We start from the raw sequence: 72089 nt of genomic DNA on the forward strand, positions 1-72089 counted from the left end.
TTGATATGAACACAATACTCTTCTGTCTGCTGTCAAGCTTCAGGACCCTTGCTCCCCACTCCTTGTGAATCTTTAAACCAGACTTGGACCAGACAGCTTTTCTCTAACAGAGGATGTCTTCAAGTAGAGAACTCTCTTCTGACAACACTTCAAGTAGAGGACTGCCATTCTATATTATTATTATTATTATTATTATAATTTATTTATTTATTTATACCCCGTCTATCTGGCTGGGTTTCCCCAGCCACTCTGGGTGGCTTCCAGGAGGATATTAAAATACAATAATCTATTAAACATTAAAAGCTTCCCTAAAGCAGGGTGCATGACTATTCTATGTGGTATTCAGTGGATTCAAGTGGAGACTTGGCACCCACAGTTCCCGCATAAGGAGTATGCCTGGGAGATAGAAGTTAAATAGTATCTCCCTGCATTTAAGCAGTTAATAAATGTACGGTCCTTGTTTAACTCAATAGTGATGACTTGCCTCTTCATTTGCTGGCCTTGGCAGGAAAACTAGAGGCAGTGACATCTTTTCAGTGCCAAAGACAATGTTTCTTATACCAGACACTTCAGTGTTAAAATACCACCGGCTGCTGCAGAAATTATCTTCTTAATTCTTTGGTGGCCAAATAGTGTATTGGGAGGGTGAATTTGTTTTTGTGGGGGTGTTCAATCACTTTGTCGCATTGTTATCACTGGTTTTAAACAGCTTTGTACTGTGTATAGTTATTTAATTTGTAACTACTTATTTAGCAAGCAAATAAGTTGTTTTGTTTTTGAAGTTGTTTTCAGACTTTTGTGGAAAGTGACCAATTAATTAATAACAATAAATAGATAGATGTATTAATGAAGCCAGGGGAATGACTGTATATGACAGATCTTTTAATTTCTTGATTCAGATGACCCTCAACTTATGTAAGGGTTACATTCTGGGAATTTTGTGTAAAGCCAAAATCATGTATAGTCAAAACTCCATGGGTGCAATGATGGGTGGGATGCCAAAGTTTTCCTCCTGGATGTCCACCCATTTTTATTTTTATTTGCCAAGCATGTAAAGCTGAATGCGCACAAATTAAATGTATGTACATTGTGAGTTGCCTGTATTGTGTGTGTGGTAGAAAACTAATTTTAAAGGAAGATGATCTGGAGCCCCTACAATCCATAGTGCGGAATGTTTCAGAAGTATTCAATGTTTTTAAAAATGGGATGATATTTTAGGAAGGATGAGAAAGAAGTAATACTATAGTTTTGGAAGATCTATTCAGACCAACAAGTTAAATATGGTAGTATATTTATATTTCTTACCTGGTGGCTACTTTTTCCATTTATTAGTATTAATAAAAATATCCTGTCCAAAAATGCAGAAATGTGAAAAGGAACATTAATATGCTGTGATATAATGTGAACACCTGCTAAAATAAAACAGCATACTGTTTCATTTAGGTTTTTTCTTCCATTGAATCTGCAAAATGAGTCAACAAACTGATTGTGGGAAGACTCTGACTATTACCAATGTGCCAGCTAATTTCTCACCTTTTGAGAACTGTAATTTAACTGTTTGCTGCCTGTGAGGACCACCCCCCGCCGCCCCCCAAACCCTGCTGGCTTGCATTTAAAAGCATTTGGTGACCAAATGGACTGAAGATGAAACTGAAGATGAAACTGAATATTGCCCTCCAATGTCCATAATTGTCAAATAAGATACTGTAATAGGAAAAGGGAGTATAACTGAAAGAAAGGCCCATAAAAAGGATGGTTCAGGGATAATTATAATATAAGAGTGCAATGCATTGGGAAAATGAAAACCTTAGAATAAAAACCAAGCAGGCATGGTGGGTGGGAAAAAAAGGAATAATTCAAAAGTTACAATTTTTTGATAAAGCACATTCCTTGTGTGTAAGGTTCAAACTCTGGCATCTCTAGATTGGGTGGGGAGAAACCACTGTGTTTAGCTGGGGTTAGTTATAAGAGGGCTCACCAAACATTCTCACCAAGGTGCAGCAAAGTTTCTCTTCCAGCCTATTAAAAATGGTTATTAAAAGTAGCAGCATATGCATGCTTGCAGTTTATAACTTCTAACAACATTATTTCCAGGGTTTAAGGCATTTTCATTACCATATTCATGGAGGGGTAGCACAGGCCTTTTAAAGCAGAAGCCATAACAATATATTCGGTATTTTCCATGGCACTTATTCCCAAGTATGTGTGCGTATGATTACAGCCTTCTTCATTCATTCTGATTCTGTTTTCCTTCTTCTGATCTGCAGTAAGGTGTACAGTGATGAGACGTCAACACAAACAACATTTGCTCTGGCGAGATCATTCGATTTCTTTCTGTGTAGGAGAAGGGGATATACAAAGACCATTAGACACTGCTAAATCTAACTTAATGGAAAATTGAAATCTAGAAGTTCCGTGGCCTCGGGGCAATGCACCACTGAGCTGCTCTGCAATACAAAAACATCAGCAATAACAAGTTTTCAATATCAAGGAAAGTTCAATAAGTGGTAACTATTACATAGGCGACATTGAGCAGGTGTCCTATTGATTTCATATCTGTATTGGGCAGAAGGATAATAACCCCATGATTTATTTTGCCTGCCATTGCTTTAATGTTCCCTGGAGTAGATAACTGAAAAATGAATAAAGATTGAGAGTTCAGAGCTGTTTGATGCAGAAAAGTGCCTCTTTGCCAATGAAGAGAGAGGTCTGCTTACAGAGCACTTACATGGCTAGAAAGTATCTTTCCCCACCAACCACCCAACTACCCTTACAAAAAGAAGCTCTGTGGTTGTAGATATCCTGCTGATGGGAAACATGTTGGGTGTGTGCTCTGCAGGAGCCTATGGGTTCTAGCTAACCCAGTAATACTCAGAGTAGACCCACTGAAATTAATGGACATAAATTAGTTAGTTAAAACTATTAATTGCATTCTAACTTAGTCGGATATGACTCTAAGTACCCTCATCCCCCTGACACCCCACCAAAAGGAGCTCTCCATTTAGCCAGCCCTGGACTTTGCACTGCCTTCTGTTTACTGCAATGAATGGGAGAGAGGGGGAAACAACAGCAAAACTAGGTAGGAAAAACCTCCACCTCTTGCCTTAAACTGAGCAGCAGGGTTCAGAAGTGGATATAATTGCTCTCTTAGTGTGTAGGTCTGGCTGAACTGGATACCTACTACACACCCGCCAACACCCCCAAATCGGGACGTCAGCAGGGTCAAACTAGAGCACCTTCCGGTCCAGTGCTCTGGCATGAGTCAGAAGGGTCCAGAAGGCATTCTGACGCAAATCTGCTGACTTGTGCTACAGTTCTAGTGCCAGACAAAAAAAGGGAGGACATTCTGGGATGCAAACTGAAGTCAGGATTGACTTCTGTGTTTTCTGGGATGCCCTCTTAAAATGGGACAGTTGGGAAGTATGCTATTAGCCTGACAAAGGAAAGCCAGTGTGTGTTGTGCAGAGGACAGTTTTGTACACAGAGTGGGAACACCTAAGTTCAAATCCTTAGTAAGTCAGGATTCTTACTGAGCAACCCTGAACAACCCTGAGCAACCCTTTTACTCAGCACTTCACTGCAGCTTACCATAAAGCCAAAAGTCTTACTTTTAAGTGTGATTGGTTTCCCTCTCTTCTGATAATAAATAGTGTTAACTCATTGGAACTGAACTTCTAGGTCTATATTTCTCCTGGAAATCATGATTTTTTAAAACATGCTTTTCAATTCATTTATTGATTTTTCTTGGTCACAGATAGAATGATTTATTTATCAACTAATTTTTCTGAAGAGCTTTGCAAATTTAGCATACACTCAGCAGGCAGGTAGTTTCAGCTACTATACCATATCTCAGAAATGCTAACCTTCCAGTAAGATTCTCATGTAACATTTAATTACATTTTGCTACACACACACACACACACACACACACACACACACACACACACACAATATTAATTTATACCCCACTTTCCCCGCTGATGGGACTTAAGGTAACTTACAGATAAAAAAAAGATGGAAAACATAGAAAAAACAATAATTAAAAAACTATTAAACATTAGGAGAATTAAAACTACATAATATATAAAAACTGTTTAAAACATACAAATAATTACAATAAGAACCGCATAGCACCAGTCCATATATAGTGTGCCAACTGTGTTTCCCAATGGGAACCTTGTGCTCTTGTCTTTAAGATCTGTTGGAAAGAGTCCACATGATCTTCAGCAGAGGGTTCCAGTTTCAATCCTTGTCCTCTCAAGTTAAAAGAATCAGGTAACAAGTGATGGGGAAAGACCTCTATCTGAGACCTTGGAGTGATGCTATCTATCAGAGAAGAAAATCCTGGGATAGATAGGCAAACAATCTTACCTGATGTGTAGCATCTTCCTAAGAGATCATAGCAACATCCGAGCTACCCGCTTCATAAAGAAAAGTGATGCAGTTATTGGGCATAGAGCCAGCAAGTTCCCTCTTTGCAAATCTGCAAGAATTTGTATCTGATAGTTCCTTTCTAAACAAATCCTCCATAATTCCACAATTCAAAGGCAGGATGTTAACCATGCAAGGTAGACTGATTGAAGGCTCGTTATTCTCATTATTACCAGGAAGTTAGAATCTGTATTTAATCAACATCTAGTTTTATAATGTCCAGTGCAGTATTACTAATGATGTCAATGAGAGTACCTTCTAATCTGCAGAAAATTCCCCCCTCACCCACCTTCATTTCCCACCCTGCAATGTCTTTTGACCTTTTGCAAATATCCCGTTCAATAACTTTAAGATTTATGCAAGTTGTTTAGAATCTGTCACATGCAAAATAAACTACAAAATAAATGTTTCCATGCTCGGCCACCATCACTATTAAATTATCTGGGCCACAGTTACGTTATTCGTTTAGGGACACCAAGCAGTAAGGTGCACCCAACTTAATTCAGAATAAATACTTAATGATCCATTTTATTATTTGTAAAAAGGCAGCCCAAACTGGATGCAGCAGACATATGGTTATGCTATTCAGATGTAACTGCTGCATGATAAACTGCTCAATAAAGCACATTATGCTTTTTTTTTTTAAAGGATAGGGCGACTGCACCGCTCAGATAGCATTTATCTTCCCAAACAATGCTTTGTAAAAAAAGGAAAAAGTCACACATTGTACCTCATTTCATAACACTGATTAACTCTAAGCACAATATGCCATTTTTCATTCTTCTTAGTGATAAGGAAGATGGCACTACTATGAGACACATATAAACCAGATGGCATATTCTGATATTGATCTTTCTTTGCCTTTATCTGGCTCTGCAGAACTTTAAACTATAAAGACTAGGCTGAAGCAGTTTAAGAGGTGATTAAATGGAGACACTTCAGCACCATTAGTGGCTGATGTCGTGGGGTGTGTGTGCTGTGTGATTACCCCCCCCCCCCGACAGTGGCATCACTGGTGCTTAAATGAATGGGGCAGGGCAGTGGCAACTTCAGGGCTGACTCTGTGTGCCTCCAGTACCTTCTCTGTAGGCAGCAGAGGGTGATGGCACTGCAGTGGCTCATCATACTTACCACTCTTCTTCAGCACTTCAGGGAAGGAGGCAATTCATGCCACTTGGTCTGAGCACACCCAGCCCCCAATGAGGACACACAATTGGATGATTAGCTCTTTATTGGCAAAGAGATGTGGGTGGCGCTGTGGTCTAAACCACTGAGCCTCTTGGGCTTGCTGATTGGAAGGTCAGCAGTTCAAATCCCCATGACTAGGGGAGCTCCTGTTGCTCTGCATCAGCTCCTGCCAACCTAGCAGTTCGAAAGCATGCCCGTGCAAGTAGATAAATAGGTACCACTGTGGCGGGAAGGTAAATGGTGTTTCCATGCACTCTGGTGTCCGTCCCAGTGTTCTGTTGCACCAGAAGCTGTTTAGTCATGCTGGCCACATGACCCAGAAAGCTGTCTGTGGACAAACGCTGGCTTCCTTGGCCTGAAAGCGAGATGAGCGCCGCAACCCCATAGTCGCTTTTGATTGGACTTAACTGTCCAGGGGTCCTTTACCTTTTACCTATTGATTACATCGGTGCCTAATGTGCGAGAATTACATATGCCACTCCTGATAAATAGCTTGCTTGGCATCACCTTCTTCAGACTTGTGTTCTGACCTGGATAGTTGGAGCAACAGCACGGCCATCCTGCAATCAGCACACTTTAACCCCCTCTTCTGAAGTTGTGCGCACAAGCAACCAGCGACTTCTCGGGCTTAGCCACACTTCTTTTTGTTCTGCCGCTTCGCCCTGGGAAAGAGCTCTATTTAGCACTCAATCAGAGCAAAGAGCAGTTTGGGTTTCGCCAGATTTTTAGAAGATAACTGGGCCCATTATTATTTTTACAGCCATTGCAAAAAATTACAAATAAAAAGTGTATATTAAAAATTTATAAAAACCACATTTTAAAAACTTTTCACAATAACTACTTTCCACAAGTAAAAGTTGTACAGTCTGAGATAGTGTTACAATCAAAATGTCAAGATGCACACCAAACTTCTAATAACAAAATGTTTGCTGTTCCTTAAATAAATCTTTCCTTAATCTGGAACATCCCTGTAGTGTGCTCACATGGCTTCTGCCAGGATGGGGAGAGATCCCCCTTATTTATTTATGTTTATATCCCACTTTTCCTCCAAAAATGGTGTACATGGTTTTCCTCTTCCTCCATATTTTCATCCTCAAAACAACCCTGTGAGGTAGGTTAAGCTGAGAATGTGACTGGCCCAACATTATGGCTGAGTGGCCATAATTTGAAACCTGGTGTCCCAGGTCCTAGCTCAACACTCTAACCACTATGATACACTTCCTCTCTAGATAGGCACAGTGTCTTTGCTTGGATGAGAGGTTTAGTGGGGAGCCTTCTTCCTGTCACTAGGTGTGTGTGTGTGTGTGTGTGTGTCGAGAGAGAGAGAGAGAGAGAGAGAGAGAGAGAGAGAGAGAGAGAGAGAGCTTATTTATATCCTGCCTTTCTCCCATCAAGGCACTAACAAGACTCAAACATACTTGGCTTCAGCAAGTTGATGGTCTCAGGTGCTTTCAGGCCATACGTTGGAAAGGGGGAAGTGGGACTGAGTCCACTGGTTCTGCATTCTGGCTCCATTTCATGACCCTGACAGCCTCTGAAAAGGGTGGCTACATATGTACAGCTGTGGGCACATAGGTTCTCTATGTGACTGAAAACCCCAGATGCATAGAGGTTAGGGTTAGGGAGTGTGTGTGTGTGCCGGTATTGGAAATGGAGCCAGCAGGAAACGTCCTATCCCACCTCGATGTATTTGGTATAAATTTGTGAGGAAATGAGTGATTAGCCCTTGCATGCTTGAATAATTTCCTCGGTTGCCATTGAAAAACATGTTCTGATTGATGTGCCCTTGAAACAACTCAAGCAAAGATGGATAATACCAGGTCAGAAATAGCGGGACCAGTAGGTAGAGTATTCTTTCAAAGCAATGTCTAACAAATATAAGAAAACCTTGCATGAATAATAATAGCACCAACCAGACTGTGCTGAGTGAAAGGCTAAGATAGCAAGCTTTCATATTAATCTCCAATATGAAAATTTCAGGGCAATGCAGCATCCTTTTTCATCTGGTTCGCTGCAGGGCATGCAGCTTATCAGAGGATACAGTTGTTGAAAATATATTGTATAATGGGCATGGGGGGGAAGCTTAAACTTTACTCAGTCTGACCTGCTACTGGCCACTTGGAGTGTCTCTGATCGAATAGAGATAATCTTTGATGATTATAAAAGTTACACTGAAAAGTTAATAATCGATGCAAACTTTGTTGAAAAGGTGTTGTTGCTGAAATGTGGAAAGAAGAGCCCATCAGAAGATGATGGATAGATGCCACCTGTATATCTGCAGCATCTTCAATAATTCAGTAAAGTGCACCTTTAGCAGACAGAAATCATAATGACAGAAGGAAGGAAAGGAATCTTTTCTACCGCCAGCAGGAAAAATACAAAAATGGAAAAAAGTGCACTCCTGTGACTCCTGTTCTTAGTGCCAACAAAATGATCTTGGTTTCCTCCTTTATGACAATCTTTTGAGTGCTGAATTCATAAAGAACCCATTCCCCAAAATTATGAATCCTTGTGCTGATGGGGTAGATATTTGAATTACTTAAGATGTAAGCCTCATGAAGTTGTTATGGCATGAACTTTCATAAAGCAGAGTCCACCGTCAGTTGCAGATTGTGCTTTTGGACTTCCCAAAGGCAACTGGTTGGCCACTGTGAGAAGAGGATGCTGGACTAGATGAGCCTTTGGCCTGTTCCTGCACAGTTCTTCTTTTCTTTTCTTAGTGATGAAGTAATTTTGGTGCTCACGGGGCCCCTTTATGCTTCTGTGGAGTGTGTGACTCACCAATGATGTTCAGGATGTGCGGCTAGCATACATGATCTCATTTGCCTCTCAAGTACAGTATTCACTGAAGTGTGAGGAGCTTCATTTGAACTTTTCTATGTCATGAGTAACTTGCTGTGCCAGGTCCCAAAAATATTCCTTAGGTTCAAGTCATCAGTGTCCTGAAAAGCTCTAGGGCATTATATTTTTGCTGTAGGAAATGATAATTGTATCAGAAAAGAACAGAAAAGGCTGTGGTTGATTATAAAAGGGAAAGGAGCAAGGAAAGAGAAGTTACAGATCATTGTATTGTTTTAATTTATAATCACCATGACGAGGCCCTTTGGGACTGAACTTTAAACCCTAGATGTTGCATTTGTGATGCCTGATGTATGCAGTGTACTACATCTAATTATATGAATTATATGAATGTCACCTCCACAGATTTTACATAGCACCCCTCCACCCTGTTTTTGCATGCCTTATTTCCAATGAATTGCCTGACAGCCAGATTCCCCACAGGCAAGCAGCATTTGTGAATAGGCAGGAAAACTAGGTTCCCTTAGCAACAAGCGCTGCATGAAAGGTTTAAAACAGATCCTTCCATTATTGGATCTATCTTTCTTTCTTTGTTGGATCATGAGATATTAACAGACACTCTAGAAGTGCCCAGGTTTATCAAAAATGAAAGCAGGCTATGCATGTATGCAAAGATGTATGCATATATTTATTTGACAAAGTATCATCTCCTTTGTGCCAGTATCTCGATTTTTAAAAAAGAAGAAGGTAAAAGTAAAGGACCCCTGGACGGTTAAGTCCAGTTGATGGCGACTACGGGATTGCAGCGCTCATCTGGCTTTCAGGTCGATGGAGTTGGCATTTGTCCACAGACAGCTTTCCGGGTTATGTGGCCAGCATGACTAAACCGCTTCTGCTGCAACAGAACACCATGACAGAATCCAGAGCACACAGAAACGCTGTTTACCTTCCCACCACAGCAGTACCTATTTATCTACTTGCACTGGCGTGCTTTCAAACTGCTAGGATGGCAGGAGCTGGGACAGAGCAACAGGAGCAACAGGAGCTCACTCCATCATGGGGATTCGAACTGCTGACCTTCTAATCAGCAAGCCCAAGATACGCGTCCTGTATCTTGATTCTAAGCCCCTGCTGGCACCATGTAAATAAAAAATTATAATATGACTTTTAAAGAATATACAAATACTTACTGTATCAATGACTTCTGTATTCCACTCAGAGTAGAAAGATGGCTGTATTTTCCTAAGGTGTAGCATGTGAAAACAACAACAGTAGTTTTTGATGAAACACAGAAATGAATGTGGGGCATGTTCTGGGCTGATATTGGAGCCCACGGAGAAGGAGGCACAGTGGGTATGGCCAGAGGTTGCAGGACCATGGACAGCTCTGAGTAGCTTGCTCCAATAATAGTTGTGAGCAGTCGGCACCTTCTCTCTCAGACTACATGAGTGTGACTGCCAAGGCTTTCATGGCAGTTTAAAATATAAAATATTTACTTATTTATTTAGTCTAATTTAATTTTTAGAAATAAAATAGACTTTTCTTAGGCTAGTGAAGGCTTACTTGTATGCTTTGGGGCCTGCAACTTCTGAGGAGACGTGGTAAGGATTGCACTGTAAGTTGTCTCTCTCTCTTCCCCTGCTGCAGGCAAAGATTTGTTTGTTTTTAAAAAAAATTTTCCCCTATGTTTTAGAGAACTTAAATCAAAAACACACCATGGACTCTAACTTGGATTTCTTCTGCATTCTCTGGTGTTATTATTATTTTAATTGCAGTATTTGTACTTCATGATTGGAGCATAAGAAGAGCTAGGCTGCATCAGGTCAAAGACCCATTTAGTCCAGCATCCTGTTCTCAGTGTCCAACCAGATGAGAAGCATACTAGCAAGACCTGAGTACAACAGGGATTCTCTCACACTTGTGATTCTCAGCAACTGGTAGTTAAAGGCATTCTGCCTCCAAAATAAAATGATTTCTTTGTGCATTTTTCATACTAAACATTCTAACACAAAAGAACCCCCTATCCCCCCCCTCCCCATTCATGGTTGTGTAAGCTTCTGGATAAATTCTATTTGAAGGATGCAATATAAACAAACACACACACAATGACGGTGAAACCAGGTGACGGGCTGGAAACAACAGTAAACATTTGTCCATTGATTCTGTGCTTCCCAGGCTAACATGGGAGAGGACCTGAATAAAAATCTAAGAGAGATCAAAATTCTCTGTCTCGTTTATTGTGCGCTTGGGAACAATGAAGAAAATCTCCAAGGTGGAAATCTCTAGTTTGGTCAGACTAGAGGGTATACTTCACAAACCCTTGTAATTGCTAAGGATCATAGAAAGATGCTTCCTCAGAAACCTGAGACATACCCACTGGTTATAGAGGATGGATTGTCCTTGGTGTAATATTGTTGTCAGAACAAAGGATGGTTTTGTACAACAGCCTCAAGACATAAATGTCTTTTACCTCAAATGCTACTGTCTGTCTGCTTTCACTTAGAAATATTTCACTTAATGGATCCCCCACCTCCCTTCACTGAGAAAGGGATACAGAACAGATCAGGTCTGCAGAAATACATTATTATTTTTCTCGACATTCAGACTGTCCCTGCTGAATGATAGAGTAATACCAAGTCTCTGCTTGGTACAGTAAGAATATGGTTTAATTTCCCCCCAAAAGCATTCCAAGTTAATAAGAATCCTCTTTCAACTAAGTGCAGTTCTGCTAGGTTCAGAATTTATCTAAATGATAAAGTTCCAAGGAACTGTAATAAATTAAGTTTTGAAATGTAAACTAGGTTCACGAGTATTTGTACTCTGCACTCAGGCCTCTTCACTTTCTTGCAAGATTGACTGTAGGCTAATGAACTGCACCTATTGGCACCTAACTGCAAGAGTCCCCTGAGAAAACAGCTACATTACCAATTAACACACTGTCCTGGAATATTGCATGATGAGCTAGTAATAAACTGATCTACTGCAAAAATGCTATAACAACTCCTGCCCTATGATTGTACAGCTAAATTGATGAAGTAGAATAAAATAGTTTTATCTAAATAGTTATATTTTCATGCAACACTGCTAATGGGAAGAATTAAACAGTAGGAATGTCAGCCTACTTGAATGATTTTGCATCTAATTTTGTTGGATGACAACTTTAGTCCTAGACTTTGACCTGATTTGCATGTCACACTGTGCCAATGCTTGAATTCAACCCCTTTCTTCCTCCCTGGTCCCCTTTACTCTCTCTAGACTAATCATGAGTTATAGCCATGGCTTGTTCTTGGTTACAATTTGTGTTTTGTCTGAAGAGCCTCTGGGTATAGGGCGGTATATAAATTCAAATGATAATAATAATAATAATAATAATAATAATAATAATAATAATAATAAGTTTAAACATGGACTTGGGTTCAGGAGACTTGTGACGCCCTTGGCTTCGTCAGTGCAGCATGGCGGCAAAAAACAACAGAGGAGCAAAATGGCTGTGAGCTCCCTTTTCAGATTCTGCATGCTCACATTCAGGCCAATGTTCTTTGCGAAGCTTGGGCATTCATTCGGGATGTAATCACTAATAGTCATAACTGGTCGAAAGATGACGATGACGGATATTTCTATCCTAGCCTTCCTCCCAAAGGAGCTCAGGGTAGCAGATGCCAAAGTGCTAAAACCATACAGCTTTCACTGGACTAGAGGGTTGCTTCTCATAATAAGAATTCAGCTAAGATGTGGGTCTAAGTAGACCATGGCCTGCATAAAACAAAGTTCTGTCAATGGCGTTCAAGTGTACCCAAAACAATGAAAATAGTTTCATACATGGTTTTGTATGTTTTGTGGTATTTTATGCATTGTGATTTGCTGTTTTTATTGATCATAGATTAGTAATTCTTTATCATAATGTTTAATTATTATTATTATTTGCTGATGTTTAATTTTACTGTTTACTATTAGATTCTAATGGATTGTTGAATATTTCTTTATTTGATATGTCTATTTTTTAAAGTTATTGTGACTTATTGTGAGTTATTGTGAGTTATTGTTATCAGATTGTTACTATTAATGTCTCGTGTCTAATTATTATTTTTATATGTGATGGAAGCTGCCCAGAATGGCTTGGGCAACTCAGCCAGATGAGTGGGTTATAAATAAAAATTATTATTATTATTATTGCAATATTTAACTATATGATAGTGCATATCGATCTTCAAAAGATCAGAGATACATCTGTTGAGTTCAGCTAAGTTTTGTATATGAAAGGGTATTTTTCCTATAAGAAGTTCCTGACTACTCCCCAAAATGTTATATATCACTAAGGATAGCATGCATGGCTGGGCTAAGAAATGTGAAGATGCTGTCCTTAATTATCTGTTGACCCGTCATTAATTAAGAGCCGTCCCAGTGACTTCAGCTATGGGTAGGATTAAGAGCTGGATCAAAGAGTTTGACATACAGCCTGACATGGGCGATGTGTCTGAATTGCAAGTTTCTCTGTGGTATAGGATCATTAAATTTAACCATACCCTGGAGTCACATTTGCATAATTGAGCTTTCCGTACTTTGTGCAGTCCTTTTGACTTTTGTACGCTTTCTTGGCATACTTGGTGCCAAATGGCCATTTAGTGAATGATCTATTTTCAGACTGGCCCCGGGCCAAGAGCACTTCCTAAAAGACACAGTCCATTGTGTTTTAATTGCTTGTTTTATTTCAGTTCTAGGGAAAATGTTTCTACCTTAAATTCTCACCACAATTTCTTGATGGGTCTTATTATTTATTTTTATTTTTTAAGACTTCTGCCTGTTATTAGATCTTGAGAAGTTTAAAACAGATAGGGCATAGGTAGAGAACTTCATGCCTATGGAGAAATGTGGCTCTCCAATCTCCTTGTGTTTTATCCAGGATTAGGTCTGCTGCACACTCCCAATGAGTGTATTTTCATGGCTACAGTGTGGTCTTTAGCTGTGATGCTTGCCTGGATAGAGAGAAGGGTATCTGTGTGCAGAAACCACTGGCTTTTGGATGGCTGAACCATAGGTTACTGAGTCAGAACCTTTGGCTCCTTTTCCCTCTGACCCCACCCACCTTTTCCTCTGGCCCTGTCCATCACAGGCATGTGATCCCTGGACACATGAGAAAATGTGACCCTTGGCCTGAAGAAAGGTCTCCCAACCCCAATATAGGGCCACCTTGTTTACATCTGCAAGAAGATAGAAAATTGTTCTGCAACATTTGGGGATCAAGGAATCTTCATGTGGCTGGGGATATTCTAATTGTTATGACACTGAAATAAACTGAGATGTTTTTGTTTAACTAAGGGCTCGTTCACACTTCCTCTTGTTCCGCTGCTTTCCCCCAGGGAAAACCACTCTTTGGTGCTCAATTTGGTTTTCCTGCAGGTTGACGTTTGTGCAGCAGGACAAGGGGGAAACTATTCGGACCCATGCTTTCTAGGCATGGGTCAAATGGAAGAGTGGATTAGCTCTAACTCTATTAATGTTCTGCTCACCGTGGTGATAAGCATTGGTTTAAATAAATATCCTCCCTCCCTCCCTTGTGTGTGTGTGTGTGTGTGTGTGTGTATTGCGTTCTGTCATGAAGATTTCCCTCATCACTGCTGCTGGTGGTTGGTATTGGGTGCTGGTGTGGAGAAGACCTATGCTTATATTGCTTGTTTAAGTGGAATCTGTGTGATGGAGACAATGTGAAAGGGATTACATCAGAGATCTTTTTGGGGGAACCCTTCTAACTTCCCATAGTCTGACTGCTCTGTGACTGCAGCTCCCATCCACTTTGACCATTGGCCAAGCTGACTAAGGCTGATGGGAACTGGAGTCTAACAACATATGGAGAGCCACAGCTTTCACATCCCTACAATAAAAAGTAACCAAAGTACTTGGGTTTCCCCCCCTTTTCTTACTGAGATTTTCCCATGTTCCCAATTAGAGGGAAATCACATTGGAAAACATCACCATAGCCTAGGAGTATAAGCCAAATAATTGCTCCTGTGATGATGGATGCTTTTGTTCTTTGGGATCCTGCCAGTGAATATCAATGAAACGGCCTCTGGGATACACATTCAATTCTATTCATCTACAATTCATGAATCGATTCCCCCAAATTAATAATAGCTAAGTATCCAAACAGCTGCTGTCTGTCCTGATCCCCAATCAGGATCCCCTTAATTGGCCATCTTGACTGTGAGTTGGTCCCCTAGCTGATGAAGTGGAAACTGCAATTTCTTGAAGACTCGCAAGGCAAGGAAGGCACCTCTCCCTTGGTATGTCCACAACTTGTCAGATTTTTTCTCTAGCAGAGGACTAGCACAAGCTGAATCGCTCTCCCCTGAAAACTGCATGGAGCAGCATGCACCTAGTCCTTGGTCTATCTGTCCATGTTCTATATGAAAGAAGGGGCAGTTGCTACGAAGTAAGTAATTGCCTCTCTTCTCTCACACTGCCCTACTACAACTTTCATGTCTGTATGGCTGAAACAGAAGTTTCATCTTGACTTACCCCTTTCCTGCTAACCCAGGCATCCAGTACTCCAGGTGAAATATAAATGGATGGTGCAGATTAGTGGTGGGGAACATGATAGGAACCTCAGAGTGTTTTCTGCAGTCAGGATTTGGTGATACTAATAGTTGAACACCTTAGGCTGTATTACACTTTGGGTAGAAGATTGTCTGAACATTTTCCTTCCTCATAAGTCAGTCTTTATACTTTTTATGAAACAAGAAAACTGAGAGTAAAACTCCTCATCTCTGTTCCTAGCTTTTGTGTGGTGTTGGGTACATTACATGAGTATCCTATCAATCAAAGGGATAACTGGGAGCTTCACACAAGCAGAGTGGCACTGCCTGGTGGAATGGAGTTTGTGCCTTATGTTTTTATAGGAGACCACACATTCCTGGAGCTCAGGGGGCCTTGATGCTCATAAAACAGGCTGGGAGAGAGGATGTGTCAGGCTGTCAAATGGATGGTTTTAACATGCATCTATCAATGCCTCTCTTTGTGGAATCCTGGAGGGAGATGGTGGAGCCTATGGAGATGGGAAAGTCCCATCAGGAGGCAATGGCTCCCTCAGTTTCACAGCCTTTGGTGGTTTAGTGCCATCCAGTGTGGTGGCCTTAGGCTGTCCCTGAGATAGCATTAGTTTCCCATGGCCCCAGTCTGAACTGAGGCCCACAGTAATGTTGTGCTTCTGCTTACTTTTCTTCTTAAGGGCACAATCTTCTTGATAGGCTTAAGCCAATCTCTCCCCCTGCCCATCTTGACTTATTGACATTCATGACAACAAAGCTTGACAATTGTTGACTTATGAGGGTATTCTTTCATGCACCATAGGATCGCTGAAAACTGGAGATGGGACACCTGTGGCCACCCAGATGTTGCTAGACTCCAACCTGCATTGTCCTTGACCATTGGCTGTGCTACCTGCAGTTGATAGATATTGGAGCCCATCAAAACTTGCAGAGTCACACCTTCTCCATTGTTGTTGGGACAGAAGTTTTCTTCACTGAGCTGTTAAATAAATAAAGCAAATAAATAAAGGGTGCCAAAGTATCTTCTTCTTCTTCTCCTTCTCCTTCTTCTTCTTCTTCTTCTTCTTCTTCTTCTTCTTCTTCTTCTTCTTCTTCTTCTTCTTCTTCTTCTTCTTCTTCTTCTTCTTCTTCTTCCAAATCTCCTACAATGTGAATAAATGACAAAATCATTATCCAATATAAATGGAGTTGTTGGCTGTAGATCTATAATGAATCTAAATGATATGCAATGAATCTAACATGTTCTAACGCGGTTCTGTCTTATCCATTCTGCAGCATCATAGGAGAGAGCATTCTCTGCCCCCCTTCTTTGTATGGATTTAATGAAACAGGGGACACAATGTGAGAACAATCCTGAATGCATTCAACATGTATCAAGTGGGCAGTCGGATCTGCTTTATCACAGATGTTCTTTTTGCTGTCTTTTATATAATTAACACGGAGGAAATATGATTGCTTAAGCATTTTAAAACCTGGGGAGAGGCTGGGATAGGGTGGGAGAGCAACTTGTAAGGTGGTATTTAAAAAATCTCCTAGGTGCTGCAGGACTGGCTGCCTTATTCTTCCCAAGTGGTGTTTAGAGAAAAGTCATGTGAGCTTGGAGGAGAATGTGTGCAAGGACTGCCGGCATATACTGAGCTGTTTAGTGGGAGACAGAGTGTGAGTGAGAGACTGCTTGTACAAAGGTAAAGTGCAGGCTGCAGTTACAGCTTCTGCAGTCTTGGAGCTAATACTGATGATCTGTCTTGGCATCCCGGCTATTCTTCATCCCCAGGGTGTGTGAACCCTCCAGATTCCCAAGATAACAGTCACCTCTGAGAGAGAGAGGGAGAGGATGCTTTTCAAATTCTGAAAATATCTCCTGGGAGATCCCACTCCTTCCATTGAATTTTACAAAAAGGTAATGTACTTTCTGTTCTGTTTCTCTCATTTTATTTATGATTTTTATTTTATTGAAATGCATTCTGTGCTCTCCACCTGTTTTGAGAAAACTGGCTGTACTTTAAAAGGAAATTGATCCCCTTTTAATTTTACCTAAGAGGAAAGAATCCCTTGTCGAGATATGCAATAAATTACTGATGAAATGAGAGCAAACTGAAATGTATATCAGGTCCTGAGCCAATGATGCAGTGTACCTCAATCTAAGAGGGCTTAAAACTTATCTGGAAAACTGATCAAGTTTTTGGTGCTACCTAGTATTTTAAAAGTCCAAAGGAGTTCAAGCACTTCAATGATTGTGAATCTCTTCCCTAACCTAGTATCTGAAGTATGTGAGGTCTATCAAGTTTTCTCTCATTGCATTATAGAGGACTAAATGAGTTTAATTCAAAAGCACTTTGGTGCAGTAGGAAATCTGGATTAGTTTATTACTTTGCTAGGAAGTGATGTTCTTGAGTCCAGGTTTTTTATGAATGTCCTTTGCCACTTTATGCTTCCTTTTCCCAATACTGTTCTTTCCTTTTATATTAAACACAATGTTCAAGAAGGAGTTCATGACTGTTCCAATGACACCTTTATCCTCTTTAGTGATGCCTCTATGGTAATTGCACTCTTTTAATTTCACTCTTCTCTTTCCAGTGTATTCTTCTGCTCTTTTCTCCTCTTCTCTACCTGGGCTGGAGGTGAAACCCTCCATGGAATCCCCAGTGTATATTTTTCGTGAGGAGCCGGGCCCTACCTGCTCCCCAGGATCTTGCCCACTACCTAGCAGCAGCAGCAGCAGCTGGCTTGCGGACTGGGCAGAATATGGCAACAATAGTAGTGGCACTTATGAGGACTTACAGCAGAATGACACCAACATCTCCCCGGCTATTCCCATAATCATCACTGCAGTCTACTCCATGGTCTTTGTGGTGGGCTTGGTTGGCAACTCTTTGGTCATGTTCGTCATCATAAGGTAAGAGGTATGAAGGATGATTTTGTTGGGTCTTAACTGTCATTGTTGGGGGAAAGCTACATAACTAAAGGGAACTAAGTGAAAATAGGAAGGGTCATAGCTTAGTGGTAGGTAGAGCATCTACTTTGCATACAGAAGATCCCAGGTTCAGTTCCCAGCAACTCCAGGGAGGACTGGAACCACTGTCAGTTAGCATAGACAATACTGCGCTAGGTGGATCAATGGTTAGCATAGACAACACTGCGCTAGATGGATCAATGGTCTGCCATGTTATAATGTTTCATTATAAGGGGAAAAGCTCTCTGTTTCTTGATGGTTGTGTCCCTTGGGTTGCTTGAGTTCTAGGATGCTTCCTTACTGAGGGCTATTTGAGTGCCAGGACCAAACTACAGATGCTGGATTGGTGCTTGCAAATGGCAGGGTGGCATTACTAATTCGAGATATTTCCCCTCACAGATTACTGTGCTATCCCAACAAAGGGGGAAACTGCTTTGTGGACATAGATGTGGCTGTTTTAAGTGTCAGTCAGAGACTGTCTTCATTTGGTTGTAAGAATAAAAGTGAAAACTGAAGCAGAACATGGGCTTGAAAGTTAAAAGTCTGAGAGAGTCAGTGCTGGCAAGCACTGTGGAAATATGTGAGCAGAGCTCCCTCCAGGGATAAGACACGGTTAATGTGGTCTATATTATTGCTAACATTATATAATACACATACACTTCAACTGCCAGTAGATCTAGTATTTATGATATTTTCCTTTTTTGTTTTTCAAACGAAAGTGTCATTATTTATTATTTTTTAAAAATCTATATAGAAGTTTTGTTACCCTCCCTACCACCCCCCATCAAATGTCTCAGTAGTATAACATGGGTATAGGAGCTTTGGAAGAAATATTCCCCCACCAGGCCTAACAGAGCCCTGTTTTACCCCCACTCCCTGCCTGTAAGTAGATGTACAGGCAGCACAAAATGCCATTGGGGTAAATGTGAGGTCACTGTAACTCTAGCCAAGCGTCCTCTCTCAAAGGGTTTCTCATCCCGTGAAGAAGGGAGGGCAAGGGTGTGCTCGCTACATCACCTTCCTACCTCATGGTCTGACGCCAAAGGTTGGGTTCTGAACTTCTACAGCAGGGAGGCCACTCAACAGGCAAGGGGCTCTGCCTCCTCTGATGGGAAATATTTGAGGGAGGACACCTGACTGGGGTTTCTGAGTTTCCCACCCAGCCCTCTCTCTAGGTTCGATACAAATTGCTTATGCACCACGGCATGAGTAGCTTGTGCTGAGTGGAGGGAAGGAGTAGAAGGGAACATGTGTGGAACATGTGTGGTGATGTCCCATTCACCCTATTGGCCCATGCCTGGTAAGGGGATAGGTATTCTGTTGAGCTTGTGGGAATCATCCATAAATGAACACTGCACTCACAGAGGATGGGGTTGTGGAGGATGGGGAAGTACACACACAGACTCTCTCTCTTTCTCTCTCTCGTGTGTGTGTGTGAGAGAGAGATGCAATTGATTTCAATACTCTGAGTATGAATAGCATGAACTATCATATAAGTAGACATAAAATTACAGATTATTTTTTTACAGGATAGTTGATGGATGTTTTTTGGTGGGGGGGGATAGATAACACTACAGGTAATCTTTGATCAATTTTCTCGACTGTTCTTTTTTCCCCTTTCAAACATCTGCTGTGAGCTTTGATTGTGATTGAAGCCCTGATGCTGTAGAAGTGGGATTAATCTTGCATCACATGCCATTTCCCTGATAGAAAATGCCCTCCCCCAAAGCGAATGGTAGCTGTAATATGAAAAGAAAAATGCAGGGAGCATACAGTTAACTGAATTGTCCCAGTCCCCCCAGCAGAGCTAATAGTAGCTTCAGGATGGGGAAAATTTAGATGGAGACAATGATGTTGGGAGTGGAATATCTTAAATATCTTTTCTCCCAGCACTGCTTCTCAAATCAAAACTAGAGTTTTCAATAGCTTTCTTAAATTACCATCCAGAGAAAGTTGGTAGCAGATCTCCCAGGCATTTATCTTTGGGCCTTCTGCTTCTTCACTATATATTTTTAAAAATATATTACCAGTTTTGCAAGCCGTCAGTTTTCTGTACTAAATTTCTGGTGTGCTTTACGCTGTGATCAAAATCCTTGGCAGCATCCTTTCCAGCTGCTCGAACCCCACAGTTTGGAATGTTTGGTGCTAAATCATGGGGTGGGGCTGATCAGACAGGTAAAAAGGGGGTGGAGAAAACAAAGCAAAAAATACAAACAGTGAACAATATTGAATAATAAAATTAAGCAGACACCTGCACAACATTAACAATTCATTGCAATACTCCAGAGGAAGTGCTTCCAAATCAACACAATAAATGGATGTTTTAGTGGGAAAATGTGTATATCACAAAATATATGTGAGGGAAACACTACATCTTATGAACTCCTAAATTATACAGTACAAACAATTTGTAATGTGTTTTAAATGAGGAGTGTGATACTGTATAGAGAAGCTTTCTTTGTGCCTGTGTGGAAGGCGGTGTTATATACTGAGTTTCTCTGTATTCATATGGGAGTGGGTGTCTCTATGAAAAGGTATACATTTCTGTTTGTTTGTGGAAAGAATGATTGTGTGCAACAGAAAAATGATTTTCCAGGTGCCTAATTACTTTGACTGGCTACAACTCTATATACACTGACATGGGAACAGATCCTACTGAGTGCAATGGGGTTCTTTGTGTGCAGGTAAGCCTACCTGAACCTACCTGGCCAATCCCCCTGGCACGCCTCCCCTTGGCTGGATTGGTCGGCTAACTGAGTGGGCGGCGACTCCAGCCACCAGCCTCAGGTAGCCAGTGCTAGCTTCCAAACTCCAGTACTGCCTCAGGGATCCCAGGGGGGCTGCACGCGACTGCGCAAAATGCACCTCCCCTTTCATGTTGGGGAAACGGTCATTTCTGAAAAATAGGCAAATGCTTTCTGAAAATTCTTCTAAAGATGTAGTATGTTGGGTTCCGGTTTCCGCCGGCAGGAATGGCGGACCTGTTTTCCATCTCTCTGACCTTCGTAAGGAATTTGGCGGTTGCTAGGGGAGTAAATGGCAACCCCCTACCCTCTCCGGGGGTTACGGAGAGGGGCCGCTGGCCCGTGATGCCCCCAGACCCACTCCGACTGTTTTTGGAGTGGGGGGAGCTTGGGCTGAGCACTTACGAGGGCCAGGACTCCCGGCCGCTAATCTGCATGGCGGGGATTTCCATGGTTAAAGAAGATAATTAGGCTTAAATCTATGGACATACTTCAGAAGGAGGGGAAGAAGCGCTGTTTACTGCTGAGAAATTTATGCTGCTGAGGGAGAGGAGTCAAAGGCTGTATTTCATCTGAAAGAAGGATTGATGGGGACGGAGCGATAAGGGAAGTGAGTTTTTTTAATTTTTCTTCATATGAGTTACTTCGTACCTTCCCAGACGCGATGTCCTGGTTTGTTTGGAGTGAAAGAGAAGCAAAAGACTGTGTGAGTTGAACTTTATAAACTGTTGTTACTGAGCATATTTTTTAAAGATGTGGAGTTGCCGACGAGAAAAGCCCCCCTCTAGTTGGACGGAAGGAGTGCCTGGACGCGTTCGGAGGATTTATGAGCTGTGACGCACTTTGAATTGGAGCAGCAACCTGAAGCTAAGTTCAGCTATAGGGCAAGGAGATCCATTAATTTACCAAGAGTCTATGGTTTGATGTTTGGGTCTTCTGCCTGGAAAAGCTGTAAATTTTATAAAGATCGTTAATCTACCCGGTTATGAGAGAAAACGAAAGTGTTTTGAGTTTTTTTAAGATGGCGCTGCTTCGTGTTGACGCAACAGGGAGCTCCAGACCAAGAAGATTTATGGGGAGGCTGGACTGATTAACCCACACAGGAGAAAGAACATTTGTGAAACCTTGTTTGATATTTATCTCAGCAGCTGGGAAACAATCGGTTGAAAGTGGAAAACATCTATGTGACTGTAAGGGAAAGATTCGGATTATTATGAACTTGGAGAGACGATTTGAACTTTAGAAAAAAGACGGCAGTGGACGGTTGCGAGGAATCCCCAATTTCTTGAAGCATGGGAACCCAAAAAATTTTTTTAGATGATTTGGCATAATATTCGGTTTGATTGATATATATGTGTATAATTTGAAATAACGAATGTGATATAATTGGTTTTAATTGGAAAATTAATAAAAATATATTTTAAAAAAATAAATAAAGATGTAGTATCTTAATAATATGCTGCAGATATATGTGTTAGGCATGCACCTTGACAAGTAGGTTGGATTTACCTCATTGAGTCCTTGTTTTGTGCTTGTGATGCAGCCAGGGTCGGGAGTGTGTAATCTCTGTCAGCCTAGTATAATGACAGGAGAGCTGTGCGCACCTAGGGTAACAACTGACACCTTAGGTGAACATGCAGTTTCTGTGAGCTTAGCTCCTTTTCTCTAGGTTCTTGAGTCTTGTTCCGAATTGGATTCTATTTCTTGAGCATTTTCTCTTTTGCAATCAGCTGTCTCTTAATGCCACTTCCCTCCTCCTATATAGGTCTTACTGTACCATTTTCAGTAACTGAACCCAGCTGGATCTCTGCAGGGGTAGAGGCTCAATTTCTACAGGAAACAAGACTGGGTTTAAAATAAAATGGCGCCTTTCTAATGCCTTTTCTAACTTTAGAAATCTAATGCATTTTCTAACTCTGGCATACAAGAAAAGCCTTTGTAATTTTAACATATTTTTGTCACAGTAGGATGTTCACTGGAAATGTCGCAGCTTGTTTTAAGGCCTTTTATTGTAAGGAGAGGGAATGGGCACTAATTTCAGCATCTAATGGAAACAGAACTTCAGCCTTTTGGATTTGCCACTGTGTTGCCATTGTCAACTAGTAATGGCTCCCATATGAATGATGTGACTCCAGCAGTAATTCTGGAGTCACTCCCTCAATGTACTGATGCCCATTGCCCCAGGATGCCAGTTAAATGGAAGAGCAGATGACTGTCATCAGACTCCAAATTAGCCACTTTCCCTAATTATCTAACAAGCCTCCAGTGATTTGAATAATTTTCTGTGTTAAAAAATGGTCTTTACAAGAAACATTTTTGCAGATATCTTGCAGTATGGATACAATCCCAATGAGAAGGGAGGAAAAATATACCGTACTTCTGTTTCTCTGCTGCTTCTGCCTAAATTTCTGCTGAAAAAATATCAATACAGGGTTCCTCAGTCTCAATCACCAGTGGAGTTTGCATGGGATTGCGCTATAAGAATGCCCATTTCATATAGAAGAATGTATTAAACATACTGTATAGGGAAAATACACTTCTACCACACTGTGTGTGTAGTAGTGTTAAACAACCGTTAAAGAAACTAACCAGGATTTAGAGATCTTCCTTATGATTCCTTATTGCAGGTGTCCTCCAGAAGTTTTAGACTACAACTCCCAGCATCCCTGACCTCTGGCCATGTTGAGTGGGGCTGAGCAGAATTTTAGTGCAAAACATCAGGAGGGCACTGTTTGGTTATCCATGCCTTGTGTATACAATCTGCACAGGGTACTATTCATAGTTCTAAGTTTTTATTAACTCAAATGATTGATATAACCCTGCCTATTAACATTTACATATGCATATGTAGAAGAGCTATGCTTTTCAAACAGAAGTACTAATACAAAGTGTGTCTGAAATGATACACAACAAAACCCACCACAGGCAATTAATCCAGCCTGACTGGTCAAATCCATATAGTCTAATCCATATGTTCTAGTGCATATAAAAGGTAATATGGAATTCCTTGGTACTTTTAAAAAAGAAATTTATACCCCATCTTTCTACATCACTCATAGCACTAAGGCAGCTAACAAACACATTTTTTTTAAAAAAAACCAGCCTTAAAATAATAAAATGATTCAATGGGGGCTTGTCCACACTCCCTTGTCCCTTGCCTAGAAAGCATGGATCAGAGTGGTTTTCCCCTCTCCTGCTCTTTCTATGCATGGATCCGAGAGATTTTGCCCCTACCACACCACTTTCCCCGGGGAAACCCACTCTTCGGCAATAAATCAGAGCAAATATCAATATGGAGAAAATCTGAGTTATTGTTTGCTTCAGTTGAAAAATAATGTTATTTATGTTATTTTCACCAACACACACTTCTTTGAGTTTTGTACACATTTGTTCACTTGAGAATTTTCATTGCAAAATTTGAGTGGGTGAGACTTGGGAAATCTGTTTGTGGTTTGGTTTGCATATTGTTTTGGAAAGTGAGAATTATAGTAGGTATAAATGTGAAATGAATCAAATGTGAAATGTGAAATGAATCAAATTTATCTCCCATCCCTCCCTGTGAGAAAAAGGAAGTGAGATGCTACATTCAGTAATTTGTCTGTCATCAAAGGCTCCTAAGAAAGCTTTGTGGTGGGATAGATGGGAGATCACCTCCTGGATTAGAAACTGGTTTAAAACAGCTAATAAACTTTTCCTGTTTAACCATTTCTTGTCATTGGTAGTAGCAGGTGACATGATTGGACAGTGCCACTCAACTGACCTCCAGCTAGTTATGTCACCTCTGCTTATTGGGAGGTAGAGTAGTAGTAGTGAGGCAGTGGTGAGGTTGGCACAGTGCAAACATACTTACACAGTCAATCTGGTGTTGTTCTTGGTGAGTTTGCACTATGCCAACCTTGCCTCCCCCCCCCCCCCGTATTGCCCAGTAAGCAGGAGTGATGCAGCTGGATGAAGGTCGGGTAGGTGTTGCAGCCACAGCACCCACTAATGGTCATAAGCTTCAGTCACAAATGAATGAAATCCTTTAATTTTCCAGTTTGCAAGTCCTTTGGGTTTCTTGGGCAAATGCTTGGCTGCCTCTTTTAGAGATGTTATTTTATGAGCAGTCATTTAGTATTATGTTTTTCAGATATTGACTTAAAAGGCTAATTTGAGTGAGCAATTTCAGTCCTTAAACATTAGTGTTAATCATAGCAACATTTAATATATAGTTTTAATCAATGCAAACAGCTACAATTTGCGACCCTGATTATCTGTGAGAACTGTATATATATGACTGCAGATTGTTGTTGCCAGCTAGTGCATGATACCATCTGCAGACTAGCAATACAAATTTTAAGAATACAGCTGCAAAGAGATCATAGAAGCCTAATGGAAATCAATTAAGTTGTGACTTACTCAAGTATTGCTACTTTAACAAAATTCAATTTTTTTCATAGAGGTGGTGACAGTGTAATTGCACAGGTTTCAACTAGTACCAGTGGAATGAAAGCGTTTAACACTGCAATGCCACTCTAAATAATGCTGGCCAAATGACACAGGATAGGATTGCAACTAAATCCTCAACCCAACTATGACTTCAAATAACAATAGTGTAGTAAAGTTACAACAGCTTAGCAATTTTGTTACACCATCACAACCTTAAGTCAGTGTTTCTACTATGTTAATATATAACTAGTAACTACAGTGGTGTGTGTGTGTGTGTGTGTGTCCATATGTAAACATGTCCATGCCTCAGGGCCCAAAATATTTTGAACTCTGTAGATAATAAAATAGGGAAGATCAAAAGCAGGAGTGTGGGCACTCTTTGCAGCCAGCAGGCAAATTCCTGGGCTCTCCCCTCTCCCCCACTGGTGGGCAACTTTGATTGGTGGACAGGGCTGGCCAGGTGCCATTCACTTGATGTCACCATGATGTTAGGAGAACCATTTCTCCTTTGTATCATGACTTGAGTTCAAGCTGTGCTGTAATGTAAGAGCCAAGTGGGGCTTTGAAGTTATTGCAAATTCACCAATGGAGGCAATCTGTAAACTGGGTTGGTACTGAAGTCATAATGTCTGAATTGGTCAAAAATTCATTTTGTTCTACAGTCTTAGAAGGGACATGGCTATGAGGGCATGGCTTGGGGATTGTCCTGAAGAGTGCCTGGATTTCATAATTTACCACTTCACCCGTGCTAGGAAAAGCCCTACATATGTATACATTCACAGTGATTATCATGCTACCGTTTGCATGTGTGATGTTTTGTAATATAACCAGCTGGCAATATTCAGCTGTTCAGTCCATTAAGCATTTTGTCTTACAGCAGTAGTGCTGAATGTTGCTAAAGGCTGACAGTTCGATGGCAACCACTCACTTGGCAAAAAAACACAACTAAGGTTCCTGAAAAGAATGGAAACACTAGGGGGCGTTACTTGTCATCCACTGAAAAAATTATATCCTCATTTAGCTGTTGTTGGATCTTATTTCATGAAAATAAATCTAGCAACTTTATGATGGCTTGACTAATTTGCATAATCTAATTAAAATTGCTCATGAATTTAGTTCTGCTGCTGGCAAGTAAAACCTAATTGCTAACACAGCATGCAGCAATAAATCAGTTAAAGGGTGAAATAAAATATATAGACTACAAGCTTTGGCAAATGCTAGTATTTCTGTCTGTAAACAGTAGCCTACTGAAAACGGCTCCAAGTTTTCTTTTGCAAAAAAAATGGAAAAAGGTAAAAAGTGGGCTTACAGAAGATGTGAAATGTTGCCTGAAAAATCCAAATAAATCTGTCTTTGCCCTCCCGCAATTGCTCCCACAAGTGCTATTTTCTTCCCTTGAATTTTTCTCCAGTACTATTTTATTCTCTCTTGCTGCATGATACTTACACCCAAAGGAGTAATTAGCATAAAGCCAACAATCAATACAGCAATTTACACATTGGAAGAAACACACAGAGAAGATTGCAAAACTGTAATTAAACAATACAGCATCCTTGCTTTTCTTAGAAGGGTTCATTCTCCACCCACTCCCAGATTCAAACTAAACAATTAACTGAATGCCTTTGTCTCAAGGCTAAAATATGGCAATGTAGGCACTCAGATATGACTACAGTGGTACCTCGGGTTAAGAACTTAATTTGTTCTGGAGGTCCATTCTTAACCTGAAACTGTTCTTAACCTGAGGTACCACTTCAGCTAATGGGGCCTCTTGCTGCTGCCGCACTGCTGGAGCACGATTTCTGTTCTCATCCTGAAGCAAAGTTCTTAACCCGAGGTACTATTTCTGAGTTAGCGGAGTCTGTAACATGAAGCGTCTATAACCTGAAGCATCTGTAACCCGAGGTACCACTCACTCAGTCAGTCAATTTTATTACAGCAAGAGCCAGCAATACAAAACAACATAATTCCGAACAAAAGATCAGCAATATCATCATTGGAGGGGAGGACAAATTGTTATAATATGTTATTCAATAAAAGAGATTTACGTTTTTTAATAGCTAAGGTGCAAAATTTGGCCGCAGCGTAGGATACTGAGCTCAAAGAATCTTCCAAAAGGAATTTACATAATGTTTCGGGGGCGGGGGATTCCAGATAATATTGCAAGGGTATGAATTTTGATAATAGGGGTAAAATGAGTCGCGACCGTTGTTCACTATAGAGTTCACAAAATAAAAGAATGTGAATAACAGATTCCGCCTTATTGGACATGCATAGGCAAAAGCGCTCATCGATTGGTATATGCAAGAATTTGCCGTGTAACACAGCTGAAGGCATCACATCAAATCGAGCTCTGGAGAAGGCCCATCTATAAGATTCATAAGTAATATTGGATAGATACAGGGCAGCTGCCAAATTAGGCCAAGATTTTAGACACCTGTATATAGCATCATCTCTGAGGGAAAATAAAGAAGCATTGTCCTTATTGAGTGGGGTAAGTAGGAAAAGGAAAACAGGAACATGTATTTCTTATGCACTGCTGAACCAAGCAATGAAATTGTCCAGTTGCATTGGAAATTCAGTGCTCTGTTTCCTTCTCATAGATCAGTGATGGGAAACCTGTGGCCCACTAGATGTTGTTGGACTCTAGCTCCCATCCACCCCAGCTAGCATGGCCATTGGGTTACAATGGGAACAGGGTGAGACCTACCATTAGGTAAAATGAGGCAGTTGCTTCAGGCAGCAGATGCTTGGTGGGTTGGGGATGGGAATGAATTATCAGAAGATAGAACTGTGTGTTTGCCTGCCCTTCACACACTATCTTGCTTTCTTCCATTGTGGTAAAGTACCCCATAAGTGGTTTTTTAAATGAATGAATGAATGAATGAATGAATGAATGAAGTTTTTGCCAAATGGTTGTGCATCACTTGGATAATGTTAATCCTAGAGTGGTTTTTCAGTTTCTCAGTGACAAGCCACCACCATTGAAAATGTAACTACTGTAAGTCCTTGTAAGGAATTCCAGCAGTTTAATGATAAAACATGGGCAACAAAGTTAGCCGAGAAGTACATTGCTTACACCCCACTATTTTACTGATACCACTAGTGTTCAAGTGAAATTCAACTGCCAATCCAGCCTGCTTTTGTAGATGGAATTGTGGTATTCTAAGCTGCAATTTTGTCCTTTGCCTCAAGTAGCAAAATGTCTTGGCCTAGCCCAGAGTGGGAGTGAAGTCCAACATCTGGAGAACCAAAGGTTCCCATCCTAAAAGGGAAACATTTTCACCCCTGTTAGTGCACCATCATCACATACACAAAAGTAACTTAAAGGGGGAGGGAGTACTTTGGGTGCCTGGGAAACCTTCAGTGAAAAGTGGGTCCCCCCCTATTTAAGTTTACTTCAAAGTTAAATGTTTCTTTCAGAGCATTCTCAAAACTAAACTGACTTGTGGGATGACATGATGGAAATTCTTCTTGTGTTGCAGGTACACAAAGATGAAGACAGCAACCAATATCTACATTTTTAATCTGGCTCTAGCAGATGCCCTAGTAACCACCACAATGCCTTTCCAAAGTACTGAGTACTTAATGAACTCGTGGCCATTTGGGGATGTGCTGTGTAAAATAGTTATTTCCATTGACTACTATAACATGTTTACCAGCATATTCACGCTGACCATGATGAGTGTTGATCGATACATTGCTGTGTGCCACCCGGTGAAGGCTCTAGACTTCCGTACTCCCCTGAAGGCAAAGATCATCAACATATGTATCTGGCTCTTATCTTCATCAGTTGGCATATCGGCCATCGTCCTTGGAGGTACCAAAGTCAGGGAGGGTGAGTATGGGCTCTGTTCGTTGCAGGTGATTTGTTTCTGCTCAATAATAAACTTTTTTTAAAAAAAAACATAGAAGAGACTAACAATAATTAACTTTTGAATACCAGCTGCTTTTATGCACTTGGCGTGTTCTTACTAGAATCCTCAAAACTGCTCCTTTTCCTTTTTCAAAAGATGGATTTCTAGTGATCATGGCTGTAACTGCGAAATAATCTAGCGTCCAATACCGTACTCTTACTTGAAAGTTAGTGTAGGTCAGTGCCTAAGAGTTTAAGGTGTGATAGTGATTGTAGGGAGAAAGGAAGCTGCTTTGTCCCATTAGTCCATCTAGCTCCTTATTGACTGAAATTATGGAGTGCTGCAGCCAGTCATTAGAGACTCTGCACTGACCGGCAGTAACTTTCCAGCATTTCAGACAAAGGACATTCCCTGGAAATGCCAGGGATTGGAACTGGGGCTTTCTGTAAGCAAAGCAGATGCTCTGTTATGGCCCTTTCTCATTAGGAATTCACTGGTTTAAATCTTGCCTTCACCATAAACTCAGTAGATGGTGTTTGACAGGTTTCACTTATTGGGAAAATCTCAGTTCCCACCCCTTTAACAATATGAGAATAATACTTACCAATTGATATTAATGATTGCTGAGATGACAAACACACACACATGCACACACACACACACACATCTCTGCAGTTTTTTTACAAAATGCATAAATGCGAAATATTATTCATAGTTGTTACTTTCCTGTGTGAAAGAAAAAATAGCCCACCCCGATTCATATACGAAATAGTAACATACGTAGCAGTCTGGCAACCACTCATTCTCACAAAAACACCATCCATATGAATCAATTGCAGGCAACAGAAATCTGCTAACTAGTTGGATCCCTCAAGTTGATGGTGTATCTTTCATGGACTCTGCAGTGATGAACGAGCTGAATGAGACTGGATACTGAAAAGGATCCAGATGCTTTGGCTCACATCTGTTAAATTATGTAGCTGGTACTTTGTGTGTGAAAAGCACAGCCACAATTTAGCCTTGTTAATATGCAGCGAATACCGTAATTAAGCGATTAGATTATAATTCAGAAGCACTTAGAATGAAAAATACATGATATTATGCTATGAAATATAATCACTAATAACCCATTGGTACTCTTATCAGGTGAGTCACTCTGCAGCGGTTGCCTGAAGTCAGTCAAACTATGTTGACATAGTTTCAGGATTTGATTTTTTTTAGCCCATGTTTTCATTCATCGTAACACCTAACCATTGCACCTACCCTTCTAAAAATTTGCATGCTACTTACCTTGGGTGCTTGTGTAACCTACGTATGCTATATTCATACAGTCCCCAAAAGTGCAGGGGGAAAGTGAATTGCTCCTCCCCAGATTTAAAAAACTCCCCTTACACAATGCCACTGGCAGGGTTCATCCAATCAGAAGGGCTTACTATGCCAGAAAGTGTGATTATTAGTTACAATAATTTATAGCCCACTCTCCCTCCCTAAGGAGATCAGAGAAGAGTACACTAAAAACAGCAAAACAATATAAACAAGCAGCAGCAAATAACAAGACTCATAGTTTATAATCTCAACAAATTCTGCAAAAATCAAACAAACTATTGGTTCAGTTCCCCATCATAGCTGCCAAGTCTCCCATTTTTCACGGGAAACCCCTGGATTTTAATCCGTTTCCCGCTGTTCTCCTGAATGGGAAAAAAATCCCAGAAATCCACCAGATTTCCTACCTGCCAGAGGCTCTATTTTGGGTGCTGGCGCCGCCCGATTTCCAGTGCCGAGACATGGGTAGTGCGGCACCAGAAGTCGCTTCTACGCATGTCCGGACATGCATAGAAGTGACTTCCGGTGCCGCTCCGCCCATGCCTGGGCACCGGAAATTGGGCAGAGCAGCACTGGAAGTTGCTTCTACACATGTCCAGACATGCGTAGAAGTGACTTCCAGTGTCGCGCCGCTGCTGATCCTGCATTTTTCAGCAGGAGACTTGGTAGCTATGTTCCCCATGTTCATGGTAGACTGGGGAGACAGAGGAAGCGCTGAATTTCTGAAGCAGGCCTCCACTTTGGACTTGAGTCTAAGCAGGTCTGGCCCAAAGCAATCCACTTTCCAGAGGCCCAAAGATGGATCTAAACTAAGGTCACATACACACTATACAATTAAGGCACACCCTCCTCAAAAAACCCTGGGCACTGTAGTTTGTTAAAGGTGTTGAGAATTGTAGCTCTCTGAGTGGTAAACTATGGTTTCCAGGATTCTTTTTTTGGGTGTGTGTGTGTGCTTTAAATGCATGGTGTGTGCACAACCTGAACTTTGTCCTCAGTGTACACTTTACACTGTGTGATTTACACTAGATCCAAGGTGCAGAACCTTTCTTAGCCCAATGGCCACATTCCCTTATAGCTAACCTTTCAGAGGCTGCAGGCTGACTGTGGTGAGCATGGTCAGAGGCAAAAGTGGGTGGATAAACGGATGTGACTCTTACTTTTGTACAGTAGGCCACATTCCAGCCAACACAAAAGCCTGAGATTTCTACACCCACACCCATCTCTTCATTCAGGTAAGCAAGAGACACTGTCCCACTTCACAGATACATTCTAGACAGGGGCAGTGAAGGTTGTGGCTTGGTTCTGAGAAAGAGAGACTCAGAGAACTCTATTCTCTCTCTCTCTCTCTCTCTCTCTCTCTCTCTCTCTCTCTCTCTCTCTCTCTCTCTCTCTCACACACACACACACACACACACACACACACACACAGAGAGAGAGAGAGAGAGAGAGAGAGAGAGAGAGAGAGAGAGAGAGAGAGAGAGAGGACCAGCTACTCCATGTATAATTTTTCAGCAGCTTCCATGCTTTCAGTGTTTTTCTTGTCAATTTAATATCAGGAATGCAAAAAGCACAATTTGTTGTGGAGGAGTGAAGCCTCTTAAGACCATCGGTTCAATCGAGAGGGTTGAAGCATGATATTACTCTGTAGAATATTTGTTCTCCTGCATCATGAATGTCTCATCTCTGTAAATCATGCATTCCCACTCTCAGCTGTTCTTCCTCATTACTTACAGAACAACCCTTCTAAAAGCTACATCTCTTTCTAACCACCATAATTGAAAGAGCTCCAGTTCATTAGAGAGGTACAGAATCGCCTGCAGGTAGAGACAATAAACTCTCTGTTTGAAATACATTTGAAAGGGCACCCTCTCAAATCAGCACTAACATCACAAAGCAAAGTTGAGCAAACTGCAGAATGCATGGAGGATAAGGGACTGCAATTAGAAAGTGAAGGCCCAGTTCGGAACACCTGACCCTAACAGTGCAAAGTGGAAAGTCTTGAAATCACATTAGTAGTAGTAACAACAACAACAACAATTTTATTACAGTATTTATATGTCACCCATCTGACTGGGTTGCACCACTCACCCTGGGCAGCTCCCAACAAAATATTAAAATCAGATTAAAACACCAGCCATTAAAAACTTCCTTGAATAGGGCTGCCTTCTAAAAGACACCTGGTCTTCTAAAAGGCAAAAGTTTGACATCTGATGGGAGGCTGTTCCACAGGGTGGGTGCCACTACCGAGAAGGCCCTCTGCCTGGTCCCCTGCAACCTCACTTCTCTCAGTGAGGGAACTGCCAGAAGGTCTTTGGTGCTGGAACTCAGTGTCTGGGCTGAATGATGGGGGTGGAGACGCTCCTTCAGTTTTGTTAAACATTGTTTTGGAATTGTCAATGACATGCATACTTTTTTTAAAAAAAAAAAACACCCACTGTTAAACCGTTACCTGTAGTTTAATTTGTTCCCATGTTTCCTTCTTATTGGCCTTTTCATTTACAGACACAGGTAGTACCGAGTGCTCTTTGCAGTTTCCAGATGAAGATTATGCCTGGTGGGACACCTTTATGAAAATCTGTGTCTTTGTCTTTGCATTTGTTATCCCGGTGCTAATCATAGTCATTTGCTATACTCTGATGATTCTGCGCTTGAAGAGTGTGCGGCTCCTCTCTGGATCTCGAGAGAAAGACCGAAACCTCCGCCGCATCACTCGACTTGTTCTTGTCGTGGTTGCCGTTTTCATTATCTGCTGGACCCCAATCCACATTTTCGTCTTGGTCGAGGCCCTTGGGGACGTGTCACACAGCACTGCGGCCATTTCCAGCTATTATTTCTGCATAGCTTTGGGCTACACCAATAGCAGCCTAAATCCCATCCTGTATGCTTTCCTGGATGAAAACTTCAAACGGTGTTTCAAAGATTTCTGCTTTCCTTTTAAGATGAAGACAGACAGACAAAGCACCAGCAGAGTCAGAAACACCATTCAAGATCCTGCTTATTCCAGGGAGGCTGATGGTATAAACAAGCCAGTATGACTAGTCGTGGAAATGTCATCATACTGTCCTCCTGGAAGAGAGGAATCCAATGATCTTGGACTAACTCAAATAACCACCGCAGTGTGAAATGGACAATAATAGACCTATTTGATATTGTGTAAGCTTTCTCATAGCAGTTGCTGATGATGAGGGTTTCATCAGCCATGTTTACTGATTATTAGTTTTTGGATCATATTAATAACAGATCTTTGTACATAGCATAGCATTCTTGGCAAAAGACAGTAAACTTCTTCACAATGCTGATCTCTTTATAGGAAGGGAAGGATGGTATTTTCCGCTTATGACTCCTTGATGCTCTTACTTAGGATCCATATGGATGCTAGCATGTGGTTTTCAGAGATTGCTGTAAAAAAAATAGGGGGTGGGTGGGTTTAAGATTTTTTTATCGTGCAAAGATCTTGTGCAAAAATCTTGTTTTACTGTACTGTGTTACAATGAACAGTCTCAATTCTAAGCCAACATTTTCCTTATATTCTTTGAGTGAGAAGCATATTCTGATCAGTGTGTGAACCATGTAGAAAATTAGGGAATCTAGCGTTCCATTGCAAACATCTGGGAGCTGCTTTGGGTTAATTTACACAATTGTGTTTTATATTAGGAGGAGGATTCTCCAGATCCAACTCATACAATCCTTGACTATTGGCCAGGCTGGCTGGGGATTGATGGGAGTTGGTCCAACAAATCTGGGGGGCTACATGTCCCCCACCTCTGCTTTATAAGATGATTACATCTAGTGCTTGATAAGCTGGTCAACTGAAACTTCCAGCACTTCTACTGTATGTAATTTATAGTTATTAATCCTGAGGGAACACTATAGGATGAGCTTGCCATATAATTACTGCAAATAGAAGATTGAGTACGGTAGATTTTATTTCTTTGTACAACTATCTTCTAAGAAACCCAATGTGTTAACAGCAGGCACCCCCAAACTGCGGCCCTCCAGATGTTTTGGCCTACAACTCCCATGATCCCTAGCTAAGAGGACCAGTGGTCAGGGATGATGGGAATTGTAGTCCAAAACATCTGGAGGGCCGAAGTTTGGGGATGCCTGGTTAACAGGGAAGAGCCATAGCTTGGAGGTGGTGCAGAAGCTTTGCAAATAGAAGACCCCCCCACACCAGTTCAATCCCTGGTATCTCCAGTTAAAAGGATCAGGCTGCAGGCAGCAGGTAGTTTTAAGGACCCCCTTTTGGAATTTTTGGAAAGCTGGTGCCAGCAAGAGTGGACAGCATTGCACTAAATACTGGTACATAAATAGGCTGACCTGACTTTTCAGGCACTTAGTTTAATAATTATACCATCAAGGTAATTAGCTTGATGTAATTAGTTAATTAATGTAATTGATTAATGTAATTAATTAATTAATTAGCTCAAATAACCATGAAAACTCTGTCAAAATTCAAAACAAGGCTGTAAATAAATCAGTCCATGATACTACTAAAGTCTGCCAAAATAAAAGTGTTTTGTTTTTTTACAAATAATCATTACCACCACCATTATTTCAAAGATGGTAATATTGGGTTCTGGTGGCCTTTTGGGAGTTCCAGAACTGAAGCATTGTGCCCAAACATGAATGTGTAAATTAGAGGTTGCCAACACGCCACCCATAGACACCCATACAGAAGCTTTTCCTGGTGTCCACAGAGTACCCACCCTTCCCCGCAGTGAAACTAAGCTCGAAAGCAGCATTCTATTGTAGACAACTGAATAGGTTGTGTGCTTTTTGTGGTGTGTGTGTAGTACCCACAACAGTGCGCCTGGTTCACAAACATGCCCATGGCCCTTCAAAGGTTGGTGTCCTCTGGTGTGGATCATTTGTTTAAAAAGTAAGATACCAGCTTCATCTTAGCATAGAATGAGCTGTCATGCCTGCTCACTTTGCTCACCAACTCCTCCCCTCACAGCTTGACCAAACCATTTGCCTTCTTACCTCACAGATTGCCCAAACTGTGCACCCCCTCCCCTTACAGCTTGCACAAACAACAGCCCAGGTGAGCTTTAGAGGAACAGGCAGGACAGTCTGCTCCTGGTTCATTCCATGGCCTTTGACCATGCTGAGGCAGCATCATTGTGAGGTACACAATGGCAGCAGGGCCGAACAGTTGCTGGGGAGCTGACCCGGCCTGTCCTGCTTGTCCCTCTGCAGCTCACAAGGGCTCTGCTTCACCCACTTGTTTGTTTGCTGCGCTTGCCTGTCTGCCTGCTTGCCTGCCTGCCTGCCTGGGCCACCCACCTGCTGTTTTGTCATCATGCTGCAGTTCATTTGGCCACCTGTTGATGGCCACGTGAACTGCAGTGTGATGATATTCTTACAATTTTATTATATACAGTACTCAGATTTATGGTGTCTTTCAGCTACAGGCTCTGAAACCAGAGGACACCTGGGTATGGATTACAGGAACCAATGAGACTGCTTCTCATTGCAATGCAATCAAATTGTTCTAAAGTCACCTTCTCCACTCTGCCCTGCTGGCTACAGCTAATGAGAGTTATAGTTCAAAACGGGAAGGTATCAGGTTGGAGAAGGCTGCTCTAGTAGCCTTCCCAGTGTCATTGTCATTGTCATCCCACCCCACTTGTTCTATTTCACAGCTAAATTTCTAAATTGACATGCAGCAAAGCCACAAAAATGTTTCAACCAAAATATACTGTATAAATGTGTATAATTTATTCCAGCTGGGCTTTTTGCCAGTAACATAACTGTGGACTGTTTGCATATGTCTGTCTGCAATGCAAGCTTTCTTGATCTGCAAGATCACTTGTGTCTGTCTACCACAAAAAGTGCTTCAGTGTGGTTTTCTTTTACTTTCTTTTGTTAAATTACAAATATAGTAACATATATATTCTGCATCGTGATGATTACTGCTTTTTTGTTCAAAACCCCCAAAACATATCTGCCTACTGATTGTGAGAGTGACACAGTATGCTTTTCACTAATATGGAATTCTTGATAAAGACTAGCAGTCATCTAGAGCAAAATCTAGTAAAAATAACTTCTTGCATAAAGGTTTGATGACAGAGGTACATTTAATTTTTGTTTAAGCATTTATCATCCAATTTTCTTCACTTTCCCTAAGTTTAGTGCTTAGATTATGGGAGAAATTGCATAACATTTAAACACTATAACTCATGGTCAAACAACAAGTTACGCATATTGCACAGCATGCAGCTATGCCTCTTCTCTTTCTTAAACTAATTACTGTCATGGATATCAGGGGAAGGTGAGTAATGAGAGATTATTGGAGTGTGTGGGAAGGGGAGGTTTCTAAGGCCACATTCACACAAAACATTTAGAGTGCTATGCCATCCCTTCAAACAGTAATGGCTTCTCCCAAAGGTTTTTGGGAGCTGTAGTGTGTTAAGGGTGCTGAGAGTTGTTAGAAGACTCCTATTCCCCAGAGCCGCAATTTCCAGAATTGTTTAGCAGTCAATCCCTCTTCATAGGGAACTTGGAGAATTGTAATTCTGTGAGGGAATGGGGTCTCTTAACAACTCCTAGCAATTCTCAACATTGACAACTGTTTTCCGGGGTTTTAGGCCCTGAAGACAACAGGGCTTGAAATTGGAGCCTTCTGCATGTGAATCCCCTACAGGTATAGCACCTCACCATTTTGGATCTGTAGACATGGAGCAAGGTCTATGACATCACAGATACTTCAGAAATGCTGGTTCTCATTTGTTCCCTTCATAGTTCAACAGCATATTTGGACTGTAGAATGCAAAATAACGGATGCCAGAATATTTGGCAGAAATTTGCATGGTGGTGGTGGTGGTGGTGGTTTGCTTTTCCATTACAGACCTTTTCTATTATAGACCCAGAGAGTTCTGTCTATTTCTAGTAAAAACATGCCTAGCCTATGTACTAAGCAAAACGAGAGCTTGCGAAGTCTGACTAAATTCAGGAAGGTTGGGCAACTAAGATTGTAGCTTGTTTTTGAAGGGTTTTTACAGTTGGATATGCCCTTGTAAAAATATCTTTTGGTAACTTTGTGAGCATTGAATAAGACACACTGCATTCTGGCTAGAAGCATCGCCTGCCCCTTTCACAAAGCTTTTACAACGATGACTTTGCTCATTGCCATACCTTAATGTAGGGGTGGCTTGTTTGTGTTGATGCAGATGTTACTGAAATACATTTCTCAGCATCCCTGACCACTTGCTATGCTGCCCTGGGGCTGATGGAGTTGTGGTTCAACTACACCTGGAAGGCCACAGGTTCCTTATTTAATGTGCTCTCCAGAGCTCTACAGATGGAATGGGAATAGAAAGTATGATTTTTATTCCTTCCTCATTTTGGGAGGATATGAGGTGGGTTATTATCTGTAAAGAGGAGATGAATGGTCAAAAGATGATCCATCAGATGGAGAGCAAGGGTCTGTGATTGAAACCATTCACCTCTCCTCCTACCTGTCTCCATTTGGATCCCGCTGCTATATTTATCTATATTGTAGATGACTGTAATAATAAGTTGTAGCCTGTGACTGTACATGAGCTAGCAAGCTCTAGAGCGGACAAGCACTTTCATTTGAAAAAAAAAACCTCTCAACACCCACTCTCCCCCATTCATGTGACAATGAAATTGCATAAATATAGATGCTAGTGGTTATCTGTTGTCGTTATTTATAATTCTTTATTACACACATAATAAAGTATAGGAGCATCCCACATTTTTGCCACCTCACATGGGACACATTGCTTTGTGCTGCTTAGGCTTCAAGGTTGGTCAAATCCTAGCATTCAGTTGCAGCCTTCATCTTGTCAATGACAAACAGAAACACAAATATCAGATTGTCAGCCCTGCTGGATGGAAGGACATTCCACGAGCATAGAGCCATCATTTGCTATTTTTTAATAAATCAATTTTATTAAATTTTCCAAATTAACAATCCAATTAATTCACATTACATATTCCAAATTATATATATGCATCTCAAATAGTCCAAATATTCTGCCAAATTATAATTGATTCACAGAGCCATCATTTGCAATGGTCCTGTCATCAATAGTGACTTCTATTGGAAAATGATTATGTACCACATTTTTTTATTATCATACTTTTGGGTGGTGAATGCCAGTTTGTGTAACTCTCTTACAAAATTCAAACTATTAATTTTATGTGTGTTCCAAATTTTTTATTCAGGGTCTTAGGAGGGACTTACACAGCAAAGGGCATTCAGAGACAAGTAGCACAGAACTCTAAGACATCAAACAACACAATATTCTATCTTAATCGTGTATATAGTGGTTTTACATATATGGCACGACGCACACAAATACTGCAAAGCAATGAAAACAGAGTCCTGTGCTCCCAAAGTTCCATCTTTTGGGTTGTCAACACAGAAGTTCTCCTCTGGGCCACCGTCAGAAGCAGTTGAGGCACCCAGTGGAGGTCCCTGAAAAACAGGACAACCCCAAAGTCCTTTAAATCAGTGGACTTAAGAATGCCTCACTCTTGAGTCAGACTCTGGCATTGCATTTCTGTTCAACTGAATTTAGGATTATTCTTTTTCTTGGCAAAATGCCAGTCTGTTAACAGATTTCATACAGTCAGTGCGGTAGCACTGCATATGTTGGCTCCTCCTCTCTCACACTCAGGAGGAGCCCATGCCAGACTCAGCTCCATGCTTGGCCTCCTTCCCCCCCCTCCACATTGAGGGGGCCCGCCCCCCTGCCAACATATATTGAGGGGGCTGAAGACACCCCTGAAGACACCTGCCTGCTACCTACTGCATCTCCTTGCAAAGGAAATGTTTTAGGGCAGTGATGGCTCCTTCCCCGACTTACGCAAACTAATGACTTGCAAAATGGAACAACTGTGCCACAGCTTTAGCCTAGAGAGAAAAGGCAGAGAAAACAACCCTGTAAATATAAGCAGACTGAAAAATAGAAGATAGCAAAATGAAGTTATGTGCCTCAGCTGCTCTGGGGGACTAGAAAACCATACGCTTTGTGAGGAAGCCACTTTTGCATCTGTTATTCATAGTAGCAGAAGGGCAATGTGTGTTAGCTCACACTAGAGAATAGCACTGCTTTGATGCAGTAATAACAACAGATTTTGTTGCTAGATGGGGCTTATAACTAATGAACATCCAAGGTGACTGAATGGAAGCAGATCCTATATCAAGCCATGCTATAGTAAGAGATTATCCACTTAGACTGCAAACCCAGTGTATTGCTGGGGGACGGGATGGGACCAAAAGCAGTTTAACTGCCTCATGTAAAGTCCTGTCAAGCTCTCACCTGCAAGGTGAAAATAATTCCAAAACAGTGGTCTTGCACTCTTCTGCTCAGTTTGATTTATTTTCTTTTTTAAACCCTTTACTTTCCTCACTTTGTTTCCCAAGTGATACTTATTGCAGGTTTTGGGAGGTGTCTGAGGAGGGGAGCGATATTGAGAAGGCTATGGATCTAACGGTTCCACACTTTCCCAGTGCTTTTTTTTCTGGGGGTACACAGGGGTACGCATACGCCTAAACATTTTGTGAATCTAAGTTTGGCCTCATTGAGGGGCAGTTTTTCAATATGAATAGGAAAATGAGATTACCCCTAAACATTTTTAAAATAAAAAAAGCACTGCCCAGATCCACACCTTTTTCGGGGTTTACTGACATTAGCACTCTGATATAAGTAGGGATAGACCCACCAATGTTTCCATGAGTGGTGGAGAGGTGGCATCTGATGTTGAATCTCCCTCTCTGTAAAAGAGAGAGACCTGTTGTATCCTTTGGTCCTTGCAATGTCCTCCCAGAGACCATAGAATTGCAATCTTCTTTCTCTTGTTTCTTTAAAAAATAAGTATTAAAATTAGGTAGCTTTAGGATTTTGGTGTTTTTCATTTTCTACTGCAAATTGCCTTGGAAGCAAATGTTGAAAAATAGTACACATAAATTTTGTAAATGGATAATATGAAATGGCTGAAAAGCCCTGCCAACGCCTCCTCATATTATGAAAATATATTTACGTGTGTGCATTTTTGAATGTTCTGACAGAAGACACTCACCTTTTGGTTTCAACTTTAGATACCCAGGAAGAATTTGAAATTCTATCTTTACCATTCATCATGTGCTTGTCAGGATTCAACCATCTGTATCAGAACTTCTGATTCAAAGGCAGGCTCTTGTTTCTGTGACTGTGAATTTGAGCCCCACCTTGGCTCCAGACAAATCACTATTTCTTAGGTTAAACCCCTTTCCCCAAGGCACACTAAGGAATGATAATATTAACTTACTGTGTTTATATTAGATTTCTCTAATATAATATGTTATCTCTAATATGTTATTTTTATTTAATCCAAAACCTGCTGATTGGGTCTTTGTCACTGAAATCTTGATAGAATTTAACAGAGTGAAATTAATAAAATCATGGCCTCAGGTCTTCCTAAGTAAGGAGGGCCACTCTGAATCATAAGAACACAAGTAGACTAGTATTATTCAAAATTTATCGGTGGCTCTAAAACGTACAGAGCTTGAACTGCTCCCTTTTAGATTTATAAAAGCCCTGGCATGCAGCAGCTGTGGAATTGCCACCCCTGGAAGCAATAAAGGAACTATTTATGTGCCATAACCCTTAACCAATGTTGCACATAGAAAACTTCAATTGCCATATATTTTACTGGCAGGCTAAGCCCTAGAAAACTTTCACTTACAGTTCCTTAAGTCTGAGAAACTTAAGGATTTTGAAGGAATTGGAATTGCCACTACTTCTGAATTTCTAGTTATAAATGTAATGTTTCTGGTGATAATGTAATCTGACATAGAAAAGCCATTTTCACATGACCTATTGTATCTCTAATATGAAAGCATGGACAGGGAGAAATGGAATTGTGACCTGGACCTAGGCCACAGGCCAGATCAAGTGAAGTAATAGTGCCATTCTATTATGCCTTGGTCAGGCCACACTTGGAATACTGTGTCCAGTTCTGGGCACCACAATTTTAGAGGGCTATTGACTAGCTGGAATGTGTGCAGAGGAGACTGGGTAAGATGATCAAGGGTCTAGAAACCAAGCTTTATGAGGAATAGCTGAAGGGACTGGATATATTTAGCCTGGAAAAAAGGAGATTGAGAGGAGATATGATAACCATCTTCAAATATCTGAAGGGCTGTCACATGGAAGATGGAGCAAGCTATTTTTCTCCTGCTCCAGAGGATAGGACTCAAACCAATGGATTCAAGTTACAAGAAAGAAAATTCTGACTAAACATCTGGAAGAACTTTTTGACAGTAAGAGCTGTTTGACAGTGGAACAAATGGGCTCCCTTGGAAGGTTGTGGACTCTCCTTCATTGGCGGCTAGATGGCCATGAAAAATGTGGATGAACCCCAAGTCCAGATCCGACTTGACATCTTTAATATGGTAAACAAAAAGTCTTTGAAAATCCATCCATTTATATGCTGCCTTCTCAGATGCTCATTTAACTTGTTGAAGAAATGACTAAGACTTTTGTGTTCTGAAGGTGGAAGCAAGATCCTCACCCACAACATATGGTTCACCATAAGACAGTAGTGCTCTTTATATAGGCTTGGTACAGTACTGTTACTGTGGACGAACACCACAATGTCTTTGGTAATGTAGGGAGTATTCTTAAAAAAGAAAAGAAAGAAAGAAAGAAAGTGTGGTGTGCTTTTTATATATAATGACAGTTCCCCTTCACAGCTAAGTGCAATTTTTTGAAGGAAAGAGAGAGGGGAAAATGGGTTTATGGCGTACTACCATTCCCCGAGCAGGAACATTTGAAAAGCAAGGTCAAAATGCAATCAGCAAAGCAATCGAGAGAATCCTTTAGGATGTGGCTCATTAGCTGCAAATGCTTTTATGAAGAAGGTCACTGGCACTTTTAAATATATTTTTGTGGTTTCTACAAGTCTTTTCTAGAGTTAAATCATTAGCACCGATTTGCAGCATTTTTGTGAGTTGGCTGCTGAATTCTGAAGTTTTTTCAAGCTACATCTATGAACAAAAAGAATGTTTGGTTTTGTTTCTGTTCTTACTTTTACTATTGGAATTTTTTTCCATTGAGATTGGGCTTGGGGTAAATGGGTTTTTGGGGTTCCTTGCACCAATTTCTCACTCTGTAAAAAGAGACTGTCAAAGAATTCAAATGGTACTGGACAAGTTTAACCTGACAGAGGTGGCCAAGTAGAAGTGATGTGGTAACATAGAAACTATATAGTTGGAGATATTTCTGGAAAAACAGGTGACTCCCCATTTTCACACACATCCATATACACAAGGTCGCATAAAATGGGGAGCACTCTAGAGATGTCCTGGCTTGGGAGGAGACCCACCCCAGATCCCAAAGGAATTTTAGCAAACTCCAAGATGGAGGAGAAAAACACAGGAGGAGGCTGCAAAGAATGGAACTCGATCACCCCCATCCTCAACTAACTGTGTCGTTTACTATCAATGATATTACATTGCTATTTCTTGTAATTAGGAATTACTATCTTCTCCTTGGGAGTCACAGTTCACTACACACTGTTTCGACCTAATTTATTCTCTTTGTGTGCACAGTTTAATTTTGCATTGGTTTGAGCTGTGGATGTAGCAGCTGTGCGCCCTGGAATCAAATCAAAGTTTGGCCTTGCGGCAGTATTAATTTCAATTCTTTGCTAATGTTTCTGAATATCCGTTTCTGAGTTGGCTACTTGCCAAGGCTTTCAAGTAAACAGAGGCACTTTTTGCCTTTCCTCTCGTCACAAAGGAGGGGATTTTAAGGAACTGTGGGCATACATTAAGTGGTGACATCTTCAGAAAGTGATGAGGTCATAGAGGATACTTCCCATGTGAGAAAAAGCCAAAAGAAAAGCCAATTTATGTACTAACCTAGTTTCCATCTCAGACAAGAAGCATATAATAGCTCTTCTGGAACATGCCAAAGGTCCATCTAGTCAAGCATCCTATTTTCACATTCATATGTGATCACATCAACCATCAAAATAAAAGCTTTCCATTTCTTTCTCCCTCCACACTTTCCTCAGTCTCTTGATAATTCAGACTATTCACCACTCTGTAAAACTCCCAACTATCAGTACAGATAAGATAAGAATACTGGCACTCCAAGCTAGAAAACAGATGGTAATAAATTAATACAACACCAGACAGTGTCACTGTCAGCACCGGGAATAAAATCCAGAACCACTGTTCCAAATGACTGCACCGACTGCTAGACTTAATTAGGAGCCAAGATTTTCAAAACATATATCGTAAATTGCAGAAATGAATCTGGCATTTTATGTTTCCTTGCCTATTTCCTTAGTGCTAAGCATAAATAATATTTTTGTTTTGCTTTTGACAATTTAAAATTCACCAAAGGATAAAGTAGATGGTTGTGGGAACAGATTTTTTTCCCTACAAGGATAGAAGAAACAAATCATTGATGATGTATTGCCTCTGTTTATTCATATGACACTTGTGAAGACATTGGGAAAGTGAAGATTTCATTATATATATATTCACATGCAGTTTGGGTAGCTGTTTTTCCTCATATGCAGTTTGTCAAATAAGTTCTGGGTTTCTTTTTCTTTCTTTTTTACTACTGGAATGACACTAATAGCATTCAGCAACTTTGCCAGATGCTAAACTCATTTCACCCCTTTCTCTGCCATACGTTTGCAATGCATTTTCTTTGCAATGCAGAAGAACCAGTGGACTAAAGATTCAGACTCCAAGGCCATTCTTCAGCAAAAATAAAAGTTAAGCAACCTGAGAGCCCCGCAGGACTGACACATTAGATATATAACACGGTAGAAATACAGGCTCCTAATACAGGGGGAAATAAATCAAAATACTGAATTCCACTTTTTGCTTAGAAGAAATGCTTACATAGTGTAGAATGGAAAATATCTGGGGGAGCAGGAATGGAATGGAATAACCTGGAAGAGGTAATAGCAGAATAGGACCCTTCTATTCTGCTCAATTTTGTTGCAGTCATTATGTTATGCATTATCAGTACAGTATACCAATGGTCCAAGGGACATTTGGAAGGAGAGAATTTCCCAAGAGCACCCTTGCAGGGCACCATAACTATTAGTGAGGGAAGCAAATAGCTGGGGGGGGGGGGAGCGCAATAATCATACAAACCAGGCTGTTAGGCTGGTCTGAGAACTGGGAATTCGGAACAAACAATACCATAAAAAAATTAATGGGAGAAACCATGACTAAACCAACCCCCATAACCACCTGTCCAATGGCAAAGTTGTTGAAATATTCTGAAATTCATTGAACAAGGAACAAATCCATTCATGTCACACACAATCCGGTTCCAGTGTTGAAAGAGATGTTTCCATGGTAAACAGAAGCTATCCGTCATCTTTTGAAGGAAATACAATAGACAGAGGGGAGAAAAACACCAAATGATATTCATCCTGGTTTCCATTCTCAACCTTTCATTGGTAAAGGAAATAAATAAATATCATCTTGACGAAGAAAAGAGTTGCACAAAAGTACAAAGGGCAGCCGATAATATGGATGATAAAGTGGCGGCAAGGGAGGCCATTCAGAAGCTCTGAGAAGAAGATGTTCCTAATGCAGCATCAGATGAAAATGGAGAAGCAAACGTTTTACGAGATGGTGATGCAACATTCATGAGACAGAAAAGTTATAGCTTGGAGATACTCTCAGATGGTTCAGCATCTTTTTAGGAGGTGAAACAGCATTTTTTTCTCTCTTCAGGAAGAGAAGAAGCTGTCTTATACTGAGTCAGCCCCACAGATCCATCTAACTCAGTATTGTTGACACTAATGGGCAACAGTTCTCCAGGCTTTCAGAGAGAGGCTTAGGCATTTGCTCTGGGCTTGGTTTCTTGCAAAAAGACAGACAGACAGACAGACAGACAGACAGACAGACAGACAGACAGACAACCTCACACCCTTTTTTATGTGAGTATTTCTGTGGGCATGAGTCATTGTGTTCAATTTATTCATGCTGTTCTACTTTGGAAGACCACTGAACCTCTTGGGCTTGCCAATCTGAAGGTCAGCAGTTCAAATCCCCGTGATGGGGTGAGCTCCCGTTACTCAGTCCAGCTCCTGCCAACCCAGCAGTTAGAAAGCACTCAAAGAAGAAGAGGAGGAGGAGGAGGAGGGGGAGGAGGAGGAGGAGGAGGGGGAGGAGGAGGAGGAGGAGGAGGAGGAAGAAGAAGAAGAAGAAGAAGAAGAAGAAGAAGAAGAAGAAGAAGAAGAAGAAGAAGAGGTGGAAGTAGATAAATAGGTACCGCTTGGGGGAAGGTAAACAGCGTTTCCATGCACTGCTCTGGTTTTGGTGTTCCGTTGTGCCAGAAGCGGCTTAAGTCATGCTGGCCACATGACCCGGAAAAACTGTCTGTGGACAAATGCCGGCTACCTCGGCCTGAAAGCAAGATGAGCACCGCAACCCCAGAGTCGTCCGCGACTGGACTTAACTGTCAGGGGTCCTATAACTTTACCTTCTTTACACTCACCAATCAGTCAGCACCTTCAATCAAAACGTTTTCCTTCTCTGATGTGATTCCATTTTTTTTTTTTGACATTCTCACAACAACATGACTTACGCTGATTTGAGCACTTTTCACAGGGTGGGGAGGAGTCAACCACATATGCTGCTCCTTCATTGTGTATCTTTAGGTGCCAGGCAAAAACATTCCTCTTCAACCAGGCCTATGGCTGATTAATATTCTACAGCCTTATAAATGTGTTTGTGGGAGGGGGAGCTACTGGTATTGTTTTGTTGTTTTTGTTTTAACCATTTTTGTTTTTATCTTGCATTTTCAAATCTGTGAACCTCCCTGAGCTCTTTCAATGAAAGGTGGTATATAAATCTTAATAATAATAATAAATAATAATAATAATAATTCTAACTTCCATGAATGCAGGTGAATATACGTCAAGATTCTGAAGATGCGTCTGTTTGACAGACATTTCCTTGATCTCTCCACCCGAGTCTCCAGTTCTAATTGCTCTGTCGTTTTAATAGGGTTGTTTTATTGTGTTTTAATTATGAATGTTTATATGTTACTGTTTGTGTAACTGGTTCTTATATTTTGCAAACTTATTGTGGCCTTAAGCAGCATAGAAATACATAAACAATTTGTGTACAACTCTTCCCATAGAAATAATATTTCTGATCACATCCACAAAAGGAAGCTGAGAAAACCGACTGCACCTGCAATCTTTTGCATATGCACACACCACTGAACATATGAGAAGTGCTTTAATTGTGTATTTAAGATATTTTGACACTGTGGTCAGTTTAATGAAGAAGGGGTTGACTTGTTCTTCTACAATTGAGCTTTGTTAAAGTTTTAATTTTATTTTAAACCCTGCTGTGTTTAACTTTCAACAGTTGCACATGTTGCCTAGGCAATTTTCCATTGCTGCCTGGACAAGCACAGCTGATAAAGGGGACAGTTTTGCATTTTGCATTTGTATTATTTATATTCCAGCAATAAAGTTCTACCGGAAACAGTGTTGTTCATCACATTCTAAATCAAAAACTGCCCTTCTTTCCCAATGAAGAAAGACTTCCAACTGTTTTGCAAACTAAAATATGGTTCTTTATTCTGCCAGTGGCATGCAGGACTTTGAAATAAGTTAAGCTTCCCAGTAGAAAAAGGTATAGTACGGTAAAAGTGAAAGATTCTGGTCATGTCAGTTAGGAAAAAATAATACTGGGGAGAAGGAGAGAGAACTAAGATAATCTCTCTTAGTTTATGGTCAGGGATGATGGAAGTTGTAGTCCAGGAACATCTGGAGAGCTACAGGTTGACCACTCCTGTTTTCATAGTAGAGAAGGCAATGACCCACATGTGCATTTTTGTCATTTCCAATCAAGAACTTTAGATTGTAGGGCTGATAAAAACCTCTTCCTGAGAGTTCCTCAGTCACTGCAGTTGTTCGTTGCGGTATCAGACTAGGGCCAGGTAAAACCACATTCAAACTGCTACTCTGCCATGGGGCTCACGGAATGATCTTGTGCCAGCCACAATTTCTCAGCCTACCTACCTCACAGGGTTATTTCAATGCTATTCTTTTCTGGAAAAAGAGGTGCCAGAACTCTAGAATGGCAATAGTGCATACCTGAAAAGTGCCAAAACTGAGTTCCTATGAATTTCCCCTGAAAAGCCCTCAACATGCAACCAGACTTGTTTCATTGAGTTTCATAGAATGATGATGCAATCAAAAAGAAATGAATAAAAATAACAGCCTGGTGCAGTGTGAGCCAAGCTTGAGTATTGGGTTGGCATTGGTGATTTGAGCAGTATCTTGGCACTAGGGCTGGGGGAGAAATATGATTCAGTTGGCATTTAAAGGCAATCTATAAAATTTGCACATTCTAAAACAATGGGAGAACTTAAACACAGCCATCCTTCAAAATTTGCATGTATCTGAAGTTTGTGGTGTCGTTCACCTTCCAAGCTGTTGTTGGGATCCGTCTGTCTCAAGAGACAATGAAGTGCACCTCCGGAGGCGAAGTCTGGAAATGATGACAATATCCCCACTTTCAGATCACTCCCTTCCTGTTCACTTGAGAAAACAAGGTCCAGAGTGTGGTCTACCACATGCACTGGGCTGATGACATGTTGGGACATCCCCATAGATGTCATGGCAGCCATGAAGTCCTGAGCTGCCCCAGAGCTAGTTGCCTTGGCGTGGATGTTGAAGTCCCCTAAAACCAGCAATCTGGGAGTCCTCAACACTGCCTCCGTACCAGCTCTGTCAGCTCAGGCAGGGAGACTGCTGGGCAGTGAGGAAGGACAAAATCCCTAATCTATCCTGAGTGCCAGGAACACACACTAGTCTAGATCCACCCTCAACTGGACAGAGAGCCTATGGAGAGAAAGAGAGAATATTTATAGACCACAGCAACTCCTCCATAATCAGATCATGAATAAGGGAGGTCTTACTCGGAGCCAACCCAGCATTTAGCAACAGCAGCCACAGATTTGAAGGTTGACTGATAGGACAACCACAATTCCCCAGGTTGCCTGTGCAGTGTGCCCCTTACCCAGCCTACCCAGCCTGCTCCACCTGCCATACCATACTGCCCCTACCCTGAACCAATGTGACTGGGGCCCTGCTGCTTTCCCCAACGTTTCTCCTCCCAGACACATCTCCCTCCCTCAGTTCAAACAAACAAACAAACAACAAAAACACCACATGTTAAAAACAGTTAAAACAATTCTAGTTACAGGTAGGTAGCCGTGTTGGTCTGCCATAGTCGAAACAAAATAAAAAAAATTCCTTCCAGTAGCACGTTAGAGACCAACTAAGTTTGTTATTGGTATGAGCTTTCGTGTGCATGCACACTTCTTCAGATACACTGAAACAGAAGTCACCAGAAAGAGACTGGAAAGAGAAGTTGCTGAATTGCAACTTATTAGCAAACTTAAAACCATGGAGAGACCTGGTCTGAATAAGGACACTGGATTCTTATCTCATTATACACGAAAAAGCTATTTTTAGCCATCTCACCCCTTGCTTTTTCCTGTAAGACCAATTGTAGTTGTTAACAGTCGTCAACAGGTTCAGCCAATCACCCATTCCCACCACCCTTCTGAGTAATACCCCCCCCACCCTCTCACTATATATAAGAGTCTGGTGACTTCTTTTTCAGTGTATCTGACGAAATGTGCATGCACACAAAAGCTCATACCAATGACAAACTTAGATGGTCTCTAAGGTGCTACTGGAAATAATTTTTTTTAGTTAAAACAATTGCAGCAGCATTGGTCCTGTCTCTGCTTTGTAGCTGGTGCAGCTGCCTGGAGATGTAGATTGACTGCAGTGTGGAGGCCATAAGATTCCTGCTGCTCTCGGCTGCTGGGGCTTGCTTGCGTCATGGTGAGAGGGAGACTAGCCAGAGGGAGGGGGCAGCTGGAGATGGTGACAGGATTGAAGTCCCTCCTCTTACCTTCTTTCTCTCCTGTTCACCTCCTTGCCACAAAGAACAGTCCCTCCAACATTTCTCCGATGAAAATAGAGACGTCCCTTTCCATGATGATAATTTTAGTATTTATATCCCACACATCTTACTGGGTTGCCCCAGCCACTCTGGGCAGCTTCCAACATATATAAAACATAAAACATTTTTTTTAAAAAACACTTCCCTATACAGGATTGCCTTCAGACAACTCGGGGGTCGGATACTGGGATGGCTTCTCTAAATCAGGGACATCCCTGTAATGTAGGGACACTTGGAAGGTCTGCTGTCTATGAAAATCACACCCTTTATTTGCACTCTCCTCTCCCGGCTCTGTTAGTTCCCCACTTCCCTTAGCTTGCAATGTAAACCATCTCTGACTACCTTTCCCTCATCCTCTTCTGCATTCTCGGGTATTTAAAATGAGCATTTTAAGAAAGCTTTTCTTAGAACATTTTGTTTTCTCATAATCTTTTCCTCAGGGGGTTTCCATGTTTTGAGAGTAGCATGCAGGCACAATCTATATTCAACAGCTTTGTTCTTTATCCCAAGCAATTTTCTGGACTGACATCAGCAACGACGTGGTCTTAATTCTGTATTCAAAAGGCCCAATAATGCAATATCATGAAGAGGCAATATCACAGATACATTCTTTAAAGGAGTCTCAGTACAGTCATTATAATTTCAAAAATGGGGAGATGGAAGCATGCCCTGCACCATTTTGCTGTTGTCTAGATAACACAAAGTGAGATCTATATTCTGGGTCTAAATTGTAGCATTTGATGCACTTGACTAGAACAGCTAAACTTTAAAAGAAATGCAGAGTTTACTAGCTCCTTCTTAAAAATAGATTTTATTAGAGAAAATTAAATAGACCACAGTTGTTGTTGTTTAGTCGTTTAGTCGTGTCCGACTCTTCGTGACCCCATGGACCATAGCACGCCAGGCACTCCTGTCTTGCACTGCCTCCCGCAGTTTGGTCAAACTCATGTTCATAGCTTCGAGAACACTGTCCAACCATCTTGTCCTCTGTCGTCCCCTTCTCCTAGTGCCCTCAATCTTTCCCAACACCAGGGTCTTTTCCAAGGATTCTTCTCTTCTCATGAGGTGGCCAAAGTATTGAAGCCTCAGCTTCACGATCTGTCCTTCCAGGGAGCACTCAGGGCTGATTTCCTTAAGAATGGATAGGTTTGATCTTCTTGCAGTCCATGGGACTCTCAAGAGTCTCCTCCAGCACCATAATTCAAAAGCATCAATTCTTCGGCGATCAGCCTTCTTTATGGTCCAGCTCTCACTTCCATACATCACTACTGGGAAAACCATAGCTTTAACTATACGAACCTTTGTCGGCAAGGTGATGTCTCTGCTTTTTAAGATGCTGTCTAGGTTTGTCATTGCTTTTCTCCCAAGAAGCAGGCGTCTTTTAATTTCGTGACTGCTGTCACCATCTGCAGTGATCAAGGAGCCCAAGAAAGTAAAATCTCTCACTGCCTCCATTTCTTCCCCTTCTATTTGCCAGAAGGTGATGGGACCAGTGGCCATGATCTTGGTTTAAATAGACCACAGTACTGTACATAATTCAAATTCAAGTTAATTAAAAAGAGATATTTTAGAATGTTTCCAACATTGGAAAATACTAACTTTTATACAAATATATCATTCATGTTAATGTCTACCCAGAGGGCTTAACAATTACTATTTATAATTAATTTTACATATATTTCACATATAGCTAAACAATTCTGTAGCCATCTACTTTTATTATAGCCATAATTTTACTTCCAATATCGATTCCAAGGATTTACTAGTGCTGAATATCAGTGTAAAAACCAAAATATATTTAGGAGTAACTTCACTGACTTCTGGAACACTCTTGACAAACTAGCTCAAATTAAACAATACTGGAGAAAGAAATAGAAGCACATATCTATGCATATATTTATGCAGATATGTGACTGTGCCATAATACAAATTGATGTTTGCAGCTCTTCCTGAGGTCTGAGCAAATTCCATACCTTTGAAATATCTGCACTGGTGCTGTGAACATAGGCCTGGCTTAAAGACTATCCAGTGAGAACTTTGGATCATTGCTGATCCTTTTAATAGTTAATATTCACCCCCCCTTTACACTTACACCCACAAAATATTATGCCTCAACTCTTCAGAGAGCCAGTGTGGTGTAGTGGTTAAGAGTGGTAGACTCGTAATCTGGGGAACCGGGTTTGGGTCTCCGCTCCTCCACATGCAGCTGCTGGGTAACATTGGGCTAGTCACACTTCTCTGAAGTCTCTCAGCCCCACTCACTTCACAGAGTGTTTGTTGTGGGGGAGGAAGGGAAAGGAAGAACGTTAGCTGCTTTGAGACTCCTTAGGGTAGTGATAAAGCGGGGTATCAAAGCCAAAGTCTCCTTCTTCTTCTTCTTCTTCTTCTTCTTCTTCTTCTTCTTCTTCTTCTTCTTCTTCTTCTTCTTCTTCTTCTTCTTCTTCTGTGGCCCTTGAGATGTTTCTGGACTACAATTCTCAGCATCTCTGCCCATTGACCATGCTGGCTCGGGGTGATGGGAAGTGGAGTTCAACAACATCTGGAGGGCCACAAGTTCCCTATACAGTAGCTGTCTTATAGTTTATGTCTTCTTCATGGTATGTGATTTTTTAAAGGCATATGAAAATACTTTCCTTCTATTGAAAAATGACATATCATTTGGCATTCCATTCACAGTTTTCTTATTTCTTAGCTTGACTGGTTTTAGCATGTGCTAGAAATTGTCCTTCGGGAATGAATTTCCTGAATCGTTTGAACATCTTCAATCTGCAGCTTAGCCTATGGCAAAAATTCTAAAAAGTGTATTTGCAAATATAGAAATATCTTCACTCTGGACCTGTTTGTTTTTTTGTTTCAGCTAATGAAATGTTGGCTCTAATAGTGTTGTTGTTTTTATTTAAAAAATACAACTTACAGATAGAGCGCTGCCAACAAAATGTGTTATCATCTTGCATCCAAGAATTATTTAAAGGACTGTGAATCAAGTTGCACTTACAATATTTGCAACTGTGTTACCTAGACAATCACAGGACAGATAATGCAGACACATATACATATGAAATTATGGCAATTGCTGCCTAAATCAATGTCTGAATTGGGGGACATAATCACTTCCGTGCTGCAGAAGGACCACCTTTGGTTTTGTGGTCCAGAAGTGCTCATGCAGTAGCACCACTTGTGAGAACGATGAGTGCAGTTTTTATTAGATTTGCATGATTGTAGCAGCCATTTTCAGGGGTTGTCTTATATGAGCCCAAGTCTTTGCAGATGTAATAGTGGTATACAAAAGTGATGAATTTTCCACAATGTCTTACATTCCAGAGCAAAAGCTAGCATGAAACAGATGGTGCTATTTATGATAGATCTCAGCAAACAGTTGAAGAGATAGCATTATGTTGGTTTCATGAACCTCCCTGGAGAAGAACTGATTGTCACTGGTCTTGCTGTTTCAGATGCCTTCAGATGTCTGAGAAAAATGATATAGTTGTTAACTCTTTGACATCTGCCAGGAGGGCATTCCACAGGGGAGGTGCGACTACCAAAAAGGCATTCTGCCTGGCCCCCTGTAATTTCAGTTCTTGCAGTGAGGGAACCACCAGAAGGCCCTCAGAGCTGGACCTCAGTGTCTGGGAAGAACGATGGGGGTGGATATGCTCCTTCATGTAGGGCTCTGAAGAATGCCCTGCAAGGGCCATAACTCAGGGATAGTGCATCTGCTTTGCATGCAAAATGTTCTAGGTTCAATCCTCAGCATCTCCTTTCAGGGCTGGAAAAGACTCCAGTCTGAAACCCTCAAGTGTTGCAGTCCACAACACTCACTGTCCACAGCACCGGGCTAAGTGAACCAATGACTGGCATTCACTATGCTTTTAGTTCGCTTTTAGTTTGCAAATGTTACATCAATAATTACATTTACTGCATTGTTTTTGATGTTTCCCTTCCACTGGAATTAATTAATTAATTAATTAATTACATATTTTCCATCTGTAGCAGATAGTGAGGCTAATAACGTAAATTTTAGTGTAAGCTTAACTGCAGTGGAACAGAAACAGTATTGAGGGAGAAGAAGAAAAAGCAGCTGGAATTAAGCAGGGATGGTGAATTTGTGGTCCTCCAGGTGGTGTTGGAATGCCCATCAGCCCCATAGCCAGTGGTCAGCGATGATGGGGAGTGAAGGTCAGCCACATCTGGAGGACCACCGGTCCTCCATCCTTGAAACAGAGAGATACAAGAGACAGAGAGGCAACTGTGAGTTGGCTGACGGAACTTGGAGGGTGCAACTTCCCTTTCAGATTCTTATGTGGGGAAGCAGATCTACAGTTTGTAGTTGTTCCTGAAGTCTGCCTCTGCTTATGCTTCCCAGAAGCATCTGGTTGGTCTCTGTGGGAAACAAGATGCTAGATATGATGAGTCTGTGGTCTGGTTCACAGAATTCAATAGCAGTTTGCTGCTATATTACAAACAACGCTGATTCAATTACCCAACTGAAGAAGGGAAATGTAACTGTTACATCTAGAAGCGTAGCAGGATATAATTAAAATGTTCAACACAATTTGGAGATACAAAAGAGGGATAAAAAGGCAGAAAGCATTTTTTTAAAGAAATGTCAATTACAAATATATCATTTCCTAATTTGAAGGCCTGTTCTCTGGAAACAAAATTAGCTGCTCTTTTTTATTAGATTGTGTTTGAGTGTTATTCTTATTTAGCCCACAGTTATCAGGTTCATATTTTTATTTGAAAGAATACCTGGATTCAACTAACCCAGCATGCTAGCAGAAGCCAGCACAGAAGCTCCTGATACCACAATGGAACTCCCCTCCCCCCTGCACACTCCCTGCACCTCCCTCAAATCTGCTCTTCAGCGTCAGGAGACATTCCCCCTCCCAACAATGTGCAGGTGGAAGAGAGGGTGGACTGTTCTCTCTGGCAAGCTGATGGAACAATCAGAAGACTGCAGTGTTGAATACTTGCCTTTGTTATACTGATTTGGGTGGTTTTTTGTGGTTTATTCCATTTTATTATTTTAATTGTACTTTATGCTTCTTTAATTGTTATATTTTTTTGTGACCTGCCTTGGGACCATTTGCTATGAGTACCAATAATAAAAGTAAAATAAATAAAAGAAGAGATGTTAGAAGTCAAACCAAAGAAATAATTTAAAGATGGAGTGTGCATTCTTCTCCCACTCTCTTTGCATACAAGCCACGTGCCTATCTTGAGTCTGATGCAGAACCCATACTCAAAATGGCTTCTCCATTTACTTCAATGGGTACCTTCATGTATGCTAGGGTCGAGGAGCCTTTGGTCCTCCCAGTGTTGTTTGCCTCCAACTCCTATCAGCTCCAGCCAACATGACCAGTAAACGCAGATAAAAGGAAATACAGTCCAACATCATCTGGAGAGCAAGCCCCAGGTTCCTGCAAATCAGGATCAGAAAAGCAGAAGTGCAACATAAAAATCACAAAACTATTTTATTTTTTTAAATAAGGAATTCAATTCAGGACCCCAAAAAGAGCAGACTGAGTAGGGGAACTGGCTTCACCACAACTGGGTGTCGTATGTTCAAGGCTCCTCACTTTTACTCTGGCTAAATCTCTTCCTGTTGCTGGGGCCTGTACCAATGAAAGGGACTCATGTCCTATCAAGGTTATGACTATTGTACATTTGGAAGCAATATGGATGAAAAAACCCTCTTTCTCTGTGTGTGTGCATTTAGCTTCATGTGGCGAGAATGAATATTTGGGGTAAAATAAACAATTTCTTATTGTGCAAGAGAGATGCGAGTGGGGATAACCAGAATTTGAGCACCAAAGCATCAAAAAGTAACAGTGAAAAATTTGCATAAGTAGTATAAAGCTAATGTGGAAGCGAAATGCAGATATCTTAGTTTGCAGTGTATTAGAGAATCACATTTCATTTCTGTTGGTGTCATATTCCCAACTCATGTATTGTTTCAAAACCAATCACATATCATCTGAACCTCATCTAAACTAAATCCTTGATGGCTAGTCAGAGGGGTATGAAAGCACATAGATGAAAATGCAATGAAGGACTAAAAACAAATTAATGTGACAGCAGTGAGAATTACAACATTTGTCTTCTGATCACGGCACTGTCTGCCTTACTCAAGGCTGAAATAAATGCCAGCATCTGCAATCTGAAATTTTCTTATAACTTTTGTGTTCAAAAATCCAGGGTTGTAAACAAGTGGCAGGTGTTTCTGCAGCTGACAGGCACTCATATAAAGAAATACATTTTTGTATCATAGTCGCTTTGTTGATTCTGGGCCTATAAGGCAACAGAGAAGTTAATTTAGAGTCTCTTAGAAAAGCCTCCTTTTTAATGCTCCTCACACTGATTCAAGTGCAAATGGGTCAAATGACATTATTTCTGATAGCTGATTAATAATCACCACATCTGTCTTGTCAGCTGGGCTGGATGACATTGGTGAAGAGAAGGATGGGATAGTGGGGGCTGAGACATTGGCCTCATCTATTCTATAGCACTACCGTATGTCATCAATCTCATATCCCGCGGGTATCCTGAAAAAACCTGAACATCCCCTTTTATCTCAAAAGAGTACAGCAGCCATTTTAGATGCTGTCATCTTGCTGTGATTCCCCCCTGAAAAAATGTTTTTAGGGGGCCAGAATCTCATGTGGCACCCCAAAACATGAGTTTTTTGGGCGCTTTGCCTGAAAAAGCACTTTTTCAGGGGGAAATTGCAGTGTGAAATTTCACGAGTTGATGGTGTCTAAATGGCCACAATTCTCTCTCAAGAAAAATCAGGAAGAAGGTGTCCCGGAATTTACAGTAGAGGTGTTGGAGGGAATGCAACCTACCTACTTATCTATGCCTACCATATATTTGGAAGGTAGCCATCTTTACTGGGGAGCCTTTTAGGCACATAGAAGCTGCTTTCTACTGAGTCAAACCACCGAACCATCTAGCTCAGCATTGTCTACACTAACTAGGAGCAGCTGTCTGGGATTTCAGACAGGGGACATTCCCAGTTCTTTCTGGAGATGCTGGGGATGGAACCAGAGACCTTTTGCATGAAAAGCAAACGCTCTGTTTCTTTAGAACTTCAGACCCTGGAGGATCATGATTCTAATTAATGAAGGAATCCTCTCCAAGAATATAGAAACCTCCCTGCTGCAGACATCCAGCCTGCCAACTTATGAAGAGCAAAGGGGCTGATTGCAGAGAGGAAGGAACTGCATGATTGCCCTTGATTCTCAATAAAGAATACTTTATTGCTCCATGGAGGAAAACTTCATCCCTCAGCCCTTTGGCAGCTACAGGATAGTTATAGGTCCAAAGAGTATCAGTGTGAACTACCTCACTTAATAGTAAGAGCACTGGAGATAGGCAGACCAATCCTAACTGTAGGAAGCCAGTAGAACTTGTTCCAATTTGTCCCTATTCCAAATTCAGTTCATATATACTGTATATATTATTACTAATCTTGTTTAGAGGGTACCCTGCAGTGTGTGTGTTAGAGGGTAGCAGAGCTAATTATGGCTAATTATAGCAAATTAAGCCTTTCTCTTTAGGAGTGGGACTATTTTCAGCTGAATTGGCCCAATCTGGCACAGGGAAAGCATGCCATTAAATCAGAGTCTGATTTACATACTTTAGGCCAGGCATCCCCAAACTGTGGCCCTCCAGATGTTTTAGCCTACAACTCCCATGATCGCTAGCTAACAGGACCAGTGGTCGGGGAAGATGGAAATTGTAGTCCAAAACATCTGGAGGGCCGAAGTTTGGGGACGCCTGCTTTAGGCAGTATATGTTTTGCTGGATTGCTAAGGCCATTTTACCAAGCTGAAAGGAGTTAGAAAAAGCTGTAAGTCTTGCCCCTGGTACATGCCCTTTTCAGGACTTACTCAAGCCTTGGTTCAGCTGAGCATGGGGGGGGGGGGGACTTCAGCCAGTTTAGCTGGAGACCACCTATAACTTGCTCATCCTGGCAGTTCTAGGGTTTGTAAGACTACACAAATTCCAGTTAGGGCATTTTGAAGCGCAGAGATGCCTTTGATCATTGGAGCACCTCAGAAATGGTAATATGGAACTCTGTTTTGGCTGTGATCCTCAAACCCTGTGATAGTATGAGAACTTTTCACTTTAAGGGGGGGGGTATCACCATCAGGACACTGCAAAGTTCAGGTCATCTGTCATTGATTTGACATTTCTTGGGGTTCAGGTCTCCTGCCAGAATGTTAACCTACAAAGTGTGACTATAGATGGATGATTCAGTGACTGATGGATTACCTCTTGTGTCAAGCAGATTTTCTGTATCCTCTTACACATAAATTATGGGGCTCCCAGTGAACCCAATAATACTGTAGTTAGATAAATCAGAAGGAGAAAAATATCCATTTCAAGTATATTGACAAGGGATTAACTCTCCATCTATAAATCTTTCAATCTGCAGCAGAACCAAGAATTCTGGATTTACAATGCTGTGTGTCATGCTAGAAATTATAGCACTTCTTGTCATGAACTGGACAAAAAACCCAAGGTGAATGCTCCACATTTTAAAGGAAAGTACCTTACTTCCAAAGTCAGTAAACATCATGAACTTCTATGGATAGTGGTCAGAGTGCCTGCCAAGAACTGAGGAGACCCAGGTTCAGATCATTGCTCAGCCATGAAGCCCACTGAATGATATTGGGCCAATCACACATTCACAGACTAACCTACCGCCTAGGGCTGAGAATCAAAAGGTGTGTGTGTGTGGGGGGGGGGACGGACGGACTATATACTGTATGCCACCTTCAGCTCCTTGGAGGAAAGGTGGGATTTAAAGGCAGTGAATAAACAAAAAGAGTATGTACATTGTCCCGCGTCACATAAAATCATTGAGATGGAAGAGGACTTGGAAGTCATCTAGTCTACCTGTCTGCTCAGTGGAAGAACTGCAATGCAAGATGCAGCTATGGCATTGCTGACAGATGCTCCTCCATGCTCTGCTTAAATATCTCCAGCAAAGTAGATCCAGCAACTCTTGCCAGCAGGATGTTTCTCCTAAAGTTTAGCAGAATGTTCACCTGAAAGCTGCCTCCTCACTGTCTGGAGCCACCTGTTTGTGTAGCTGTTATGTACTGAGCTGAATCATAGAACAATAGGATCCAGAATCAGCAGTCTGATTGGTCCACAGGAACCACCCAATCCAACTCCAGATGGAAGTAAATCCGCAACCTGATTGGCCTGCAGGAGCAGCCAATCAGGCGGCTGGCAGAAGTGAATTCGCAACCTGATTGGCCTGCAAGAGCAGCGAATCAGGCTGCTGTCAGAAGTCAATCCACAAACTAATTGGCCCACAGGTGTAGCCCTGAAGTAGCCAATCACGCAAAGCCCATTGTGTAAATAATGTATATAAGCAGATGGTTTTGGGAAAAGGGCATTCTTCTCTTCTTCTCCTTGATGACTACGAGCTGAATAAAGAGCATGAAATTCACCCTCGACTCCGAGTATATTTCAGTAGCCCTGCCCTCTGCAGCAACAGAGAACATCTTACAACTTTACCATCTTCCATTTTTGGATAACTGAAGGCCACTATGATGTAGCCCCATAGGCTTCTCTTTTCCAGGCTACACATACCATTCCTCCTAGGATTTGGTTTCCAGAGATTCTGGTGCAATTGATTCTGGGCTGTAACACGCTTCTCGAAGTATACATTGCAGATTCAATGGCAGCTGCCACACATAAACCAAGAATAATGGGCCAGTGGGCCACAGCTTAGTGACATAGGCTGCAACTTAAATCCCTGGCGTCTCCAAGAAAGACGCCTTCTGAAACATTGGAGAACTGATGCCAGTCAGTGCAGATCAGGGATTGCTCACCTTTTTGGCCAAAGGACTGCAATGTACCCACTGGCCAGTCCTCAATCTAGGGCTACCCCACCCATTTAATGCACCACACAGGGCATCCATTGCCAACCTCACCAGTGTGACTGTTTTGTTATATTTTTGACACCATTGCCAAAAGAGGTGGGGTCTTTGGGGACCAGAAAAATTTGCTTGTAGGGTAGTGGAGGTTTTATTAACATAATAGACCATCCCTGACTTACGATGCCTTATGAGGAACGGCTTAGGGAGCTGGGTATGTTTAGCCTGGACAAGAGAAGGTTAAGAGGTGATATGATAGCCATGTTCAAATATATAAAAGGATGTCATATAGAGGAGGGAGAAAGGTTGTTTTCTGCTGCTCCAGAGAAGCAGACACGGAGCAATGGATTCAAACTACAAGAAAGAAGATTCCACCTAAACATTAGGAAGAACTTCCTGACAGTAAGAGCTGTTCGGCAGTGGAATTTGCTACCAAGGAGTGTGGTGGAGTCTCCTTCTTTGGAAGTCTTTAAGCAGAGGCTTGACAGGCATATGTCAAGAATGCTTTGATGGTGTTTCCTGCTTGGCAGGGGGTTGGACTGGATGGCCCTTGTGGTCTCTTCCGATTCTATGATTCTATGATTCTTGTAAGGCAGTTTCTTATGTCCCTTATAAGTTTCGAGCTTACCCATGTACAGGTCCCCTCTTACATTCATCATATCTACATAAGAAACATTTGTGACACTTCAAGCTGTTAAAAATGAATTTGCTGGGGGAAGGGACTTGTCACATTAAAACCATCCTTCTTAGCACCCACACAAAAATGTAAGAATACCTCTATCAACCATTTCCTCAATACAACCTGTAATTTATGGAAGTGATATTTTCTGTATTTTTACCACCCAGTTACATGGATATTCTTTTCAAACCAAACTGAGACAGATTAAAACCGGCAACCTCACCCCTTCTTCAAAATGTCATTTTAATTCAGATTTCTTGAAAAAAATCTTGTAGTGTTTAATCTTAGCATATCTATTTTAGGAAAGTTGGAGGCTGCTGTTCTAGCTGAACCTGGAGACAAATCCTCAGGTTAATTGGAGATATGTGACATTTTCCTGACCAACAATATCAATGCATTAATCATAATTGCTGAAATATAAGAAGGCAGATGAGGCCCTGTTTGTGGGCGGAAGAGCAAAGCAGAAACATGTGTGGAGCAGTTCTTGGAATTTCACTGATATAGCAGCTGGAGTAGGTTTCCAATGCTTAACAAAAAAAATCCCAGCACCTGGGAAGAACCAGGTGTGGAACCATAGAGAACACACTGCTCATCTAACATAGGGGGGTGGGACCTTCAAGCCATGGACCAATCTTGGCCCACTGGTGGGGTCCAATCTGGCCAACCATGCCTTTCCTCCAAAGCAGGCCCACATGCCCATCAGCTGACATCACTGGTAATGTCAGCTGCTGGGTGGAAGGAAAGACAGGGCTTAATTTAATCTTGCCTTGGCAGCCTACACCATTCTTAGCAGGGAGCAGGCTTGTGTTGCCAAGGGAGCAGAATTTAATCTCTACTCACCGGCTGAGGAGCAGCATTTAAATCCTGCTCAAAAGGGCTGTTTGAAGCAGTTTGCACACTGCTGATGGGTAGGGAAAGAGCAGTGGCAGCAGTTGGGTGGGGACGAAGGACGCCCCCTGCTTCTGCCCACCTGCTTGCAGAAGTGTGTGAGCCCAATACTCTGCCCCAACACTGGCTCCTGTGAAGGAAGATTGATCCTGCTTGGTTCATGTGTGCAAGAGAGAGCTCTTTGCTTAAGGCTTAAGGTGTTACGTAGCCATAAAGCATATTGCATATCCTTTACAAATCCCCTATCACCATGTTGATAGTCCTCTCTTAGATCAACACAATGCAGAACACAAAAGCAGAAAACAATGGTGGCCTTCCGAACAAGGTGGAAATGTTCTCCCAGAGTGACGGGAGAAAGAATTGCTTTCCACTCAGATGTGTTTTCTGTGATAGTCAAATCTGCTTGGCTACAAGGTGTAACACCATACTGGCTATATAGCCCCTTATTGGAAAAAAGAAAAAGAAAAAATGCCCAGAAGCATTGGTGATAAGGGCAGTAAACAGTTGCAAAATGCAGCAAACCAATGAGAAAAAAATGCAAGGTGTTTGTGTGTGTGTGTGTGGGGGTCCTCTGGAAAAGATCTTACCCCTTCCTCTCCAGCCTATCACACCAAAAGCATCTGCCCATAAAACATCAACTCAGTCCTATTTTGGGTGTCCTTTAAGGTTGGGAGCTCCACCCATTGAGTTCTAGGCAGCCTCCAACATCTGTAACACCATCTGATATCAAGTGGCCTGTATGCAACCCATCACACTACAATGGCCATATGTGACGTCCTCTTCTTTGCTGGGATATTGCCATATCATATACAATAAAAGACCCTGAAAGACAGCCTTCATCTACAAACACTAGACTGCTCTGCTGCCCATCCACCCTGCCATAACAGCCTCTTTTTCCTATGATTTGCGGGGAATAGTTCTAAAAGAGCTTTTGCTCATTTTTGAATACCTGGCAATCCAGCAACATTAAAATCAGTGGGAGTTTCGTTCCTGTAGATTGGATCTTTAATTTGTGACTTGTTACTTTACAACTTACACGGCATTTATTTTCCTTGTTTAATTATATGTGTGTTAGTCTGGAAACCTAAGCAATCTCAACCTATTAGATAATGGGATATCTCTGGCGTTCCCTCTCCTGTGAAGCGCAGCTAAAAATCCAGCCCTCAGCTCCCTTTTTCATTTCATTTTTTGCCTTCAGCTAATTGCTTTTAACACCAAATTTGATAGCTAAAAGCTAAAAGGAGAGATGATTCAGTCTCAGCAAACCTTCATCTGACATTTATGTACTGCTGAAAGAAGATCAATGAAACCTCCAGGCTGCTTTTCGAGCTGGAAAGGTATAGGATACGTAATTAAAACATGTTATCAAACCAAAACAGGGTTCAAAAGGCAGGGTAGTCAATATGTGTCCTATAGATATTGCAGACTACAGCTGCCGTCAGCACCTGACAGCATATGCAGTGGTCAGGAATGGTGGAAATTGTAGTGCACAACCCCTGTCGTAAGTCAACCATATTATGATAATATTATGATCCATAGACCTGCTCTTTTGCTGCTTATATCCAGATCCGTAACCAAGTTAAGCTAGGGTCAACACTAAGTGTTGGTACCCAATTGGTGTGCCTTGGCAGATGGAGGGCCTCTGATCCAGCAGTGGCTTGAAGTGGTCTCCAGCAACTCCTTCTCTTGCCTTCAGTCCCAGAGCTGTTCTGGTGGGGTGAGGGGACCCTTTGGAATGACATGGCAAGTGGTTTTGGGGTGTGCCTGGGTGAAGAGGAATTGCCTAAGGTTGCTAGATCCATGGTCCAGTAATAGAAGGCTCTGCTGGATTGTAGACCTTTCCATCTGCACAGAGGGGCACCAGAAGAATACAGCTCTAGGTGTTTACTCTGGAATCTCCATCCTTTGGTCATTTCCTTTTTATGGGACAGCTACATGATGTCATTATCAAACTGCTGCTGAAGGAGCGTCTCCACCGCCATCATTCTGCCCAGACACTGAGGTCCAGTACCGAGGGCCTTCTGGCGGTTCCCTCGTTGCGAGAAGCCAAGTTTCAGGGAACCAGGCAGAGGGCCTTCTCGGTGGTGGCGCCCGCCCTGTGGAATGCCCTTCCATCAGATGTCAAAGAGAAAAACAGCTACCAGATTTTTAGAAGACATCTGAAGGCAGCCCTGTTTAGGGAGGCTTTTAATGTTTAATAGATTATTTTATTTCATTTTTCTGTTGGAAGCCACCCAGAGTGGCTGGGGAAACCCAGCCAGATGGGCGGAGTATAAATAATAAATTATTATTATTATTATTATTATTATTATTATTATTATTATTATTATTATTATTTTGCACTTCACACATGCCTTCTTCTTCTTCTAGATAGGGATGGAAGAGAAATCCAATTCATGTGGATCTATCATTTTCACTTTCCAAAAACAATGTGCAAACCAAAACAGTTTTAACTGTTTTTAACAGTTTTGTGTTTTTATTGCTGTAAATTGGATATACCGTACTGTAAATGACATAGTATTATATGTTGCTATAAATAAATAGAATGTTTCTCTAAACGTTTCTATAGATAAATAAAACACAGCTATCCTTTGAAATTCATACTTATCTAAATTTTGCAATGCAATTCTCCAACCAAATAGTGTTTGCAAAAAGACATATATTAGAGGGAAGTGTACATTAAAATGAATATATTAGTGAAAATAACATACCAAAATGCATTATATTAGGTTACTTTTTTCCACGAATGTGTAAATTAGTCAAAACTATACCAAAATGTATTTATAAGTAATAAAATGATGGTGAATTTTCATGAGACTTTTTTTAAAGCGCACACTCACACACAAATTGTTGCAGAAATGTGGAAAACTAAATTTAACTTTGAGGGGAAAAAAGAGAAACTGATAGAACAAAAATTAATAGATCCATCCATCTCTCTTTTTAGATGCTCATTTAATAATCCTGGAAGGTGTATATCAACCCAGTACAACTCTCCCCCCCCCAATTGAAAGAGGTGCATACTTTGATTTTCCTTACGAATAGCACTGCTTGCATTTGGGGGACAATATATGTTTAGAATACATTACATAGTGTCTTGTCAAAGCATGAAATAGCACTGTGCAGAATCATATGAGATCTCAAAAGCCACCAAGTGTTCAAGCCAATATCCCTTTCAAAAGTATAATTAAAGGGTAGCTGGGAAGCTAAACTAAATATTAATTATGTTAATGCACTTTTCAGGAATTGTATGGCATAAACAATAATTTTTCTTTCTTACAGGGAACCATGGAAAATGATATTTGATTTCTCCAAGGTAAATTTCTTTTTTCATTTTGACAGGAAAATTGGACCAGGCAATAATAAAGATGAGTGAGTTTCATTTCTAGTCCTCTGAAAGTTTTTGCCAGTCTTCCTGTCCCACACAATAAAATGAAGTTTAGCTTTCTATGACTAGTTCTAAGAAGTTCATAACTGCAGGATCCTTTTCATGAAAAACAAATAGAAAGCTCAGCAAGCAAATACAAAAAGTAATAACGTGCTGGCTTGTTAATTCACATTTTTCAGGGAAGAAAATTTATTGGCATGAACCCACAGATACAATTTTTCTCATGGGAGCCTAATTGTGTATATGACACTACTGGTATCTCCTTTTGTTTACAAGATTACTCGTATGATCAGAAACAGAAGCAGTTGATTAACCTGTATGATTTTAACTTGTGCCGAAAGAATTTGGATTAGCTCCTAACTAACCATATAGAGGATAAACCCAATTCAAAACTTAAGAAGAGTTTTGCTCTGAATGTCACAGGTAGCCCTGTCCTTCATACTTTCCCCCAATCCTCTTTTAAAGATACCGAAGTTGGTGGCCATAACTGCTACATCTTGTGGGGAGTGTTATATTAACCCCTCTGCGCACTGGTGTTTGAATATGCTTTGTATGGCGGGGGTGGGTGGGTGCTTAAAAAAAAGAAAAGAATTGGCAAGCTTGTGACGAGGGGGAAAGGATGTTAGGTGCCACACACACACACACACACACACACACACACACACCAAAGTAGCCCCCCCCTCCCGAAAATAGAAGGGATCTCTTTGCTATAAGTTTTGTTGATGGTGTTTGGTGAACTTTAATCTCTCTGGAGCAAAAGATATTCTACAAAAGCACTGCTAATCCCAGCCTGCCTGTTGACCGTCTTTATAAACTCTTTATAAACTGAACTTTAAAGCCACTATTTGCAGTAGGTTTAGAGAGTGACATTAACAGACGGGAGATCAGAATGTTTGCATTTTGCGGCATTTTGATCCTTGGGGCTGCACATAAAATCTACACAGTATATCTGGAAAGAAAACAAACAATGTGCATGGGTGACACAATATACACTGGATCTTGAATTTAATCAATGGGTTTGCATTACTCAGACTCTTAACAAAAGCCTGAGAAGCACCTGCTTAACACAATATGGACTTAATTCTCATTCCATAAATTTCCTTCCAGCTGAAACAATATTTTTTTTTAAAGCAGAAGCATACAACATTTGCTCACATTTACAATGTCTTCAGATTACAGGTAGGTAGCCGTGTTGGTCTGACGTAGTCGAAACAAAAAATTAAAAAAATTCCTTCCAGTAGCACCTTAGAGACCAACTAAGTTTTTCATAGGTATGAGCTTTTGTGTGCATGCACACTTCTTCAGATACACTGGAACAGAAGTCACCAGACCCTTATGTATAGTCAGAGAGTGGGGAGGGGTATTACTCAGAAGGGTGGTGGGAATGGGTGATTGGCTGATAGGAGTGGTAAACCTGTTGACGACTGTTAACAACTGTTAACAACTGCAATTGGTCTTGCGGGAAAAAGCAAGGGGTGAGATGGCTAAAGAAAGCTTTATCATGTATAATGAGATAAGAATCCAGTGTCCTTATTCAGAACAGGTCTCTCCATGGTTTTAAGCTTGGTAATGAGTTGCAATTCAGAAGTGTGCATGCACACGAAAGCTCATACCTATGACAAACTTAGTTGGTCTCTAAGGTGCTACTGGAAGGATTTTTTTTTATTTCGACAATGTCTTCAGTTGTATTTCACTGTGTGGTCTTGGGCCAATCACCATTTCTTTGTTGAACCTACCTCACAGAATTGCTGAGAGGATAAAACTGGAGAGGAGGTCCATGTACATTGCCTTGAGCTCCTTTGGAGGAAAGATGGGTATAAATGTCAAAAACAAATGGTTGAGAGAGCTGGGTATGTTTAGCCTGGAGAAGAGAACAGTGAGAAGTCATATGATAGCCATCTACAGATATCTTAAGGGCTGTCTCATGGAAGATGGAGCAAGTTTTCTCCTGCTCTGTAGGGTAGAACTCGAACCAATGTCTTCAAGCTGCAAGAAAGGAGATTCTGACTAAACATCAGGAAGAACTTTTCTTCTTCTTCTTCAGACTATTTGAGCTATTTGACAGTGGAACAGACTACCTCAAAAGGTGAAAAAAAACCTTCCTTGATTGGAGGTTTTTAAACAGAAGTTGTATGGCCATCTGTAAGTGCATATTTAGCTAGGAGTCCTGCATTGTAAGGGGTTGGGATAGATGACCTTTTATGACCTGCTAAACACTGCTATTGCCTCCAAGTCTATTGGGCAATTTATCCCCACAGTCCCCCTCCCACTATGACAATAGTGCCATAGACACTATTAGCTACTGAAAATGTGAAGTTTGACACAGTTCAACTGCACACTCCCATACTTTAGCTATCAGACTTCTCTAGTCTTTGCTTTCTCTGAGTGTCCCTTTCTTTCAAAGTCACAGCCATACATCCTAGATCAAGGGCAGAGAACTTGCAGACCTCCAGATGTTGGCAGACCACAATGTCGGGTCATCCCGGAGGCAGGAACGATCCACAGGCATAATGCAGGAACGAATCCAGCCCGTCTCTCCTATCACCGTTCAGCGTGCAGCTCTAGGGAGTTCTGACAGCCCTTCCTGGCGACTTATTACGACTCATGTCTTGGAGACACTGAGCACGTATTCAGAGTCCAGCAGAGATAAAACGCAGCAGATGGAGCCAGGCTGAGGTTGTGTGCTAAAAACTACTTTGTTAAGCGTAAGGCAGAACAAAAGGAAAGCATGTCAACTCTCACTGAGAGAAGTCTGAAGAAGAAGAAGAAAACAAACGGAAACAGAATACAGCAAACATCCGCTCCCGTGATTCCAACAATCTTTGCATAACAAAGGCATGTGACCTGCACAGTGAGTGGAATAGAAACCTAAAACACAACATGCACCATTCCTGAATATTGGCCAGGCTGGCAGCGGCTGATGGGACTTGGAGTGCAGCATCCTATGCAGTTCCCCAGTCCGGTTCTACAGCATGCCTTATATAGGATGCTATAGGAACCAGGAAGTGGGAGGGCCAGAGTGCCAGAGTGGACATATTTTGTCCTCAACCTGTCATCGATGTGCACTCTCTTTCTCTTTTCCCAGGACGAAGGAACATGACCAGTAGGCTTTCAGGTGGTCATCCCCCCAGATGTAGCTTCCTCGAGTGTGGAAGTTCAAAAGAGAAGCAAAACTCCCCACAACAGCAATACATGCCCCTACTCCTACATAGACAATCCATATCCTGAGCTAGTCCTTTCATTCTATCTGCATTTTTAAAAGTCTGTTTTATCCATGTTTCCTTTGGCATGGTCTACTGTGTAGAAAGTGATGAATTATAGTAATAAATAAGAAATATTGCATTCTTCTGATACGGGCAATCCCCCAGGAAGTTTCTCCAATCCATTACTTCAACTATTGTTTCCACAAGCCAAAGATACAATTTGGTGCCGCTACCACAATGCAATTAAAGAAATGGTGCCAAAGTCTCCAGATATTTTTTTGCTGTGTATATGTGCTTATCTTTGAAGCACACATTTCCATTAACATAAATCCTGACAGCAGTGTCATTGTATCAATTTAGGTGCGATGTTAATTTCATGTAGGCAATTAATGTCATAGTTTTTAAGAAAAGTAGCTGTCGGGGTGTGTGTGATTCAGGGCCTGTTAATGAAGTTGCATAAGTAGCACAAACCAAGTCCAGAGAGACAAGTCTTGAGAACACCTTACTGAATAATCTGAACAAAAACTGTGTATAATTTGGGAAGAAAGGAACAAGTGTGGTTCCCAGCAGGAAGACTAAACATACAGAAGAAAACTCTCCCAAAACAACACAGCTAATCAGAGGACATGCTGCCTACATGAAGATCATGCCACTATGCTTGGTAGTTAAGCAACACCTCCATCTACCCCCTTCTTCGCTAGTTGACATTAACGCTAACAGAAGGGGGAAACTTGAATATCATCTTTTCCTTTTCCTTTTGCAGAGGCAGATTTAGGTGAGAGTGACTGGTTCACCCACAATGGGCACCAAGCCAAGAGGGGGCGCTGCAACAATGACAAACAGTGGAAGGTGAGAGATGAGTGTGTGAGAATTTTGATGGCACACAGGGCATCACTGAAATTTTAAAGCCCAATGTCTGCCATTGCCTATTGTGTTTAGCAGATGAGCTTCTCATTCTAAGCCTCTGCTTCCCATTTGTCAGTGCAGCATATAGTCACCTATACTTGGTCACCCTGGGTGTCTTTTCCTGTTGCATTATCTTCTGTTTTTTTCTTTTCTACAGGTAATCTTCATCCTTGTGATGCATGTAAGTAATGAGGCAATTAGCAGCATGTCTAGCTTGACAACCCACCCCCAAACTCATAGAACCCTCATCATGCTTGGATTGCTTGTGCTTCTTATTTATTTATAAAAAGCCTCCACAAAGAAAATTAAGCCTATTCTTCAATACATTTTAAAAAATTAATATTTAATAGAGAACCTCTGACCATGTATTTAGTCATGTCATTTGGGGGCAACGCAAGGGGTAAAGAGATATTGATCATTTCCTTTGGCATTCTTGTGCGTCTTATATCTAGCCGCAAAGCATTTGTTTCCATTTTTGGCATATAGGTGTTAGTTTTATTTATTTCCTGAGTAGGACAAATCAGTGAGGAACATAAGCACCAAGTACCACCACTTTGAAACATGCCTAATTATCCTCCACATCCTTTGGGTCTTTCTGAATGCCTTTTGACAAAACATGTACATAAAATACAACTTTTAGCTCTTAAAGAGCATGAGAGAGAAAAGTACGGGTGCAGCTCCTGTGGGATGACAAGCCCATCCTGGATTCAAGCACCAGCAATGAATTAGATTTACAGCACAGCAAAATATATGGGAGCACTTTAATTTAACTAAGTTGTGTGACTCAGAGAGCCAACATTGCCTTTAATACAAGCACTCAAGGTTATAGATGAAGCACTTGGGGCTATAGATTAAGCTGCCCAGCAGTTCTGATACAAGATAGTGTACAACAAGAGTCAAGAAGATGGGAATCAAAAGTTCCCCCTCCTCTTCTTGACTCCTTGAATTTCTTTCTCCAGCACCAAAATATCAGAATCAGCTTAGAGACCTTGGGATGAGAGCCTTCCAAAGAACAAAAACCAGAAGGGGTGGACAGAACTTGAAGGGGTGCACTGGACTGATAATCATATTTTAAAGTCCTGCCTACTGTTGCCAATGGACCTCAGCTCGTTGGACCAAAGGTGACAATGGGTTTCTTTCTGTGTTATCCTATGGTATCTACACAATACTAATGTGTTACGGTATGTCAGCCTGGTATGTCAGTTAGTTGGAGCATGGTGCTGATGACACATGCAGGTTTGGTCCCCATATGGGACAGCTGCATATTCCTGCATTGGGCTGGACTAGACGATCCTCAGGGTCAGAGAATCACAGAATCATAGAACTTTACATTTCTCTGATTCTCTGTATACCATTCTCAACTTTTCCCCAGCACTCCACTCTGTACTCCTTGTGCATAGAGCGCAGTGTGAGCAAACATATTAAGAAAATATGGTGTCATCCTGTGCCAAACCTTCTGGTTGAATAATAATAATAATAATAATAATAATAATAATAATAATATGATGTTTATTTCTACCCCACCCATCTGGATGGGTTTCTGGGTGGCTCCCAACAGAATTAAATGATAATCATAATAAAAAAGTGATAAAACATCAGACATTAAAAGCTTCCCTAAACAGGGCTGCCTTCTTATTCAGTGTTGTGAACTGCAAATCTTGGCCAACTGTTTCTGTGGAGATGCCCGAGGAACAATAATTCATAATTGTGAAGCTGATGCTAAACTTGAGCACTGTGGCAACCTGGTCCCTTAAACAGCCTTCTTCTACCTTCCAACTGACTGCAGGAATATCTGTAAATCCTCCCCACCATGTTGCATCATGGTTTTCTTCCTGCATTTTTGACGTTGTGTTAATGGGTAAAAAAACAAAACAGTTTTGCGTGTTAGATCTGTTTCACATCATTCAGAACAATATCTCTGCAGTTCCATCCTTTGCTATTGGCATGCCTGTTCATTAGAAAACCTGGCCATATCTTGTTTCTAGAAACCCAAGTGTCTCTTTTCTTTCTACATTTCCCTTGGTAAAGGTAAAGGGACCCCTGACCATTAGGTCCAGTCGTGACCGACTCTGGGGTTGCGCGCTCATCTTGCATTATTGGCCGAGGGAGCCGGCGTATAGCTTCCAGGTCATGTAGCCAGCATGACAAAGCCGCTTCTGGCAAACCAGAGCAGCACATGGAAACGCCATTTACCTTCCCGCTGTAGCGGTTCCTATTTATCTACTTGCACTTTGACATGCTTTCGAACTGCTAGGTTGGCAGGAGCTGGGACCAAGCAACGGGAGCTCACCCCGTCACAGGGATTCGAACCGCCGACCTTCTGATCAGCAAGCCCTAGGCTCTGTGGTTTAACCACAGCGCCACCTGGGTCCCACATTTCCCTTGATGTGTCTTTAAATCTCAGCAAATGGTGAATATAAAACTCTTATCAAGCCGGTGATCACCTTTTGGATTAGACCTCATTCATAGTTGGCTTTAAGTAAGCCTAGGCAGTTCAACAGCAACTGTAAAAATGCAATGAATTCACCTCTAAAGCTTTATATAGCACTGTGCTGTCCAATCACTATGCCAACCAAGTTTCTTTGGTAGCTGGGCTCTTAAGTGAGAATTCCTGCACTTCCCACAGAAATCAGTGAAGCCAATTTCCTTCAGTTTCTCAGTTTCCGCAACTTGATTTCTGCCAACTCTTCTTCCACATTAGTTTAGGCTGCAATTAAAAAAAAAAGCCTACACAAAAAGTTATATACATTTATGTGAACATGTCTTTAGATGTATGCCTTGTAATATGAAATTTTGTGTACAAAATCCCACCAACTCTAACATAATTTTATTATTACATTTATTAGATGCCTTTTCTAGCCACAAGCAACTCAATGCATCTTTACAAAAACAAAACAAAACAAAAACCATTCATTAAAACCGGGGGAAGAGAACATTAAAAACAACCCCTCAGTTAAATCAGTGCACAGTAACCAAAATAACATTGATTTTCCTGCCTCTGCTCTGAGTATGATTATGATACCACAAAGAAGGAAAACTAAATTTGCACTGAATATGCATATATGAAAACAATTATTCTCTTATTAAGTGCCGAGGAATAGTCTGCTCTCCGCAGCTGTCTTGAAGAAAAAAGAAGCAAGGAGATTTAACTTTTAAAAGTCCTTAGGAAAACACAGTGTTAAAGTTCGAATCTCCTTCTCTATTATCGCGCTTCGTCAGTGCTTCCCAAGTACCAAAATTATTTAAATGTAGGCTTACCACTATGTTTTTATTTCTAAAAGCCTCAATTATGTCATTCAGTGTAAAATGCTCAGTGACGTTAATTCTGTCTGTGTCAGGTTATTCAAATATTTTCTTTAGGCTGCTTTTGTGCAACTTCTATTTCAGATTAAATATGATCAAACTACAGTACAGTGCAGTATACAGGTAGTGATTTGAACTCTACTGCCATCTGCTGGTGACGTTTAGGAGATGCAGTATAAGAAACATTGTGAACAGGCTGGCCATGTATCCTACTCAGCTGCACCACAAAGATTTCAGACTGAATTAGTCTCTGCTAGACGCTCCTGACCTTGTTGTTGTTGTTGTTTAGTCGTTTAGTCGTGTCCGACTCTTCGTGACCCCATGGACCATAGCACGCCAGGCACTCCTGTCTTGCACTGCCTCCCGCCTTAAACAGTTCTGGACCATAATACCTTAAAGACCACTTCTCCCCCTATGAACCAAACTGGACCCTATGATCATCACCTGAAGCCCTTCTTTGTGTGCTTCTTCCACGAGGCCTTTTCTGCAGTGGCTCCCCATTTGTGGAATGCTCTCCCCAGGGAGACATCACCTGGCGCCATTGTTACCTATCTTAGAACATTCCTCTTT

The 72089-nt window shown here is 41.3% G+C and overlaps 1 protein-coding gene across 1 annotated transcript; it reads left to right on the plus strand.

Moving 5' to 3' along the window:
- The first annotated feature begins 17593 nt into the window (after positions 1-17593).
- Positions 17594-33300, plus strand: OPRK1 (opioid receptor kappa 1). The gene is made up of 3 exons (XM_035125287.1): positions 17594-17856; positions 28568-28920; positions 32768-33300. The coding sequence occupies exons 1-3, from the start codon at positions 17594-17596 to the stop codon at positions 33298-33300; spliced, it is 1149 nt and encodes a 382-aa protein (XP_034981178.1).
- The last annotated feature ends 38789 nt before the right edge of the window (positions 33301-72089 follow it).

Source organism: Zootoca vivipara, chromosome 8 (genome assembly GCF_963506605.1).
Source record: "Zootoca vivipara chromosome 8, rZooViv1.1, whole genome shotgun sequence".
NCBI lineage: Eukaryota > Metazoa > Chordata > Lepidosauria > Squamata > Lacertidae > Zootoca > Zootoca vivipara.

Bases quoted from the DNA above. Each gene is read 5' to 3' on its own strand.
- OPRK1 (XM_035125287.1), top strand. From the start codon at position 17,594: ATGGAATCCCCAGTGTATATTTTTCGTGAGGAGCCGGGCCCTACCTGC. The intron at 17,857-28,567 runs GTAAGAGGTATG...CTTGTGTTGCAG, and splicing joins GTCATGTTCGTCATCATAAG to GTACACAAAGATGAAGACAG. The intron at 28,921-32,767 runs GTGAGTATGGGC...TTTCATTTACAG, and splicing joins AGGTACCAAAGTCAGGGAGG to ACACAGGTAGTACCGAGTGC.